Raw genomic sequence first — 72,089 nt, 5'->3', positions numbered from 1 at the left:
TCGGGGGTTTTCATGTAAGAGCCCCTGATACTGGGCCAGCCGTGAGTTAGATATCCACTGGTGGCCATGGGAATTCATGAGGGTGACAACAGAGTGAGGGACTCCAACATGGATAGTCTGTCCCAAGGTTAGCTCATCAGCCTCTATGACAAGGAAGACAGTAGCTGCCAGAGTCCTCAGGCAGGGAGGTCATCCTGCTGACACAGGATCAAGGTGCTTGGATAGGTAGGCAATGGGCCTCTCCTATGCCCCAATAGTCTGAGTAAGGACCCCCAGGGCAACTTTGTTCTTCTCAGTCACAAATAGATTAAAAGACCTAGAGACATCAGGGAGACCTAATGCAGGGGCTTGCATGAATAGGCACTTCATCTTCCTGAAAGTTTGCTCCTGCACCTCTACCCAAAGTAGGGGCCCCTGGTCCAATCCCAAGAGGGCCTCATACAGGGGTTTGGCAAGCTGGACAAACCCTGGCATCCAGATGCGACAGTATCCACATGCCCCGAGGAATTCACAGAGGTGCTTCTTGGTCCTTGGAGTGGTAATGTTGAGAATGACTTTTACCCTCTCTACACCCAAAGTTCAGGGGCCCCATGTGACAAGGAACCCCGAATACTTCACCTGGCTTTGGCAGATCTGGGCTTTCTTCCTGGAAACCTTGTACCCTGCTTTAGAGAGGAGATCCAGCAAGGCCTGGGTTCCAGCACTGGTCTCGCTCGCGTAGATCCGGCAAGGAGGAGGTCGTCTACATACCAGATCAGGGTGCAGCCAAGCTCCTGCCGAGGGAATGCCAGCGCTTCCCAAAAAAGAGTGGGGGAGTTCTTGAATCCTTGGGGAAGGTGAGTCCAGGTTTTTAGCTGGGTTTTAGAGCCTGAGTCCGGGTTCTCCCACTCAAAGGCAAACAAGGGCTGACTGGACAGGTCAATTTGCAGGCAGAAGAAAGTAACCTTGAGATCCAAATACGTGAATCAGGAAGTATTTGTGCCAGTGGTCTGTAAGGGTTAGGAACCACCAGGTGTACTGTGACAGTGGCACTGTGGACTTTCCTCAGGTCCAGGACCGGAGGATAGCCAGTGCCCCCTGGTTTCCAAATAGGTAACAGTGGTGTGTTCCATACAGACTGACAATCAGGATGCCTACTTTTCTAAGGCAATCAATGTGGCCCTTTATCCCTTGGTGTGCCTCCTAGGGTATGGGATATTATTTTAGCAGCACCAGGGTGGTGGTGGGTTTGAGGTCCACCACTAAGAGGGGGGTGATTCAGAGCCAATCCAGGTGGGTTGTCTTCTGCCCAGATGCTGGGGTACTTGAGAATGAGGAACTTCACAACCTCTGACTCAACTCCAGGGCTCGTGGTAGCAAAGAGTCTCTACTCTTCCTCTCTGGGTACAGCCAGCATAAGTGTGAGGGGTGCAGTCTGGGTACCCTCTGTAGGGAGAGAAGGTTATCTGAGCTCCAATTTTGGAGAGGAAATCCCTGCCCAAGAGGGGGATGGGACACTAGGGGACATACAGGAATTCGTGGACAACTTCATGCCTCCCCCAGTAGGCAAGTACAAGCTTGGCAGAAAGGTTTTTCAGCAGCCCGTGTCCCAGTGGCCTCAACAATACTGACGGTTTCCCAGTGAAAGGGGCGACTGGGGTGGTGACAACAGAGTATGTGGCTCCCATGTCTACCAGAAAAGTCACAGGGTGGCTCCCCATATCTATCCTGACTGTGGGCTCATGGGGGCAAAGAGGCAAAAAGCCTGGTCTGTCCTAGTCTGAGTCTGTCCCTGCCAAGCTGAACAGTGTAGGAGGGTTCCATTTGGTAGGGGCCTTTTCAGGGTAGACAGCCCTTCTTCCACTGGGGACACTCATTCTTCCAGTGGCCAGTCCCCTTACAGTTGGCACACTGATCCTTGGCCAAAGGGGGACGATCTCGGTCACCCATCCCTCTGCAGGGTGGCCCGCTGCGGGGTGTTGGGTCACAAACTCCCAGGCGGCTGCCAGGAGGGAGGCTTGTTGTCTGAGACGCTTTAGTTGCTCCTTTTCTGCAGCTTCATCTCAATTCCTGAAGACTTTGTTAGCCACCTCAAGGAACTGTGTGATGCTCATCCCCACAAATCCCTTGAGTTTCTGTAGTTTCCATCGGATGTGGGGGGCAGATTGGGTGACAAAGGCTGTGTTTATCATGGTCTGATTCCTGGGGCCTCTGGGTCGAACAGGGTGAAAACGTGGCATGCCTCACACAGTCTCTCACAGAATTCCCCGGGGGCCTCGTCTGGTTTCTGGGTGACAAGTGTGGGTTTTTTTTGACAGGTTGGTGGGTTGCTGCTGAGCTCCCTCTCAGACACTCTTCAGTGAGGCTTACTGGAATCTCTGTAGGACGACTCGCCCCACCTCAGTGCGAAAGTCCCAGCTAGGTGGCCCATCTGGTACAACCTCCCTAGCCCAGGCTTCTGGATCAAGGATCCCATCGGAAGCCTGCTCTTGGACCTGCTTCTGGGATTCCGTGAGGATGTGGCACCTCTCCTTCATATTGAAGAGTGTCATGAGGAGCTGCTTATAATCCTCCCATGTGTGTTGTTGAGTGTAGAAGATTACCTCAAGGAGGTCTATCATGGCCTGGGATTTCTCAGAGTAGGGAGGGCTATGGTTTTTCTGATTCAGGAGATCAGTGGTGATAAAGCGCTGATTATAGAAGACAGACTGGTCTGGTTAGTAAGTCCCATCTGGGTTCTCTCAGCCCTGCCTCAGGGTCTCTCAGAGGGGCATCTGAAGGGCAGGCCTGGCTTTGGCTACATTGGGGGGACTCAGCCCTCCTCTCCAGTCTTGGGAAGGGGCCAGAAGAAGCAGGGGTGGTGATGGAGGCAGGGATAGGGGAAACAGGGGTGGTGGTGGAGGAGTTGGTAATGGGGGCAGAGGCTGAGGAGGGAATGGGTCCAGAAGCTGCGGAGATGAGGCTGATGGAGAGGGCATCTCATAGGGAGCCAGAGGAAGATAGAGGTCCGGATTCTGGGGTGGTGGTGGAGCTGGAGTCAATATACATGGGTGAGGTTCATCTTCTGGTGCCCTCTGGAAGATGACTCGGTTGTGAGGGTCTGAACCTGACACCTGGCCAAAAAAATCCTAGTCTGTCCCTGTGTTCCCTTACACATTGGAACCCATGGGGGTTTGGTGTGGATAACCTCCAACCAGGAGTCCATATAGAGGAACTGATCTGGGTTCTCAGGCTGGTCTGTGAGACCAACTACAACCCTGTAAACTGCTCTGGTGATTTCTGGTTCTAGGGTTCCTTCTGAGGGCCAACCCACATTGAATGTGGGTCATTCCAAGGTACACAGGGTTCAGAGAAACCTCGAAGCCATCTTGACTCCATAATCTCCCCTGAACCTTTTCTTAAAATTCTTAATCATACAATCCAAGACTGTATGCTGAGACTGAGTCACACCCATGAGAAAAGGATAGAATGTATGGTGTCACAAAGACAGAAGGGATGGGGATGATCACAGAGCTCAGCCAGTTACCTTTCCACTCATGTTCCTCTCAGAATCTTTTGGCCTGTCTTAGCTAGAGGCTGCCTGCGTAGTTATTCAAGTTAGCATACTCAGCTATTATGCCATATGATGCAGCCACAAGATGGAAGAAGGCCCACTCGGACTCCATAGCTTTGGGCCGTGGAGCCAAAACATGCTCACACACACACACACACACACACACACACACACTCACTCACTCACTCACTCACAGAATCAAACAGAAGTTAAACAATCCCACCCAATGTGGTGAGCCTTGAACCTATATCCAGGAGGTGATCAATCTCCCCTTCCACTTGTAGCAGGCCTGATTACAGACACAGCACCCTGAGGTCCTTACCTTACCAGTGTCTTCCAAGAGCCCACTATTCCAAATTCCAAACGGAGCCTGGTCGGTCAAGTAGCTATGGTCCCTGGGATTGCTGCTCCAAAGAGAGTCCTGCTAACGGAGTGCAGGTGGTACCACTTCTATTCAGAGGTAGCTCTTGGTTCCTCACCAGAGGCTCACCAACCAGCCTACACGAGTGGGTTTTTCCTGGCTGACTGCACCAAATTGTGGGGACCAATTTTTAATTGGGGAGTGTTAGCTAAGTGGCTCGCCGCAATATTGAGGCAAGGAGGAAGACCGGCAACCTCCCTCAAAACAGAACAGGATTTATTTTAATAAGAACGAACTTAAAAAAAAAAAAAACACAAACAGGATCAGTAGGATCAAGGGGAAGGAAATAAAATGGGGAAAGGGAAATTATACAACCTCAAAAGATACCACCACCCAGGAATCAGCTGAGAATATGCAGCAGACCTCCTGTCATTCCAGCATCCAGCTAGGATGTCCAATTCTCCTCCCTCAATCCCAGAAAAACACCACACGGCCCCAGCCAATGTGATGGCTGTCCTGATAGTCACATGACTGCCCTCACTAGGCTCCCAATCATTATAATTTTGCCAGGCCCATGTAGGCTTTGGTGAGTGGTGATGATGTGAGGTGCCAGCACCATGGCAATGGCTACAACCAGTGGGTGGAGTACTGTGTGGTTTGCGGAGCCCCAGGCCAGTGCATGCTGAGGCATAAAAACCTCAAATAACAATTAATTCTTTACATTCCCCCCCTTTGTTTCGTCAAGAAACACGGGGTCTTTCCTTGATGGAACAATAAATAATAAACCATAAATAAATTTTTAAAAATAACAGAATATCAAAACCAATGTTAACAATATACTAATAACAATATAGGAAAGGGAAAATACATATTACAGACGATGTATATAGTAACAGAAGGAAAAACAAAAAATGTCCATTTAAAGTACTTAAAATCTTGTCTTAGGGGCAGCTAGTTGGTGCAGTGGATAGAGCACCAGCCCTAGAGTCAGGAGTACCTGAGTTCAAATCCGGCCTCAGACACTTAACACTTACTAGCTATGTGACCCTGGGCAAGTCACTTAACCCCCATTGCCTCACTAAAAAAAAAATAATAATAATAATAAAATTAAAATCTTGTCTTAGAAGGAGGGTTGAGATGTCATCAGGGGAACTGGACTCTGGTCTGGATTCTGGCTGTCTCTGGATTCTGGTTGTCTCTGGAACTGCTGGATTTTCTTTAATCTTTAGCATAGCATTGTCCGAAAATGTTCAAATTAAACAATGAAAGTTCTTCAAAATATACAAAACAAGTTTAAACTTGATATATATACAGCATATTGGAGTCCCCCCTTTAACTTTAATAGTAACAGGCATAGCAGATTTAAGGAGCCCCACTTCAGTAGAGGATGAGGCCCATAGGGACTCAGGAATGTCAGAGGGGATTTGGGATGTATCCCCTACTGCTCCGTGAGCATCTGCAATCAAAATTGGTAATAAATGAACAGTATCCTCTGGCAACCGCAGAGAGACAGCCCCATCTGGAGCACAAGATATGGTTGCTCTAAGTTTACAAAGGAGATCATGACCTAATAAATTTACAGGGGCATCAGGTACAAGTAAAAATGAAGGTTCTACAGCTAAAGGCCCCATAGATACCATGCAAGGGGTTAATTCTGCCACTATTTGGGCCTTAGCTGAGACTCCTAACACATTTAAAGATACAATAGCATTGCAACCAGGGTCTGGTTTACTCACTAAGACTGATCTCCTGTATCTAACAGACAATCATAATACATGTCCCCAACAAACATAGGGTTTGTTACTCTGGGGAGGTGAATGGATTGGTAAAAGAGGGTTCAAAAATTCAGGATCTGGAAAAGTAAAGCTTTCTGTATTTATTTTCCACTCTTCCCCTGGACACTGTCAGTCCTGTGTCCCGCTCTGAGGGATTCTAAAGTTACCCTGATTCTGATTCTGTTCTTCTGTACCTCCCTGATAAGGTCTATGATTATACTGATTCTGGTTGTAATAAGGTCTATAATTATCTTCGTTGTTTCCTTTCTGGTAAAAATTTCCATAATTATTCTGGTTTCTCCTGAAAAAATATTCCAGACCCTCAGTTACTGCCCAAGTGAGTTCTTGCTTTCTAATTCTACATTCTCTCAATGAGTGTCCTTGTTTTTCACAGTACTGACACACCTTAGGGGTTTTGTCCTGACCTTTAAATGCCTGACCTGAAAGTGCTGGTGCCAGAATGCTTTGCTTAGCCATATTGTCTTCATTCTCCTCAAAGATATAGGTGATAATTTCTTTGAGCCTTTGTACAGCCATATCTTTCCAGCCTGGACACTGTGTCATAAAAAATTTACAGATTTCTGGCGGTGATTGATATACAAATGTATTACGTACAATATAGGAATCTTTTGAGTCTAGTGGGTCCAGTCTTGTAAATTGCCTAGCAGCATCACAAAGTCTATCATAAAATCTATTAGGTTGTTCATTAGGCTCCTGAGCGAGTTTTAAAAACTTTTTCCAGTTGTCAGATTTCTTAGAACAGGATTCCATTCCTTTCAGTAGCGTTTCCCTAGCATTTTTTTAATTCTTGGAATTGCTGTGGATCATTATATTCCCAGTTTGGCTCCTGGAGAGGCCACCCTGTTAACGCTTCCCCAGAGGCCACCAAGGAATTTCCTGCTGTGACAATATCTGCAATTTCACTTGGGGATAGTATTATTTCCATAAGACAAGTGACATTGGCCCAAGTGGGTTGATATGTATTAAATATAGACCTTAACTCTGCAATTACTGACTTTGGATTCTGATCAAACCTAGGTATAAGTTTCTTCCATGCACACAGATCCTTTGGACTGAATGGGCTATATATTTTATGCTGTGCTCCTCTGCAGGCTGTAACATTCTGTAGGGGGAGCAGTTTCTGTTGGTCTGATTCTAAAGACTGGTCTAAATCTGTTTCTAAACTCAGGTCATCTCCAATAGAGGGACCTGTACTGGTATCCCTCTGAACACGTGGTCTACTATGGTCATATCCCTTCCTCTCTTTACAGGTTTTTTGGAAAAAATACCACATTGCAATAATGACAATAATGAGAATAAAATGTATAGCCATTTGAGCCATAATGATAGTGGTATACTAAAGTTTGAATTTAGTTGTAATGCTTCCAGTAATATTGTATATGTACTCAGTGGGAAAGATAAACTCTCCCATACCACTGTTCCAAAGATTTTTTTTACTGTGTTTGTGAAGAGGAAACCGGCAATGCCAACAGTTTAAATCAGGACAATATGCTGTCCCAAAATATGCCAATTAGAATATACAAGGGGGGAGCCAAATATTCAATCATGGTGCAGTTCAAAATGAACTGGCTTTTCTCTGACCCGCAAGATAACGCTAAAGTTTTTTAAGAGCAAGAGAGATTGCCTAAGGGGGCAGTGGGGGAAGGGCAAGAAGGTCCCCCAGGTAAGTTGACTCATGGCCAAATAAGAGGGGGGGGGGTTAAAGAAATTCACTAGGTTAATCAACTCCTGGTTGACTCGCCAAAAACTGTAGGGACCAATTTTTAATTGGGGAGTGTTAGCTAAGTGGCTCGCCGCAATATTGGGGCAAGGAGGAAGACCGGCAGCCTACCTCAAAACAGAACAGGATTTATTTTAATAAGAACGAACTTAAAAAAAAAACAACAAACCACAAACAGGATCAGTAGGATCAAGGGAAAGGAAATAAAATGGGGAAAGGGAAATTATAAAACCTCAAAAGATACCACCACCCAGGAATCAGCTGAGAATATGCAGGTGACCTCCTGTAATTCCTGCGTCCAGCTCAAATATCCAATTCTCTTCCCCTAATCCCAGAAAAACACCACACAGCCCCAGCCAATGGGACGGTTGCTCTGACAGTCACATGACTGTCCTCACTAGGTTTCCAATCATAATTTTGCCAAGCCCATGTAGGCTTCAGTGATTCGTGATGACGTGAGGTGCCGGCACCATGGTAATGGCTACAACCAGTGGGTGGAGTACCCTGCAGTTTGCCGAGCCCCAGGCCAGTGTGTGCCGAGGCATAAAAACCTCAAATAACAATTAATTCTTTACAAAATGTTATGGGGACATTTGACAGAGAAACCCAAATGGCACTCAGGAATGAGGAAGAGTGGTTTTTATTGACGTACAGGCCCAAAGGGAAGCCTCTGGTTCTCTGGACCCTGAACAAGTGTCCAAGCTGCAGTTATATACCCCTTAGGTGTGAATACATGCAGGATTTCATAAGTACATTGTGGTGAGCTACTTGCATACAGGAAGGAATATTTCAGTAAACAAATGCATACATGTCAGGAAGCAGGTACTGAGCCACAGGCTTCAGGGGAAAAAAACCAGTGTGCCCTACTTTCATTTTCAGGGCCTTAGCTTTGGCCTCAGTTTTATCCCCAGTATTTTCCCACATTAGTATGACATCTTTTCCCACTAAATTATAACCTATTAGAAGAAAGGGTATCTTTCTTGCTCATCTTTGTATCTACCTCAGTTTTTTCAATAAACCAATCAACCAATCAGCATTTAGTAAGTGCATATTATCTCCCAGCACTGAAGATAAAAAAGAAAATTGAAGAATTATCCTTTCCATGGTGAGCTTATGTTTGAATTTTAAATTTAAAATACCATAAATAGGTACATGCAGATGCAAAATAGATGCAAGGTAACCTTGGAGGATGAGTCTATTATATCCTGTGAGAATTAGGAAATGACTCCTGCAGAAAGTAGCATTTAAGATGGCCTTGAAGGAAGTCCAAGCACTACAATCATAAGTGGACAGAGAGTACAAGGGCAAAGAAACAGAAGAAGGAATGTTGTGTTCAGGTAACAAGTATGCCACTATAACTGAAACAAATGTGTAGAAGGATATACACAGACTAAGAAAATAGAAAGGGTCCAGGTTGGGAAAAGCTTAGAATACAAAGTTCCCAATATAGCTTTGTTAAAATTAATACACTTGTACACTATTACATCGTTGGTGGAGCTGTGAAATCGAACAATCATTCTGGAAAGCAATTTGGAAGTATGAAAATAAAGTGTCGAAAATGTCCAATACTCTTGGAACCAGATACTCCATTATGGAACTCACACCCCAAGAAGCCCTTGATAATAATAGAGTCCCTATATATTCTAAAATGTTTGGTTGGTAGCTTAAAAACTTGCAACAAAGTAGATACCCATAATTTGCAGAATGGCTAAAAAATTGTTGCATATATTGATGTCTTTGACGAATATGTAGAAGTATAGATAGATCTATATGAACTGACACAGAGTGAACTAAGTCAAGAAAACAATATACAATTACTATAATAATGTAAACTGAAAGATCAATGCAAAAATCAAAAGTAAGTGTAACAACATTATAAAAGTCAAATGGAACTCAAATAAAGAGAGATGAGAAGATAACCCTAACCTTGACCTATGTGGAGCTAAGAAGTCCATCGGTATTACACACTGCACATGTTTTCAGACCTTTTCAATGTATAAATCAGTTTGCTGACTTTTCTTTCTTTTTCCTCTTCAAAAATACTATTTATTATATGAGATTGCTCTTGATTAAGGGGAGAGAAAGGCATATATAAGATACTATGGATGTAAGAATAAAGAAAATATAAATACTTATTTTTATATTAAAATTAATGCATTTGAACCATTTGATGATTCGGCTTGGTAATGGCAGAGTAGAGGCTAGACTTCAGTCCCCTATCCCAATTTTAGACTGGCACAATTTGTTACCAAAATCTCATCTATCATGCTAGACTCTTTCATTTTATTTTGATCTCCCAGTGTTTTTTTTTTTTTTTTTACCATGTAGTTCATTTTACTGACATCTTTCTACTTCTGCTTTCTACCAAATGGAAATTTGCCATTAATCTTTCCGGTTTTACAAGAAAAAAAATTTCACTCAGATGTTAGCTGCACTAAAAATGTATTACCAAATAAAATGGCTCCAAGGGGTTTCATACCCAAACAGTTAATTTTGGTCAAAAAGAATAAAAAATCAATATGTCTAAGTATCTAGATAATGTTCCTTAGTCTATTTCTTATTTTACTTCTTCAAATTACTTGAGGCACTTTTACTTCTCTTGTGCCTCAGCATAATCCTTTTGTGTATTACTAGGAAACTTTAAGCAGAGATCTACATTCATACATACATATTTCCATACATATGCTCATATACCAAAGGCACTTTTCATTTTAAGTACAATGAATATTGTATCCCACTGGAAGCTATTAGATATTCTCTATAGCACACAGAGAAGTAAAACATTGTGCCACTTTCGAAATGTAAAATACATATCTCCACAGATTTTTTTTTCTGAAGGGGATACCTTAAAATAAAGACTTAATAGGTTGATGCTACATAAAATGTGCTGCATATACATATATTTGCTTAAATATATATGCATGTATGAAAATTATGGATTTCCATGTTTGTAAATATGTCCCTGACATGTAAATATATGTCATTAACACATATAGTGTCCAGCAGTCTGATGAAAGAATTCCAAAGTTGTTCATAATATGAGGGTTTTATTATTGTGGTTATGGGTTTGGTTGTGATTTTTATGTTGCAGCTATTATTCTTTCTTATCCCACGGAAGAAAGTGATAAAAGTATATCCATCAGACTTGTGGTTAGAGGTATTTTTAATGAAATAAAGAATGTGGATTTTAATCAGACATGACAGTTCAAAGATACAAGTCAAAGATAAAGGAACATATATCTATAATCCCAACTTGGTATTCCTTGCTGAAGAAAATGTCATGATGAGTTAGATATCAGAGTCAAGACCTATATGTCAAGACATTAAGGCAATGTGGATACATAACTTAATCAATCAATATTTTTCCTATTTTATTTTCCCCAATTCAACATAAAAATAATGCTAAAATTTATTTTTTAAAATTTGAGTTCCAAATTCTCTCTCTTATTACCACCCTCCCTCTTTAAGAAGGCAAACAATTCAATAAAGTTTATGCATGTGTAGGCATGCAAAACATTTCCATATTAAGTTGTGAAAGAAAACAGAAAAAAAAACTCAAGAAAAAGAAAGTTAAAAAATATGCTACAATCTGTATTCACACTCCATCAGTTCTCTCTCTGAGAATGGGTAGCAATCTTTCATCATAAGTCCCTCAGAGTTCTCTTGGATGACTGTATTACTGATAAGAGCTATCCTATTCACACCTGATCATCTTACAATATTGCTGTTAATTTGGACACATTACGTTTCAGTTTCGTCAGCTCATGTACCTCTTTCCAGGATTCTTTGAAAGGATTATACTCATCATTTCTTATATCATAATAGTATTCCAACATAATCACATGCAAAATTTTTTTCAGCCTTTTCCCAATTAATGGGCATCCTCTCAATTTTCAATTATTTGCCATCAGAATAGAGCTGTTATAAATCTTTTTTGCAACTATTCGTCCTTTTCCTTTTTGTTTTTGTATCTCTTTATGGATATAGAACTAATAGTGGCATTGCTAGGTTATTATTTATTCTCTTATTTATCTATTCATTTATTAATTATTTGTCTTTTTATTTATTGGTTTGTTTGTTTGATTGTTTGCTTGTTGTTTATTTATTTCAATCTTAATAGTCTTTTATTTTTCCAGTTACATGTAAAGATACTTTTCAATATTTGTTTTTTATAAGATTTTCAGTTCCAGATTTTTCTTCTTCCCTCCCTTCCCTCCCCAAAACAGAAAGCAATCTCGTATAGGTATGTAAAATCACATTAAACATATCTTCACATTAACTGAGTTGTGAAAGAATCAAAACAAAAGCAATAAACTTCAGAAAGAAAAAAAAAAGGAAAGAAAAAGTAGAAATAATAAGGTTCACTTTGCATTCATATTCCGCACTCCTTTTTTTCTGGATGTGGAGAGCATTTTCAATCATGAGTCCTTTGGAATTGTCTTGAATCATTATTGCAGAGAAGAGCTAAGTCTATCACAGTTGATCATCATATAATGTTACTGTTACTGTGTACAATGTTCTTCTGGTTCTGCTCACTTCACTAAGCATCAGTCCACTTAAGTCATTCCAGGTTTTTCTGAAATCTGGCTGCTCATAAGTTTCTTTGTTCTTAACCTTGATTTTTTTTTGTTTATTCAGAATTTTATTTTTCACAAATTACATGCAAATACAAATTTTGACAGCAATTTAAAAGAAAACTTTCTGTTCCAATTCTCTTCCTCCCTCCCCCTCCCCACCAAGAACTCAAGCAATTCAATATGAGCTATACATGAGAAGTCATGAAAACATTTCCACCTTAGCCAGGCTTTGAAAGAAAACAGACAAAACCAAAACCAGATAAAGGAACTAACAAAAACAATATGCTTCAATCTATATTCAGACACCATCCGTTCTCTGTCTTTAGATGGACTTCATTTTTCATAAGACCTTCAGAGTTGTCTTGGATCATTGTAGTGCTGAAAATAACCAAGTCATTCACAGCAGATCATCTCACAATACTGTTGTTATTTTGTATACAGTTACTTTGCAACAGCTCATGCAGGTCCTTCAAATTCTTTCTGATAGCATCCTGCTCATCATTTTTTTATAGTAAACTACATTTATATAGTATCTTAAAGAGGGATCACCTTACAATAAACCCATGAAATTGATTATTGCAATAGTAATAGATAATATTTATGTAGGGCCCTATAACTGACAAAGAATTTTCTTCACAATAGCCCAGGAAAATAAGTAACAGGTTTGTCATCATCATCAATTGCTCCTCATCATCATGCCTCATCTCACAATCATCATCAATCTATCAATCAATCATTATGATCACCATCATCATCATCATCATCATCATCAAACATGTTACACATTACTCTTGCCTCTGCTTCAAAACTTTTTTTCAAAGTTACTATTTTTGTTTTCCTCCATCCTATTCCCTTTCCATGATATTTACTCTATTTTCTATCTTCTTTTACCCTATCCCTCCTCAAAAGTATTTTACATCTGTCAGGCCCCTCCTCTACTCTGTCCTCCCTTCTTTTCCCCCCTCCCTTCTTATCCCCTTCCCTACTAATTTTCTGTAGGGTTAGATAGATTACTCCACCCAATTGAGTGTGTACCTTGTTCCCTCCTTGAGCCAACTCTGATGAAATAAATGTCTTTGAGCCAATTCTGAAGAGTGTAAAGCTCATTCACTGTCCTGCTCCTCCCCCATCTCTTCCCCCAATCCTTAAACCCTTTCCTGCTTCTTTCATGTGGGATTTCAAACCATTCTAACTCTTCCCTTTCCCCTCCCCCACTTCAATCCTCTCACCTCTCAATTTTTCTCCAAAGATGTCATGGGGCAGCTATGTGACAGTGGACAAAGCATCCATTCTGGACCCAGAAGGACCCGAGCCCAAATCTGGCCTCAGACAAAAGACCCTCACCCACTGCTTGACCCCGAGCATGCCACCCAATGCTGACTGCCCCACAAAAAACCACAAAATCAATTAACAAAAAAAATGCTTTTTACAGATATCTCTTCATTATCAATTCCCTCCTGTGCCCCCTATCTAAATTTATTCCTATCATTTGTCGTAATACTGAGGGAGTTCTTATAAGTTATACATATCATCTTCCAATGTAGGAATGTAAATAGTTTAACCTTTTAATATTCCTCTTGATTTCTTCTTCCTGTATATGATTCTCTAGGGTTTCTATTTGAAAGTCAAATTTTCTATTCATTTTAGGTCTTTTCATCAGGAATACCTGAAAGTCCTCTGGCACAGCCTGCCTGGGACTAGATCTGTGTTGGCTTGACCTCGGGGTTGGTTTCCACTCCCACCCCAGCACAGCAGACCCCTCCTGCCAACCTTCTAAGCTATCATTGGCTGGAAAATAATCTCACCCCATTCTTTTGTGGCTCCTGCTGCTTCAGGTGTTGTCTTATGGCATTATTGGAAGGGATTTGGGGGGATTTGGGAGAGAGCTCTGAGGAGGCACAGCCTGTCCTCCACCATACTGCTGTTCATCATTTCTTAAGGCACAATAGTATGCCATTACATTCATACACCACAACTTGTTCAGCCATTCCCCACTTGATGGGCATTCAACTGATTTCCAATTCTTTGCCACTACAAAGAGAGTTTCTATAAATATTTTTGTACATGTTGATCCTTTTCTTTTTTTTCTGATTTCTTTGGAATACAGATCTAGTAGTGGCATTACTGCATCAAAGGTTATGCACAGGTTGATAGCCCTTTGAGCATAGTTCCTAAATTGCTCTCCAGAATGGTTGGATCAGTTTACAACTACAACAACAATTTATTAGTGTTTCAATTTTTCTACATCTTCTCCAATATTTACTATTTTCCTTTTTTGACATCTTAGCCAATCTGATAGGCATGAGGTGGCACTTCAGAGTAGTTTTTATTTACATTTTTCTAATCAATAGTGATTTGGAACATTGATTCATATGGAAATAGATAGCATCGATTTCTTCATCTGAAATCTGCCTGTTCATATCATTTGACCATTTTTCAATTGTATTCTCATAAATCTGATTTAATTCTCTCTATATTTAAGAAATGAGGCCCCAGCTTTCTGCTTCCCTTCTAATTTTGGCTGCATTGCTTTTGTTGGTACAAAATATTTTTAATTTAATGTAATCAAAATCATCTGTTTTGCAATTCATAATATTCTCTATCTCTTGTTTGGTCATAAATTCTTTTCCTCTCCATAGATCTGAGAGGTAAACTATTCTTTCTCCTAATTTACCTATAATATCACCCTTTATGTCTAAATCATGTAGACATTTTAAGCTTAATTTGGTATATGGTGTAAGATGTTGGTCTATGCCTAGTTTCTCCCATATTGTCTTTCAGTTTTCCCAGCAGTTTTTGTCAAATATTGAACTCTTATCAAAGAAGCTGGAGTTTTGAGGTTTCTTAAGCAGTAGATTACTATAGTCATTTACTACTCTGTCTCCTATGCCCAACCTATTCCATTGATCCACCACTCTGTACCAAATAGTTTTGACAGCTGATGCTTTATAGTATAGCTTTAGATTCAGTATGGTTAGCCCAATTTCCTGTGCATTTTTTTTCATTCGTGCCCTTGATATTCTTGACCTTGTGTTCTTCCAGATGAATTTTATTTTTTCTAGCTCTATTAAAATAATTTTAAGTAGTCTGATTGGTATGGTACTAAATAAGAAATTAATTTACATAGAATTGTCATTTTTATTATACGAGCTCAGCCTATATATGAAAAGCTGAAATTTTCCCAGTTATTTAGATTTAATTTTATTCCTGTGAAAAGTACTTTGTTATTGTGTTCATATAGTTCCTAGGTTTGTCTTGGTGGGTAGACTCCCAAATATTTTATATTTTCTATAGTTATTTTAAATGGAATTTCTCTGTCTCTAGATGCTGAGCTTTGTTGGTCATCTATAGAAATGGTGATGATTTATATGGATTTTTGTTATATCCTGCAACTTTGCTAAAGTGGCTAATTATTTTAAATAATTTTTTTTTAGTTGGTTCTCTAAAATTCTCTAAGTATACCACCATATCAACTGCAAAAAGTGGTTGTTTTGTTTTCTCCTTGCCTATTCTAATTCTTTCAATTCCTTTTTCTTCTCTTATTGCTAACGCTAACATTTCTAATTGAATATTGAATAAAAGAGGTGATAATGGGCATCCCTGTTTCACTCCTGTTCTTATTGGGAATGTATCTAACTTATCCCCATTACATATGATGCTTGCTGATAATTTTAGGTAGATAGTGATAATAATTTTAAGGAATGTTTCATTTATTCCTATGCTCACTATTGTTTTTAAAAGGAATGAGTTCTGTATTTTGTCAAAAGCTTTTTCTGCATCTACTGAGATAACCATATGCTTTTGATTAGCTTTTTTTTAACTGATGTGGCCAATTATGTTGATAGTGTTCTTAATGTTGAACCATCCCTGCATGTCTAGTGTACATCCCACCTCATCATAATGTATTAACCTGGTGATAAATTGCTGCAATCTCCCTACTAATATTTGATTTAAATTTTTACATCAGTATTCATTAGTGAAATTGGTCTATAATTTTCTTTGTTTTTGTTCTTTCTGGCTTAGGTATTGACACCATGTTTGTGTCATAAAAGGAATTTGGTAGACATCCACCTATTTTTCCAAATAATTTATATAAATTTGGAATTAAATGTTCATTAAATATTTGGTGAAATTAACTTATAAACTCATCTTGCCATGTAGATTTTTTCTTAGGCAGTTCATTGATGGCCAGTTCAATTTATTTTTTCTAAATTGGAACTATTCAAGTCTTTTATTTCCTCTTCTTTTAAACTGGGCAATTTATATTTTGGTAATTATTCATCCATTTCCTTTAGATTGTGAAATTTATTGGCATACAGATAGGCAAAACTTCTTCTAATTATTGCTTTAATTTCCACTTCCTTGTTGCTGAATTCACCCTTTTAATTTTTGATACTTTTAATTTGGTTTTTGTCTTTCTTTTTTTAAATCAAATTAAGAAAAGACTTATCTATTTTACTCATTTTTTCATAAAACAAGCTCTTAGTTTTACTAATTCTATAGTTTTCTTACTTTCAAATTTATTAATCTTTCCTTTGGTTTTCAGAATTTCTAATTTGGTTTTTATTTATTTATTTTTTTGGTTTTTGGTTTTTTTTTAGTGAGGCAACTGGGGTTAAGTGGCTTGCCCAGGGTCACACAGCTAGTTAAGTGTTAAGTGTCTGAGGCCAAATTTGAACTCAGGTACTCCTGATTCCAGGACTGGTGCTCTATCCATTGCGCCACCTAGCTGCCCCGGTATTTATTTAATTGAGAATTTTTTTATTTGTTCTTTTTCTAGCTTTTTTAGTCACATGTCCAATTCATTGATCTCCTCTTTTTCTATTTTATTCATGTAAGCATTTAAAGATACAAATTCTTTGGACCAGTTGTGTGACCTTTTTACCACCTGTTGGATGAGAGCTCTGGAAACAGTTGGTACAGCTGCTGATTCAGTAGTTCCCAAGTGCCTGTTTTTGATTTTCTGGGTCCAGATCTGAGCTGGTTTGGCCTTTGCTGGACTATGCTCTATTCTTACCCTGGTACAACAGGTAACCAAGAGTGGGATTTTTATCTTTGTATTCCCTGTGCCTAGCATAGTGCTTTATACTTTGTAGTTACTATTTGTTGAATTTAAAGGAATTAAATTGAATTTAGTAATAGTATTCATCATATTGGGATTTTACTATTCACACTCTTCTGACATATGTCCCTGTCCTCCTCAACAACTTAATTCATTTTTTTCTGATTCAGGTGGTTATTTTATGATAAAGTAGTATAGCGACTCTACAAGGGAAATTAATTTTTAATATTAGTATTGTTGCAATATACTTGCCCTCTCTAGACTCCAGAAATGGGAGACTAAAAAAGAAGTAATCCCTCTCTCTATACCAAATGTATTGGGATCAAAACAGCTAATTTTTCAGTCTATGCATGATTTCCATCAGGCAACAGCTCAAATTAAGATGAGAAATAGGGACTCAGAATGATGGCAGTCAGTGGAAAATCCATCTCAGAAAATGACAGTGATAATAACTCAGAAAACATTGTTATGATCAAACCTCACATTTCCAGACTTTAGTCGTCCTTCTAAAGAATTGCTTATGATTGTTTTTATATGTTTTTAAATACATATTTTTCTAATTTTTTTTTCATAAGTAACACTGAAATTAAGTATGGATAGTTGTCTTTCTTCTCCTGATGTGATTGAAACTGATCTCAGTTCTAATGCAAATAAAACCTACAAAGTTGAACAGGGGAAAAAAAACCTGAAGGAAAATTAAATAAAATTTAAAAATCCCAAGCAACTTGCCCTTTTGTTATTATGGCATTTGAAGTCCCAATGATGCTGTAATTCACTTTGTAAATCATAGCTAAATGAGGGTCATTGTTGATACATACATTGTTTCAATGTGGGAATTAAGATTATGTCTACTTTGGGGTGGCTAGGTGGCGCAGTGGATAAAGCACCGGCCCTGGATTCAGGAGTACCTGGGTTCAAATCTAGCCTCAGACACTTGACACTTACTAGCTATGTGACCCTGGGCAAGTCACTTAACCTCCATTGCCCCACAAAAAAAAAAAAAAAAGATTATGTCTACTTGAAAACCAAGTAGATTATTATATCTTATTTATTTCTTGTGCTGATAAAGAAAAAAAATGACCTAGAAATTTTAACAAGGATTTACATCATCTCTCCCCAAAAAATCTTTAATGAAACTATGCTAATATATTTCAATAATATCTCTCTCTTTCATCTCAAATTTCTCATTCCACACTTGCAGCTTCAACTATATCTATGCAAATGCAAAACCAAAATCAAATAAACTTTCACATGATCATACTATTTTTCTCCTGGTTATCATGCTAAACTCTTATCTATCTCCATTTCCTTATCATTCATCCACTTTCCTGAGACTGATGCCTTAGAGGTCTTTAGAACCCTCTATTTTGTCACATTTAACTTGCTTGGCATATGGGATAGGGTACTGGACTTAAGAATCATAGTTTTGAGTTAAAATTTTACTCAAGGGGGCAGCTAGGTGGTACAGGAGATAAAGTGCTGGCTGTGGATTCAGGAGGACCTGAGGTCAAATCCAGCCTCAGGTACTTGACACTTACTAGCTCTGTAACCCTGGGCAAGTCACTTAACCCTCATTAAAAAAAAATATTCAAATATTGACTAATTATGTTATACTTGGCAAGTCACTTGACAATGGTGCTTCAGTTTCTTAATCTATAAAACAAGGGAATTTGAGTCTAAAATCTCTAATGTTCCTTCCAACCCTAAATACGTAATCCTTTGGATCATCTTCCTTCACCTTCATGCATCTTTTGCCACTGTTGCCTACCACCTCTTTATTGCTACTACCTCTACCCTTGGTTTTAGGACACTGATCTCTTATGGTTCTTCTCTTGTGTTCCTTTATTTACTTATTATCCAAGTCTCTGTTCCCAAGACTTTTTTCTATGGCCCTCTTGTCTCTCCGAATACTTCCTCTTAGTTAGGCCATACATTTTGAAGCTTTCATATATCATTTTCATATAAAGGACTCCAAATTATATATGTCTCCAGCTCTAGATTATATATGTCTCCAGAACTGAAACCATGGCCCTGCATTTCCAATTACCTTCTAGAAAAAAAAAACAACCTGAATAGTCTGTCTGCCTGAAATCCAACATATCCAAATATAGATGTGATTTTATTCTCTTGCCACAAAACAAACAAAATTATGAAAATACCTTCACAACAGCTTTCTTATTTCTCTTTATGGTACCATTATCCTTCCTTTTAACCACACTAAAAGTCTAGTTTATCTGAAAGTCACTCTTTCCAAAATAGGATATTTCCTTTTCTGAAAGATCTAGATCAGTTACTACCTCATCTTTGTAGTTACTTTACTGTTTCTCCTGTCTTTCTTGTTCCCTCTGAAAAGTAATTCCTTCTGCTTTCTATAATGCTTAACTAGACAATGATAACTACAAATTTACTAAGAACTGACTGGTCCCCTACCCACTCCCCCTTCCCAGGCAAATGAATTGCCTGGCGCTAACCAATCTTTGTCAATTCCAGACTCTTGATCAATTTATGGACCTCCCCCACCTCCCCACCAAGCAAACTATCCCCTCCCACTGGTTCCCCACCTTAATTCATGGACTTTATGTTATTTTGTAAAAGGATCCACCTACATTAAATAGTTTCTATTTAGAGTTAAGTAGTGTCTATACTTAATTCAGGAGCAGTTCTATGGTTTCTTTTGTTAAAGATTCATTTATATTAAGTTCCCTTTTGTCCTGTTAACCTATAAAACCCCTGTCTTCATTCCTATCTTCTGGTATTCCTAATTTCTTGTTTTGTGATACCAAGAGCTATAGTTCCTCTGCCCCAATTAAAGACCTTATTTTCTGCTATATTGATTGTTTCCTTAATTTACAGGTTAACAACATTTACATTGTCTTTATTCAAATTTTACTCCTCATTCAACAGATTATTTTCACCTCAATAAAAATGAATCAAATAACTACTACATACTTAGAACAATAAGTGGTACTGAGAAAATAAAGACAATAATGAGAAACAATCAGTGATTTCACTCTCTTGACAGAAAGTGCTTTTTTTTTTAATGTATGAGGTATTTTATTTTTTCCGTTACATGTAAAGATAGTTCTCAACTTTTGTTTATACATGCTTTACAATTTCAGATTTTTCCCCCTCCCTCCCCTCCCTTCCCCCTCCCCTAGACAGCAGGTAATCTGATATAGGTTATATCTATATATCTCTATACATATACATATAGATATATATATATATATACACACACACATATATATACACATAATAACATTAATCCTATTTCTGCATTAATCCTGTTACAAGAGAAAGAATCAGAGCAGTGATGCAAAACCTCAATAAAGAAAAAAAAAAACAACAGCACCCAAAACAAAAGAAATAATATGGTTCAAGCAGCATCTATACTCCACAGTTCTTTCTTTCTTTTTTTTTCTTGTTGTTGGAGATCCTCTTCTATCATGAGTTCCCTGGAACTCTTCTGTACCATTGCATTGGTGAGAAGAATATAGTCCATCACAGTAGGTCAACACTCAATGTTGATGATACTGTGTACAATGTTCTTCTGGTTCTGCTCATCTCACTCATCATCAGCTCACGTAAGACCCTCCAGGTTTCTCTGAACTCTTCCTGCTCATCATTTCTTACAGCACAATAGTATTCCATTGTATTCATATACCACAACTTGTCCAGCCATTCCCCAATTGATGGGCACCCTCTCAACTTCCAATTCCTTGCTACCCCGTAAAGAGCAGCTATAAATATTTTTGTACATGTGGGTCCCTTTCCCCCTTCCATGATTTCTTTGGGCAACAGACCTAAAAGTGGGATTGCTGGGTCAAAGGGTATGCACAGCTTTATTGCCCTTTGGGCATAATTCCAAATTGCTCTCCAGAATGGTTGGATCAGCTCACAGCTCCACCAACAATGCATTAGTGTTCCAATTTTCCCACAGCCTCTCCAACATTTATTATCTTCCTTTTTTGTCATTTTAGCCAATCTGATAGGTGTCAGGTGGTACCTCAGAGTTGTTTTAATTTGCATCTCTCTAATCATTAGAGATTTAGAGCATTTTTTCATATGGGAATAGATAGCTTTGGTTTCTTCATCAGAAAACTGCCTGTTCATATCCTTTGACCATTTCTCAATTGGGGAATGACTTGGATTCTTATAAATGTGATTTAATTCCCTATATATTTTAGAGATGAGGCCTTTATCAGAAGCACTGGCCTCAAAAATTGTTTCCCAGCTTTCTGCCTCCCTTCCAATTTTGGATGCATTGCTTCTGTTTGTACAAAAATTTTTTAATTTAATATAATCAAAATCATCCATTTTGCATTTTATAATATACTCTATCTCTTGTTTGGTCAAAAACTGTTTTCCTTTCCAAAGATCTGATAGGTACACTATTCCTTTCTCTCCTAATTTACCTATGGTATCACCTCTTATGTCTAAATCATGTATCCATTTTTACCTTGATTTAGTATAAGGTGTAAGATGTTGGTCTATGCCTAATTTCTGCCATACTATCTTCTAGTTTTCCCAGCAGTTTTTGTCAAATACTGAGTTCCTATCCCAGAAGCTGGAGTCTTTGGGTTTATCAAACACTACATTACTAGTGTCATTTACTACTGCATTTCCTGAGCCTAGCCTATTCCATTGATCTACCACTCTATTTTTTAGCCAGTACCAGATAGTTTTGATGACTGCCGCTTTATAGTAAAGCTCCAGGTTTGGTACCGCTAACCCACCTTCCTGTGAATTTTTTTTCATTATTTCCCTGGATATTCTTGATTTTTTGTTTTTCCAGATGAATTTTGTTATTATTTTTTCTAGCTCTATAAAATAATTTTTAGGTAGTCTGATTGGTATGGCACTGAATAAGTAAATTAATTTAGGTAGAATTGTCATTTTTACTATATTAGCTCTGCCTATCCATGAGCAATTGATATCTTTCCAATTATTTAGATCTGATTTGATTTGTGTGAAGAGTGTTTGGTAGTTGTGTTCATAGAGTTCCTGGGTTTGTCTTGGCAAGTAGACTCCCAAGTATTTCATATTATCTACTGTTACTTTAAATGGAATTTCTCTTTCTATCTCTTGCTGCTGGACTTTGTTGGTCATGTATAGAAATGCTGATGATTTATGTGGATTTATTTTATATCCTGCTACTTTGCTAAAGTTGTTAATTGTTTCAAGTAATTTTTGACTTGATTCTCTAGGATTCCTTAAGTATACCATCATATCATCTGCAAAGAGTGATAGTTTTGTTTCCTCCTTGCCTATTCTAATTCCTTTAATTCCTTTCTCTTCTCTGATTGCTAAAGCTAACATTTCTAGAACAATATTAAATAATAGGGGTGATAATGGACATCCCTGTTTCACCCCTGATCTTATTGGGAAGGCCTCTAATTTATCTCCATTGCATATAATACTTGCTGATGGCTTTAGGTAGATACTGTTTATTATTCTAAGGAAAGCTCCTCCTATTCCTAAACTCTCTAGTGTTTTTATTAGGAATGGGTGCTGTACTTTGTCAAAAGCTTTCTCTGCATCTATTGAGATAATCATATGATTTTGGTTGGTTTTCTTATTAATGTGGTTGATTATGTTAATAGTTTTCCTAATGTTGAACCAGCCCTGCATTCCTGGTATAAATCCCACCTGGTCATAGTGCAGAAAGTGCTTTTCTGTTCCTTTGAATTATGACCCAGAAGTGGGTATAAGTAATGGAGTTGCCAGAGTCTGGTCCTTCATCTAATCCTAGGACAGGGGTACTATCTACTCTTTCTGACTAGTTGCCATGTTCCCCAAATGACTCTGGCTTGTTGAGAGTTTCCAAATGTGCTACAATTTCTGTCACCACCAGCTAGTCCCACCACTTTGTAAAATGATGTAAAGTAAACCAAAGAATAAGTAAATAATGTCACTGAGCAGAGTTTTTAATGATAACATAGCTTTATACTGGACATAGTCAACACGATTCTGTGGCTTTCTTCTGTGTTCAGTAATGTTTAACTGCATGAAAAATATAGAGAAAGTGATATATTTTGGTGGTTAACAAAGTGCTAACATTTGGCAAAACATGAATAAGTGATGTGACAAAGTGATTAGGGATACAAGGAAGAAGATACTACATAAGTAAACTCACTAGATAGATAGCAAAGTTTGGGTGATTGGGAGGGCAGGGAGAAGAGCAAGAGAAGGGAATATGCATTTATATACTGACTACAACATACTAAGTGCTATGCTAATCTCTTCAAAATACTTATCTCATTTAATCTGATCTCTATAATATGCAAAATAGATGCTAATTTCACCCCTATTTTACAATTGATAAAAGAGGTAAACAGAATTAGACTTGCCTAGGGTCATACATTTAGCAGGTATATGAGGTAAGATTTAAACTCAGGTCTTCCTGACTCCAGGTTCAGTAATCTATCCATTGTCCTATCTAGATACTTGGTAAAAGAGAAAAGACTATACATCTTGATGAGAATAAAGATTAAGAGCATTGAGATTTAGGAAAAATAAATCAGTAAACCAGTCAACAAATATTAAATGCCTTTTAAATGTCTGGTCCTGTGCCAGGAACTTTGTATAGAAGTATATAGAATGAAATGATCCATATCAACAAGGGTTTTAAATTCTATTGGGAAAGGCAACTACATATGAAAATATATACTGGAATAATATATGAGACTATGACACTGAATTGAACTTTGGGAAGAGCTGTGGTTAGGCAGTATGATGAGTATGATGATATAGAATAAATGAATGATAGAGATACAACCAGTAGGATAAAAGTAATGTCATAAACAAACAACCATTAAGGAAGTCCAAGAGGAGAGGCTGGTCAAAAGTGTTGAGTGAAACAGCTAGATAGAGAACAGTGAGTTATAACTGAGAAAAGACCAACATTTCTTAATTTACAAACCACTGGTAACTTTACAAATAACAGTTTTAGTTGAGTTAAAAGGCTTTAAATCAGTTTGCAAGGGGTTGAGGTATGAGTAGAGAAGAAAGTTGGAGTAGTGAATTTAAACAGCTTTACAAGCAGTTTGAGAAATGAGAAATGGAAGAGAGACATGGGACAATAAATCGAAGAGTGGTAGATTTCAGGGATTTGCTATAGATAAGAGAAAAGGATGTATTTGAAGGTAAGCAAGAAGGAACTAGTTGATAAGGAGAGGTTGCAGATTCTACAAAGAGAGGTAATGATTATGGATGAGCTCTGCTAGACAATACAGGCAAAGATGAGATCAAGTGCATAACAGAATACTTGGCTTTCATAAAGAGAAATGCCACCCCTTTGTTAGATAAAGAAGGAAAGGAAAGAGAAATTATATCAAAGAGTTTTAAAATGAAGAAAATAGGAAAACCCTAATTATGAGGGAATTCACTTGTGAAAATAGGGAACTTATATGAAATAGTCTCATTTTCTCAGTAGAGTAAGAAGCAAGGTCTTTAAGCTAAGGGAAAAGGAGGGTAGAAAGGAGAGAGAAGGCTTGAGAAGGAAAGAAAAATTTTGAATAGCTTTTGTGGTTAGTGAAAGAGGGAATGAATTACAGAGAAATAAAACTACTGCCTTACTGCAGTGAGAATCCAATTGAGAATGTGTAACATGTACATAGCCAGAATAATTTTAAGACATTTTTCAGCAAAGCTCCGTGACTCTCCAGCTGCAGTAGAGATGATAGATGGTGGGAGTAATCCAGGGCTGTAGTTTGGAAACAGAAGAATGGTGATAGAAAAGGGATTAAAGGCCAGAGGACAGTTTAAAGTTGGAAAAAGAAATAAATAAAATCGAAGCAGGAGTAATGGTCTGAGAGAAATTATGAGTGAAAGACATTGACATCTTAACGAGGATAAATACAAGTTGATAAATACAAGCTTGAAACATAGGGAGAGTTAGAATGAGAAAAGATTTTGGTCAGATAGAGGATAATCAGAATTTATCATTAGAGAAATGGAATATTTATGGGTAATGGTGAGATGAATTATATTAATTTCTCCATAAGTAGCTGAAGTAGTGTGAAGGATTCAGTTATGATATTTAAGGAGGCTGAGTTAGGGAGTTTGAGGGACCATGTAAATGGATATTGGCATCCTCTAGTCAGTACTTAGGTCATACATTTTGCCATTATCTATTTATAATTTAAAATATCTATACATTCAAAAAGACTAGATATTTTTCTGAAATCATTATCAGACTTTAAAATGAAAATACAAAAACTAGAAAAATAATTGTTTTCTTTGTCTATCAAATACATAGCAAAAAAAAATTACTCAAAAGATTTTAGATAGTAGTTGGCAATAAGAATGAAAACATCCTCACTCTGCCTTTTGGTGAAAAAAAAAATAACTAATAGACAACATTTTCAGAGGAAACTTTCAGAGAAAAAAAAAAACACCTCGAAAACGCAAAAGCCCACTAAACACTCTGCCAAGAAGAAATATCACCCTTTTGTGAAATAGAGTAGTTTGTTTTGTTTCTCTAGACTTGTTGCCAACATTTATATAATTTTCACATCTCTAGAACTAGTAAAAAATATTTTTCTTCTCTTTTCTTCCTTTCCTTTTTTTTTGTTTTTTGCTTCTTGTGTTAATGTCCTTTTCATCTTACTCTTCTTGTCAAGATCTGAATATTTACAGTAAAACAAAAACAAAAACTTCATATAATACATATTGTTGAAAGAACTGGGCAGCAATGACAAATGATATATACATTCTGTTTGAACTTAAATTCAAACTCCTTTCCATTAAACTTTTATTTAAAAAATATTTATTTTTAAGCATTCATTTTTTTGATATATTGTATTTTATTTTTAAATAATAATCATTTTTATTATGGTTTGGGGTTCCAAATTTTATCCCTCTTTCCCTCACTCCCTGAGGTGGCTAACAATAATTTATGGGTACATGTATGATATAAGCATTCATTTAAAAAAAAGTTTTTGGGGGCAGCTAGGCAGTGCACTGGATAAAGCACCTTAACCCTCATTTCCCCCACCCCTCCCCCCCCAAAAAAAAAGTTTTTGATCTCCTAATTATCTCCCTCCCTCTCATCCTTCCCCTAGCCATTGAGAAGTTGAGAAGGCAAGTAATCTAAGTTAGACATTAGAAGTCATGCCAAACATATTGCTATATTTTCCCTATTGAGGAAAATAACCAAGAAAAAGCAAGAAATATAAAGAAAATGGGAAAAAAAATATTTTCCAATCTTCATTTAAATTTCATCAGATCACTCTCTGGAGGTGAATAACATTTTTCATCACAGGTCCTTTCAGATTGTCTTGGATCACTATTTTCGTCAGAATAGTTAACTAAGTATTTCACAGTTGATATTCGTTACAATATCGCTAGTGCCTAGTGTTGTCTACAATAATCGCCTCATTCTACTCACTTCACTTTGCGACAGGATAAATGATCCTTTCCAGGTTTTCTAAAAAAATCCTGCTCATTGTTTCTTTTTCTTTCTTTTTTTTTTGGGGGGGTGGAGCAATGAGGGTTAAGTGACTTGCCCAGGGTCACACAGCTAGTAAGCATAAAGTGTCTGAGGCCAGATTTGAACTCAGGTCCTCCTGAATCCAGGGCTGGTACTTTATGCACTGTGCCATCTAGCTGCCCACCCCCCCATTCTTTCTTATAGCACAATAGTATTCCATTCTAATCATAAAATTTTCAATAAATGTGCTCCTTCAAACTTCAACTTTTTTTTTTCTCCGAGTACCAATAAACAGTGAATTGGACAAAAATTGTGTCAGCTGAAGAAATATCAAAAATGAAAAATATGTTCTTTGTAATTAATCTTCTTTGATGAATTATTTTAAGATAAACAATTTAACTTTAATCCATTTTTTTTTTTCGTTGACTGGTCCTATTTGGTTGTCAGAGATAGTATTTTCAGAATCCATAGAGCAGAGGCCCAAATTGAATATTTTAAATATTTTCACTACAGAAGACATACTTGTGCTTCTATAACAGCCAGTCTATACCTTCATAGCCAGTGTTAAGTGTTACAATAAAAAAATGTTTTTAGGTAGGTATTACTGCTATTATTATCCCCATTTCAAAGATGAGGAAATTGAGTCTAAGAGAAGTTGAAAGACTTTGCAGCAGTCACAGTTAATAAGCACAAAAGTAAGATTAAAATCCAGGTCTTTTTAAGAGTCTAGCACTCTATGTGGTCTCTTCTCTGTACTCATTTGCATGGCGCCCTCCGCAACATTTGACCTTTTAACTACCTCTTGTTTCTTGAAAGTTTTATTATCTCTTACCTTCTAAGGCACTTATCTCTCCTGGTTCTCATTCTTCCTCTCTGACTCCTCCTTCTATATCTTAGCCAAGAATTCTCTCCTTAACCCTATTTTATTTTCTCTATACACTCTCACTTGGAATTCTCTTTTATTCTTATGGTTTTCTGATATCACTTCTATACAGACCATTGCTAAACTTATATGAAATATTGACTTCTCCCACGTGCTCTAGTGCGGCTCCAACACCCTGGAAATTCTTTTATGCCCCACTGAACTCTCAAATTCACTATTTCCCAAATTGCATGCATCATCTCCTTCCCCTTGGGGAAAAATAAAAGCTTTTATTAATTAATTAATTAATTAGTTAGTTAATTAATTAGTTAATTAATTAATTAATCTTCTTTCATTAATTTTTTTTAAATCATAAAAGTATTTTGTGATATTGCAGTTACATGTAAAGATAGCTGGTTAAATAGCAAGTTGGCTTGAGGTCACCTTCAAGCCAGAGAACAGGCCAGGCAAGAGAAAAAATCTGCCCTCCCTCAAACCAAAACACCTGGGACCCTCTAAAGCTTGGGACACTGTAGCTTAGAAGTAGGGCCCCACTGTAAGAGGGAGTTAAAAGTCAAGTAAAAAATGGGAAGATGAGCAAGCAAAGAAAGTTGAGAACAATAGAAAGTTTCTTTAATGACAAGGAAGATCGAGGTGAACCCTCAGAAGAGGATAATAACCTCAGGGCCCCTATATCCAAAGCTTCCAAGAAAAATATGAATTGGTTTCAGGCCATAGAAGTGCTCAAAAGGGACTTTGAAGAGAAAGTAGGAGAGATAGATGGAAGATTTAGAGAGGTGGAGGAACGAATGGAAAGAGAAATGAGAGCAATGCAGGAGAGCTATGAGAAAAAAGTCACCAGCTTGAAAAGTCAAATGGAAAAGGAGATAAAAAGGCTCTCTGAAGAAAATTATTGCCTAAGAACTAGGATTGAACAAACAGAAGCTTGTCACTTTATGAGAAACCAAGACACAGTAAAGCAAATCCAAATGAATAAAAAAATAGAGAGCAATATGAAATATCTCCTTGAAAAAAACAACTGACCTGGAAAACAGATCTAGGAGAGATAATTTGAAAATCATTGGACTACCTGAAAACCATGACCAAAATAAGAGTTTAGACACCATCTTTCAAGACATTACAAGGGAAAATGGCCCTGATATTCTAGAAGAAGAAGGCAAAATAGAAATTGAAAGAATCCACCCATCACCTCCTGAAAGAGATCCCAAAAGGAAAACCTCCAGGAATGTTATAGCCAAATTCCAGAGATCCCAGATCAAGGAGAAAATATTGCAAGCAGTTAGAAAAAAGGAATTCAAATACTATGGAGCCACAAGGATAACACAAGATCTAGCATGTGCACATATATTTATGTGTATTATGTGCTTGTAAAACATTATCTACATGTATCTGTACTTATATTTTCATTAAAAATCTAGTCACCAAAATGTTGGCAAATTTTAAAGCATTCTACCTATTTATTACCTTTATTTGTTGTTTTTGTAGCTTTCCTACTTCTATAGATTCTAATGTAAGAATATTTTAATTTCCAAGCAAGTTGAAAGAATGAATGTTTTCATTTTTAATTCAACTACAACATGTAGCTTATAAAAGTTTTATAAAGTAGATGCACTTGTGTTAGAATAAATGATTTATCACTACAGAAACATGCCATGGTTGAAGTGTTCAGCATTATACTAAACAAAAGGCTAAAGGGCCTTGAGGGTAGGCAATCTTTTATCATTATTAATTGCTTTAGAAGGACAACATTTTATAGTATCTTCCATATTGATTTGTGTGTCTGACAACACAGTATACATCACTGTATGCATTCCAAGCAAACATCAAACATGCTAATTGTTTTATTTTTCTCTAGTTGGAGTAACTGTACATTTAAACACTTCACACAGATACTGGTCTAAATTGTGTGTGTTTTTTCCCTGACTAGGACATTTCCTACTGCTAATATGCCCTAAAAAAAAAAAAAATCTCCCAAAAAAGGAACTGGCTGGACTAGAATGGGCACTTGATAGTGGCTGGGAATTACATCAGCCCAAATCCTACCTTAGAACACTAAACTACTTAAATCATTTGGGAAAAGATCTTCAAAAGATATTTGTGCAAAACGGAATGGAATTCTTATATTACTATATTAAACAGATGGGGGATATTTGAGTTAAAAGGTGGGAAAGCCATAACTTACCTGCCTTGCTGAGATAGACTTTCCTATTACCTTAGCAGCCTAGTTACTAGTTACTAGTGTAGTCAGTCACCATTCTCAATCTTATGTTTGGCATTTCAGGGGAAAGTAACCTTAAACTATATGGAAGGAGGTCAGGTGTGTAGATTATGATTAAAGAATAAGTGCTTGGTATTGAAGTAATGGGGTATGTAGATGAAGTACTGGGAGATTAGAATCAAGAATATCAGCCTGAAATTTACAGTCAGGAAGTGTTCTGGAACTCAGTATGAATGTGAATTCATATGATGGTGGGCTTCACTGTTTTGTGTCTTATTTGTCTTTCACCCCCAACCCAGACCTCCAAATAATAATAGTAATTTCAGGGAGCCCTGCTGAAAAACAAATCAGATTTTGCATTATACAAAAAATATCTTAATGCAAAATTTCTGATCCTCTTATAAGTATCCATGTGGGGATGAAGATTCCTAGGAATTGCTGGAGGGAAGGGGTATAAGAGAAAAGCAGCCCCAGGGGCCAAGATGGGAGAGGAAGGGCAGTGACTTCCCTGAACTCTCCCGAAGACCCCTGCAAATACCTTTTCCAATCCAATTGTTGATCTCCCTGGCTTCTCTTAAGTCACAATTAAATTCCTACCTTACAGGAAGTCTTCCCTAGACCCTTCATCAAGATGGTTCATTTCATTCCAGCAAACAACAGTGTTATGAAGAATTATAGCAACTGTACTCTGAATAATATATTTAACTTGTTTTTGTATAGAATTAATTGTTATGTGAGGTTTTTATGACCCCATCTTTTGGCTAGAATTTTAAAAACATGGGCATGCAGACTGGCCTGGGGCTCAGGCACAGCACCTCCACAAATGGCAGGGTGTTCCCCCCACAGGTTTCAGCCGTTGCCATGGCACTGGCACCTCATGTCATCACCACTTGCTGCTGCCTACATGGGCCTGGCAAAATTATAATGACTGGAGGCCCAGTGAGGGCAGTCATGTGACTGTCAGTCAGAGCTGCCAGCCAATTATCTTGGGTGTGTGTGTGTGGTCAGCCTGGGATCTGCTGAGAAGAAGGGAGGTTTCTTGTCATTCTAGCTTGAAGCTGGAAGGCAACAGGATGCTGCTGTGTGTTCTCAGGTGATTCCTGGGCGGTGGTGTTATTCAGGTTGTATTATTTCCCTTTCCCCATTTTATTTCCTTTCTCTTAATCCTACTGATCCTGTTTGTGTTTTTTTAAGTTTGTTCTTGTTAAATAAATCCAGCTCTGTTTTGAGGGAGGCTGTCTGCCTCCTTCCTTGCTCCAATATTGTAGGGAGCCACCTAGCTAACACTCTCCAATTAAAAATTGGTCCCTACATATTAAACTTCTTGTGGATATTCTTGAAATTTTCTCCACTCAGATTCTTGTTATTTTCTCCAAATATATAGAATACTTCTCTCATGTAAAGATAGTATCACCTGAGTCCAACATAATCCACTGGATAATGCTGAATATAACTGGAAAGCATATGGTTCATCATTTTATACCTCACTTGGTATTGACAATAAAAAAAAAAAACTATTAAATAATCCTATTCCTATATAACAAGGAATTTTCTCTGATATCTTTATATACTTTGGAAATAACTTTTGAACATACTCCAAAGCTACATTTTGTCCTGCAGAGTTATTATTTTTATTTTGTAATTAGCAAATAAGAGATACAGCTGATCTTGGTTTTCACTAACTCTTAATCAGTTGTGTAGCTGTGAAAGTTTAGCCTCTTATACAGAATTTTCTACAAAAACTTGCCTGTTCCCACTTTATATTTTCATCAGGCATATTTTTGATGTGTATATGGGCCATTCCCCTAAAAATATAAAATATAAAATATAAAAATAGATGAAAAATTAGATATAATGGTCACTGTAACATACATTTAAACGGGTGCCCATCAGTACTCATTACTTGGACAGATACTTCAGTTGGACAATGATCTTAATTCATAATTGAACAGAAGAGAGGATTATATTTGGATTAAATTTGACAATTTGTTTGGTGATTTCAAAGACTATGAGCTGCTTCCTGACCAAAACCAAACAAAACCAAAAAAACCCACACTCTTCTTTCTTAATATTAATACTGTCCTATATGACTGGAAAACCAGTAATATCATGATATATATGATAAAAAATTTGGGTGATTCAAAGAGATTGGAGAGATATACAGTGGTTATAAGTAGCTTACAATGTGTTACCAAAAATGAGGCAAGGTTCCCAGCTGAGAAAATTTGGGGAAGGGCAGCTATGAGATGCTGAGGAGGGATGAAAAGATTTGGAAGAGCCACTATGGAGAGCAGGGTAGAGAGCTGATAAGGACAATTTAGTAAGATTGCCTAGCAGGAGTGAGGGTCCAGTTGGGCTTATACAACATAAATTTGTAGTGCATACAGTCAGAATGCCTGTGTGATTTTTCTCTACCTTTGTTCAGCAGCACATGTTTAGGCACAAAGGCAACAAATAGTGGGAGTGATCCAAGGCTGTAGCCTGGCAGGGCATAATTTGTGATAAGGGGGCAAAGGATTCAAGAGAGGAGGACAATGCAAAGTTGAATTACTTCACCAAAAAGGTAAGATGGGGAGAAAAGAGTGACTCATACAGGAGAAAAGTCCTGAAGAGAATTGAGGGGTCAAAGTATTGGATGTCACAGTGCAGGTGAAGCAAAAAAAAAAAAAAAAGATGGCAGACGGAGAGGTGAAAGGCCAAAAGATTAGGGTTAAATTAGGGGATTTGGGAAATTCTTAAACATGAAGTATGCTGGTGGGTGATAGCATTTTTATGTGTGGTTGAGGTACAGTGAAAGAGTAGCTCATAGGAGGGGAGTAGGTTGAGGAATTGAGTAAATAGAGTATTTGAGGGAGAACCAATACATCTGCTAAAATCCCCTAGTAGGAGTGGAGAGGAGAGAAAAGTTGTAAGCCATGTATCAAAATCTTTGAGGAAGAAAAGGATGTGAACTGGGTGATCTGTAGACAACTGATACCAGGATATTGATTGGGTGGTGGATATGAATAATATGAACTTCAAAGGAATAACAGTTACTGATTGAAGGAATAAAGGGGAGAAACTGAAAGTGGCAATGGGGAGCAAGGAGTATTCCCATTCCCCTGCCCGAATCAGTGAGCTGAGGAGAATGAGTGAAGGTGCAGTCAGTACTGGAAAGGGTGGACAAGGAGATTATGTCATCAGTAAGAGCTAGTAAATGGAAGGAATGGGAAAGGAATAGATTTAAGATGAAGGGAAAGTTTGTTGTCTATGGAACAGATATTCCAGAAGCCACAGTGGAAGGGCTGGGTAGAAAACTATTGTCATGATATATGAACTAAGGAAAGAATACTTAAGGATGTTGAATAATATGGTAATGAATAATGAACTATAACAAAAAACTAATGTCTCTCTGAATGTAGCTTTTTTTTTTTTTTTAGTGAGGCAATTGGGGTTAAGTGACTTGTCCAGGGTCACACAGCTAGTAAGTGTTAAGTGTCTGAGGCTGGATTTGAACTCAGGTACTCCCGACTTCAAGGCCAGTGTTCTATCCACTGTGCCACCTAGCTGCCCCTGAATGTAGCTTTAATGTTTCTACAATTTTTAAAAATACAGTAAAACTTACTAAGATTCCATCTAATCCATGAGCAAACTAAAACAAAATTCTAAAATGGCTTGAAAGGTTTATATATCAAAGGATTTACAAATGGAAGATATCTTAAAATTATCCAGATACAGAGTATTTTTAATTGATGTTTATGAGAAATAAGTGACTTCTCAATTTCTTCAATTTACATTATCTCTGAGTTGAAAAAAATCTTATCCTTCCTCAGTGTAGGAAAAGTTAATCTCTTTTCTGACATTGTTATTAAGCATTCAATAAGTGGCCAGTCTTATATTTTATTATAATATCTGATTTATTTTGTGTTATTGTTTGGGCCAATTGGAGCATCTTACCTATCATTTCATCCAAGTGGAGAACTCTGAATGAGGAAATGTCTTCCACTCAAACTGGATTCTATGGATTCTACAATTTATACTTTTTTAAAGTATGAAAAAAGAATGAGATGAGCAGAGAAGAGAACACTGGACACAGTATCAACAACTCTATGTGATGATTTACTGTGATAGACTTGGCTATAATCAGCAATACAATGATCCAAGAAAATGTCAAAAGACTCATGATAGAAAATACTCTCCACATCTAGAAAAAGAGCTATGGAGTCTGAATGCTGATCAAAGCACGCTATTTTCACTTTTGTTGTTGTTGTTGCTGTTTCTTCTTTATTGTCTTTTTTAAAATTTATTTTGTTCTGATTCTACTCTCACAACATGACTAATGTAGAAATATTTTTTAAGATGATTGTAAAATATAACCTATATCAGATTATATGCTTGCTTTGGGAGGGCAGAGAAAAGGTAGGAAAAAAGGTAGGAAAAAGGTGGGAAAAAAATTTGAAATCCAAATCTTACAAAAATAAATATTGAAAACTATCTTTACATGTAATAGGAAAAATATAAAATGAAATACTATTGAAAAGTCAGGGGAAAAAAGGGAAAAACAGTGCCTTGGGCACTGAAAGTATAGATGACTTTCTCAAGGTTGCTCAGCCAATATATCTTAGAGACTTGAAACCAGGCCTTCTTAACTCCAAAGACAGCTTTCTTCTACTACAGTAGGCCTCTTGTTCTTTACCTTTTTAAACAATATTTATATCTATTCAGCATTATCTTAAGACTGATTACTTTTTTAAATTGCATAATGAAAATTATCCTTTATATATTAATCTTACAATGGAACATTCATGGCCATGCTGGTTCTCTTTTCCTACTGATGAGTTCCATCAGGGGGTCTTCATTTTTCAAAGAGGCTCAGACTAACTGTACTTTATTCCTTTTAGCTATATTTCTCAGACTCTAGAATTTTCTACCATGTCCATGGGAAGGTATGCCTTCCATCTTTCAGCTCCTTTTTATGAACAGTTTTCTTTCTGTAGAATGTAATCTTCTTAAAAGCAAGGAATTTCTCGTATTTTGTTTATATTTGTATCCTCATTGTTAGCACAATGCCTGAAACTTAATAAATGCTTGTTTCCTTGTAGCCTCAGTGCATCTATATACAAAATAATTCCTAAACTGATTTTTAAAAGGAAAAATGTTTTGTTCCTGCACACCTATACTATGATTTTATAAACTCTAAGTTAGGAAACACAAACTTTTGAGACAATAGAAAAAAGAAATAGAAAAAACTAGAACCCAACTTGGAAAACTGGCCTCAAAAGAGCAATATCTGGGAGGGGTTGAGAAAGTGAAAACAAATGGTTCAACTGTAATAGAATTGAAATCAACAGGAGCACCACAGGAACCAGGAATGAACATAAGGTGAGAAGCCAAGCCCTAGGTACCAGGCACCAGTATGATGGTGACGTACTAAGAAAGATAATTTTAGCTTGTTCATGTTGCCTGATAATTAGGAGGATCCTTCTTACCAAATGTTCATGTCGAGAACACCTTGTCCTAAGGAGCAGACTATAGTTAAGAATCATTCCTCTACTAATATTTGCCATGTAATTGTTTCTTTTAAAAGGCTGTCTGTAAGAGAGCTTCTTTACAAAAAACAGACACATTTCTTCCCAATATGACTTCAAATGAACATCACCCAATATATTTGATAGAGCTTTGATTCACAATCAATCAAGACCACAACTTGCCTAGTATTCTAATCATGAATTTGTTCTGTGGGGGTTAGGGCCTGAATATGCTGCCAGATGACCATCCTCCCTAAAAGATAACAGTTCCCTGAGTTTATTTTGACTTTTCTTGAGTGAAAAATGTACACATCTGTTTGAGTGGGAATAAAAGTTGTTGCATACCTTCTCAGGTATGATTGAAGAAAATTTTCAGGATTTTTCCTCTGATAATAATTTTTTCTTACTTTTTAAAAAAAAGCTTTATCTTTCTAACACATATTTTTATATGCAGCCTTTTCTATATATTTTATGACTTCCAAGCAGCATGTTTATCCCCTTGACATTGGCTGTGAATGTAACATTTATGATTTTTCTTTTTTCATGTGATTTTCATTTCTTTTTGTTATCATTTTTTTAATTTAAAGTGCAAGAAGATGAAACAAGCATGTGGACAGATTTTTTTCTGTGAATACAAAGAAGCAGCATAGAAAAGGGTAAAAATAGATGAGGGAGGTAAGTAGTCAGATCTGAGTTAGAGGAAAGTTCAGAAGTACAAAGGACATCATTTGAAATTTCTATTTGGCAGGGACAGAAAACAAGTATACCAGGGGAGCCCAAACTTTTATGTACAACACATGTGTCAAGCAAGCTTGCCTATAGACCAGCAGCATTTCCAAGTGCTACAGTAAACAGACTGAAATACAAAAAATAAATAAATATACAATAGAATAGAAATAATAGTTAATTTGTGATTTTCTAAATCAGTGTGCTGCCTACAGGGATCCTTAGATGTAGTTTAATGGCTCTTATATTGAATTTGACACCTCCAAGCTTCAAAAAAAATATTTCTTTAAAAAAACAAGCCCCTAAATTCTGAGCCCAAGTTATTGAGAATTTGGACACTAAGTGAAAGCTATTCCCAGACTGTATTGAAGCATCCTACATTCTAAAGAGGGGAAATAAAGTATCACTGAATGGGAGGATGAGGCGGTAGAGACAAGGAGAGACAAGCAAGTATCTGTTGGAATGGTATTCTGACTCCTTGGAGAGATCTAGTACCATTTAAAAAAATATATATTTTTAACATTTTTAAAGTTTTGAGTTCCAACTTGAATCCTTCCCTCTCTCCCTCCCTCTCTTTTTCCTAAGATGATAAGCAGTCAGATATAGATTTTATATATATGCAATTGTGTAAAATATTTCTATATTTTATTTTGTACAAAAAGACAAAAATATAAAGATAAAAAATGCAAGAAAAAAATGAAAAATAGAAAACATCAGTGTGTATTCAATCAATATCAGTTCTTTCTCTTAAGGCCGATAATATACGTCATCATTAGTCTTTTGGGATTGTCTTGGATCATCATATTGCCAAGAATAGCTAAGTCATTCACAATTCTTCATCAAAAAATACTGTTGTTAATTTGGGCAATGGTCTCCTGCTTGTGTTTACTTCATTATACATCAAGTCATGTAAGTCTTTCCAAGTTTTTGCTGAAATAATACTGCTTGTCATTTCTTATAACATAACAATATTCCATTACAATCATATACCACAACTTGGTTACTCATTTCCCAATTGACAGGGATGCTTTTGATTTCCAAATCTTAGTCATCTGGTATCATTTCAAAATAAGTATTAAAGAAAAGATCAGATCTTCTTCCAGTGAGGGATCCTAAATGGAGCACACCTAGAAAGCAGTTTAAGCTAAGAATTTTATGTATGGTCTAGTATCTTACATAAGTTGCATAATATTTATTATTTTTTCTCCAATGTTACTTGCTTTATTTCATTGTTTCTGCATGTAGTGGACAAATTCAGGAAAGGGAAGGAAATGTTTACAATTTTTTTAAGATCATATTTGAAAAGGTTGATTTGATGCTGAAACAGCCTATTTTAAATATCTACAAGGTACATAGGCACTGACAGTACATGTTCACTTTTTAGTGCCATTATCATGCTTAAAAGTTGTTAAAGCAAAGTTGTTAAGCAAAGAACAAAAACACCCTCTTTTCATCATCTGGCAACATCTTCTAAACAGTATGTCAGAAAACACTGTCTGTTTTTGAATAAGAATAATAAAACTTACAAATTTCCCTTCTTCTATCCCTCCCCATTAGCAATTTCACTCTAATAATTAAATACCAAAGTACTGTAATAAATACATACCATAAAAGAGAGGCAAACCTTCCTTCTCCTGGCAAATTTCACTTCAATACTCTAATGAGTTTTCATTAAAAATTCTAATTATAAGATAAAGATAAATTAGCTATTTTGGGTAAATGGAAAAAATCATTTTATCCTGAGCTTAAATGATATTCCAGTTTAGTTCAGAATATGGTATCTGTAATCCATTCTTCCCATCGTGCCCAAAGTGATGTTTCTAATACATTCTTTTGACCATGTCACTCCCCTTCTCAATAAACTTTGTATTCTTTCTAAAAGCAAATTCAAAGACCTGTATAACAAACTCTATTGTGTTATACCAACTCATTATATCACTCCCCTTCATCCATTTTTAAATACAACCAAATTGCCTTTTTATTGATCTGCAGAAGCTATGTTCCAAAGTTTGTCTCTTGTGCCTTTGCCCAAATTGTCCTCAATACTTGCCATGGATTCCCTCTTTACCTCTACCTCTCAGAAATCCTTGTTTTCTTTGATAGGTAAATTGAAAAGACACCTACTAAATGAATCTTTTCCTGATCTCTCCTCTCATCTGCTAGGGTTTTCCCCTCAAAATCACCTCTGTTTACCAATATTTGGTTTGTATACATTGTGTGTATCTCAAGAATTCATCATTATGTTTCAGTTATCTTCTTCTCCTACTTCTCCTCCTATATCCCTTTTTCTTATTGCTGAGTTCCTTCTTAAATCTCCATTTTAAAGAAATGTTCAGGCATTTATTCTTCATTCTCTGCACTTTATCACCATGCAATTTATCCGCAAACTCACTCCTTCCTTTTCCTCGCCCCTTTTGGTGTTGTATTCCCCCATTAGAATATGAGCTCCTTGAGAAAAGGAATTGTATTTCTTTTTTATTGTATCTGTATCCCCACATTTAAAATAGTATCTGGCACATAGTAAGCACTTAATAAATGTTTTTTGACTAACTGGGTAGATCCTTATTTTATACATTCATGTATTCATATTGTCTCCCCTTATAAAATGTAAGGTCCTTCAGGAATAAGAATATTTATTTTTTTTGTATCTATAGAACTTAGCAAAATGCTTGCCACAGAGTGGTCATTTAACATATTATTATTGATTGACTTATTGACATACTGTTTAATGCTACAACTGAAACAAAAACTAGTGAGAGAACTAATGGAATAACCTTCTGAGTTATCAGACCAAAGTTCCAAGAGAGACTCTGTTTGGAAGTATTCACCATGTTGTTATGTTAAACATGTTTTCTTCCCCTTCAGCACAAATGTGATCCCATCACATCATCCATTCAACTTTTCTAATTGGATTGAATCTTAATCTGGGTTTTATCATATTTCAGTTACTTAAAGAATATCATGGTAAAGTTAATTCACCATTAGGAGAAAGCTGAATGTGAAAAACCAGAAAACACATGTATATCATATTTAGATATGTAAATGCATGTGCTCTTAATCTTCAGTATTTAACTCAAACTACATTAGACAATTTTAAAATATGCTTCATTAGAACCTGAAAGACAAAATTATTCTTACTTTCATATCTCACATAGGAGTTTGATATATATGTGAACTACTTTCCAGACAGGAAGTTCTTTTCTAAATTTTATAACCTACCTTTTATTTAAGGATAGTGCCCACTCTTTCTAAAGAGGCCAAAGCACATTGATTAAATGGAAATTATCAACTTTGAAATAATAGTTGAATCCTGGGAGCAGGCTAGTCAAAAAGAATATCTGCAACTAAAGCAAAAAAGAAAAAAAAAAGAAAAAGAGAGAGCGAGACCTCTAGCATGGTACTTCACATTCAGAATGCACTTATGTAATAACCAAGCACCTAGTTGCTTTACTTAAACGGGGTCATTTTAAAAACTCTGCCAAATCTGACATTTGGCTGAACTGACCAGTCCATTAACTCAAAATAATGGAAATAGTTTCAAAGCTACTGGGGAACAAATTAACTCCCCTTAAAGAAATACGTATTCTCAGAACCCAATGTGAGTCCAATGTTTTTGTCTAACCTACACAAAGCAAAGAGGGGGAAAAATAATAACTAACATTTATATAATGCTTTAATGTTTGCTAAGCTTTTAGAATACAATATATCATATCTCTTCTGACCCTCACAAGATGTACAGATATTCTTATTATTCTTATTTTATAACTGGAAAAAATGACTCTCAAACAAGTTAAGTGGCTCATCCACAGTCACACAACTAATGTCAGAGACAGGATTAGAATATTTTCTTTACCCCTATTCCAATGTTCTTTCCACCTTGCAACCCTGTTGCCCTAATTTGCAATAGGCTCATAGATTTCAAGTTTGGAAAGTATCCTGGAACCCTTACACTCCAACTCTCTCACTTTATCAATGAAGAAATTAATCCTCAAAGAGGTTAAGTGACTTTAGGCTCTAAGTAGAGAAAAGAAAAATAAAAAATAATATTTTTGAGGAGGGAAATAGATGATGTAACGAGAATTAAATTAATTTGTTGTTATTGATTGTCTTAACTTTATAGCTTTCAACTCTTTCCTCCCTAACATTATAAGAGCAGACTTTAATCAATTTTTGAAATATTTACTATGTTGTTGCCCTGATTGTCAGTCATCCTTCCACCTCTTCCCAAGAGAACCATCATTTGTAACAAGGGTTTTTTTTTTATAGAAGAGAAAAAGCATTTAATTAACCAAAACATCATCTAAGTTTACTAGCATATACAGTGTTTCATACCGCCATATTCACTTACTTCTAAAGAGGTCTTTCTTTAGGGCCATCTTATTGCTTACTATTCTAAAGTGTTCAGATTATTTTTCTGGTTCTTCCCAATTATATCTATGCAACCATCATTTATGTCATATTCTTGGTTCTATTTATTTTTTTTATTTTAATAATAAGTACTTTTTCAATGAAAAGAATATCCTTGAATTTTTTACAATTTATTGATCTATTAAAATTATTTTAAAGTTCAAAATGGCCCATATGTGGGATTAATCAAACATTATTCTATAATGATTTTGTGTATGCATGTGTGCATAGGTTTCCATGTATGTATGTATGTATGTATATTTAGTACATCATAGTCATTTTCAGATTTACTTCAATGTCCAAAAAGCCCTTCTCTGTAACAAAGAAATTAAAATCCATAAGTAAAGTGACTAATTCCCTCATATATTGATACAGACAGATATTGAGAGATAATCCACTCCAGAAGCTCACCTTCTTATTAAAGAAAAGAAAGGGGTATATTTCCATATCTTAATTCTCAGACAGATCTTGGGCATAATGGATGGATGGACAGATAGATAGTAAGATAGATAATAAGAGAGACAGACGGACACATACATGCATACATCAAGAAAGACAGAGACAGATGGAAGAGAGAAGAAAGCAATAGAGGGGAAGAGGGAGGGAGAGGGAGAAAGAGGGAAAGGGACAGAGAGTGAGAGAAAGAAGAGAAGAGAGGAGAGGAAAGGAGGGAGTTAAGGAGAGATAATATCTATTAAGCACTGGGGATACAGATTCCAGTAAGTAGTCTTTACCCTAAGGAATTTCCATTTTAATATGGAGAAACAAAACAAAACAAAAAGGCAGAGGGGAGGAGGGTAATATGTCAAGAAGTTGGCCCAAAAAAAAAAAATGTCCTGGAAGCTTGAATTCCCCACAAGATGAGGCAAAAATTTACTTAATGGAGCCCCAGTTTTTCTTAAGAAAAAATTGAAGGTTATGGTCTCTAGACACTGCATGGAGTATTTCAGATTTTTACCTTCATTTTAATATTGGAAAAGAAGATTTTTTTCAGATATTTTTTCCTGACATCCTGACCTAAAGCCACAATTTAGATAGCTAATATTTCTCTACATCTTCCTCACAAATAATGGCCAAAGCCAGGAATGAACTATTGAGTTCATAATTGCCAATTTTCCATTTGCCTACCCACTGTCACTTTTCTGTGAATGCTTAGCTCATTACTTTGTAAATTGTTTGAGATACCTTGAATAAAAAGCAGCATATAAAGCAAAGTGCTATTTCAATCATTAACATTCTCTTTTCTTCTGTGCATATTTGCATGCTTTTCATGCTCTACTGTTTTTTACAGTAAGATTAAATTTGAAAAATATGTAAATAAAAGTGAAATTTGAAATGACTTATTTTATGGTTTTAAGACTTGTCATTTGGGCTTTATTTGGTCACATGTGAAAAGGCATAAAAAATAAGTGTGATGTTCAACTGAATGCATTGTTTTCTTTCCATGTAAAGAATTCTATTGAGTGTGTACTGTTCCATGTAATGCATATTCTTCACATAATCTGTGGTCTTAAGTAGCATCATTTTTACCAGTTTTATTTTATTGCAAATGTGCTAAGCAATATGCTCAAGGTATCTTTAATCTACAGGTCACAGATGTTCTGAGGCTCTCTAAACAAACTCTAACATAGAGCTAGTATTCTTCCAGCATGAACTATTGCCAGAAAGTTCAAAATGATTTTGAAAGTATTTCAAAATTTAAAAGCTTCCTGGTTGCTTATAAAACCAATGTAAATTTTTGTCTACAATTGTCTGAATGCCGCAATACACCCCACATAATTTCATACACTCTCATTATTTTTAATAGCAGGAGCAGCTAGATAAATCAAGAATGTATCGAAAGGGCAGACAATTACCTCTTTGTTGAGAGAATATTGCATGTGTGGGCACAGTAAAGAATTTATAACCATTTTAAAACTTGAGGCATTTATTTTGCTGCTATTATGAACTTGCAAGTGAAAGAACTTTTAATCATCACAAAATTCTACAGTGATTCATGAATTAAGAACTGGCCTACACTTGACTTCAGTTACTTAAAAATAATTTAGAAGCTGTTGTTCTACAAACTCTGAAAAACTGTATATCTACACTACAAACATTTTTAAAGCAAAGGGAAAAAAAATCCTCCTGCCCAAAAAATACCCTGGTTTCTTACTTTAACCAAAAATATAAATATTTTGTATCTTTTGATATAATCATTTAGGTCTGGCCCTGTGATTCAATCAGTTTAGTGAATTCCCATTATGGAATCTCATTTCATGGATGCAGATAAGCAACTTTCTTATATTTGCTATCTTAGCAGGTGTCCTAGAGAACTTATAAGTTAAATATCTTTCCTACCTTCACATAACTAGTATTTTTCAGTGAAAGAACTTGAAACCAGGGACTCCTAACTCTGACTTCATTATACCATGCTGCTTCTGAGATTTATTCATAAAAGTAGTAAAAACTGAAACACTACTGTTAAAATTTCATTGGAACAGTCTTTACAGAACTGTTCCTATTTTTGTGGTTACATGGAAATTATAATTTTTTTTTAATTTTCTTAAAATATTCTAAATCACTATTGATTAGAGAAATGCAAATTAAAACAGCTCTAAAGTTATTACCTCCACCTACCAAATTGACTAATATGACAAAAAAGGAAAATAATAAACTTTGGAAAAGATGTGGAAAAATTGAAACAGTAATGTATTTTTGGTAGAGTTGTGAACTGATCCAACCATTCTGGAGAGCAATTTGGAACTGTGCCCAAAGGGCTATGGGGCTGTAGATACCATTTGACCTAGTAATACCACTACTACTAGGTCTGTATCTGAAAGAGATCATCAAAAAGGAAAAAGGACCCAAATGTACAAAAATATTTTTAGCAGCTCTCTTTGCGGTGGCAAAGAATTGGATATCAAGGGGATGCCCATCAATTGGGGAATGGTTGAATGAGTTGTGGTATATGGATGTAGTGGAATATTATTGTGCTATAAGCAATGATGAACAGGCCGATTTCAGAAGAACTGCAGACTTAAGTGGACTGCTGCTGAGTGAAGTGAGTAGTACCAGGAGAACATTATACCCAGTAACAGCAACATTGTGTGATGATCAAGTCTCATAGACTTAGCTCTTCTCCCTCTTCCTCCTTCTTCCTCTCTGGGCTCCCCTTTGCTCATGTTGCTGCTGCCTCTACCACAGGCTTGGGATCCACGCCAACCCCTTTACCAAGGAGGATTACCATAAACTGGACAAACAGAAACTGCAGGTGCTCAAGGACACCATCAACTGGCTGCACATCAACTCCATCCAAGTCACTACTACAGCCGGTTTGGGCCACCCCACATCATGCTGCAGTGCGGCAGAGATAATGGCAGTCCTCTTCTTCCACACCATGAAGTACAAGCCCCAGGACCCCAAGGAACCAGCAATGACTGCTTTGTGCTCTCCAAGGGTCATGCGGCTCCCATGCTCTATGCAGTCTTGGCTCAGGCTGGCTTCCTGCCAGAGGCTGAGCTGTTGAACTTGCAGAAGATCAGCTCTATTCTAGACAGCCACTCAGTCCCTAAATAAGCCTTTATAGACATGGCTACTGGCTCCCTGGGCCAGGGGCTTGGAGCAGCTTGTAGAATGGCCTACACAGGCGAATACTTTGACAAAGCCCGCTACCGTGTTTATTGTTTGCTGGGTGATGGGGAGCTATCTGAAGGCTCTGTGTGGGAGGCAATGGCCCTCATGGGATTCTACGAGTTGGAACACCTGGTCACCATCCTCGACATTAACCAGCTGGGTCAGAGCAACCCTGCCCCACTACAGCACAAAGTGGAAGTTTACCAGATGCAATGCGAAGCTTTTGGGTGGAACACCATTGTGGTGAATGGACACAGTGTGGAGGAACTATGCAAGGCCTTCGACCAGGGCAAGCAAAAGCCACTGGCTGTCATTGCAAAGACACATAAGGGCAGAGGAATCTCAGGTGTGGAAGATAAGTAATCTTGGCATGGGAATCCCCTCCCCCAAAACATGGCAGAACAGGTCATTGAGAAAATCTATGGCCAAATTCAAAGCAAGAAGAAGATTCTAGCTTCCCTCCCCAAAGAGGATGCCCCAACAGTGAACATCACCAACAAATGGATGCCCTCTCCCCCAAATTACAAACTTGGAGACAAGATGGCCACCTTCAAAGTCTATGGCATGGCCCTGCCCAAACTGGGGCATTCCAGTGACCGTGTGATTGCCCTGGATGGGGAAACCAAGAATTCGACCTTTTCAGAACTCTTCAAGAAGGAACAAACTGATTGCTTCATTGAGTATTTCATTGCAGAACAGAACATGGTGATCATTACCGTGAGCTGCACCACATGGAACCGAACTGTGCCTTTCTGCAGAACCTTTGCTGCCTTCTCCACCAGGGCCTTCAACCAGATCCGGATGGTGGCCATGTCTGAGAGCAACATCAATCTGTGTGGCTCACATTGTGGAGTGTCCATCAGTGAAGATGGGCCTTCTCAAATGGACCTTGAAGATCTTGCCATGTTCTAGAGCATTCCCAATGAGATAGTCTTTTACCCAAGAAGAGTTAGCTGCTAACACGAAGGACATCTGTTTCATAAGGACCAGCTGCCCAGAAAATGTGATCATTTACAACAACAATGAAAACTTCCAGGTTGGCCAGGCTAAGGTGGTTCTGAAGAGCATGGATGACCAGGTGACTGTGACTGGAGCTGGGGTGACTCTCCATGAAGCCTTGGCAGCTGCTGCGCAGTTGAAGAAAGAAAACATCAACATCTGAGTGCTTGATCCCTTTACCATCAAGCCCTTGGATAAGAAGCTCATCCTTGATAGTGCCCACGCAACCCACGGCTGCATCGTGACTGTGGAAGACCATTACTATGAGGGTGGCATAGGAGAGGATGTGGCTTCTGCCATAGTGTGTGAACCTGGCATCACCATCAGCCACTTGGCAGTCGTCAGCATCCCCAGAAGGAGGAAATCAGCAGAGCTGCTGAAGATGTTTGGCATCGACAAGGACACCATTGTTCAGGCTGTCAAGGTGGCCTTGTCTAAAGCCTAAGATGCCTTCTAATGCTTCCAGACCAAAACAAGGGGGTAGGGAAGAGGGAGAAACATTCCTGTAACTTTGAATACATTAAGTACTTTTGTTTCTACTGAGGATCAGTTGAAAATAATATATATATATATATATGTATATAAAATAAAAATAAAAGAGACTTAGCTCTTCTCAGCAATACAATGATTAAAGATAATTCAAAGAACTTGTGATAGAAAATGCTCTCCACATCCAGAAAAAAGAATTGTGGAATCTGAATGCAGATTGAACTATACTATTTTTACTTTTTTGTTTGTTTTTTTCTTTTTTTGACTTTTTTCCCTTCTGTTCTTATTCTTCTTTCACAACATGCCTTGTGTGGAAATATGTTTAATGTGATTATACATATATAAACTATATCAGATTGATTTCTGTCTAGTGGAGGGGGGAGGGACGGGGAAGAAAAATTTGGAACTACCTTTACATGTAACTGGAAAAAATAAAATACTATTATGATTAGAAAAAAATGAATGTTAAAAACTGTCTTTATGTGTAATTGGAAAAAATATTATTTACAAATGATTTTTCCCCTTGAAATAGGTGTGCTCTAAAAAAAGTTGTTGACATAAGATTTTGTCACCATTAAAAGAGTTTATAATAATAGCATTATGGAAATATTAAATTAGAGGCACTTAGGTGGCACAGCAGGTAAAAAACTGGGCCAGATTTAGGAAGACAAGTTCAAATCTACCTTCAGAAATTTACCAGTGCTTAGCACAGTGCCTAGAACATAGTTCCTAGTAGGCATTTAATAATCATTTGTTTTCTTAATTCTTCATTATATAAAACTTTTTTTTGATGCTATATATCTTATAGGACTTCTTCCTTTTTTTCCTTCCTTCCTTCCTTGAAGGATGAGGTCAGAAGCCATATCATAGAGGATAAGGAAGGCAATGAGAAGAAAGGGGTAACAGCATGAATTGTCAAAAGCTTGCTCAAGAAGTTTTGCAACAAAAATGAATTGATAGCTTGCAGGGATGGATGGATCGACTGAGGTCTTTTTTTACAATAAACATTTTTATTCTTGTTTTGAATTCCGAATTTTATCCCTCCTGCTCTCTCTCCTCTCCCCCCTCAATAAGGTGCTAAGCAATCTGATGAGTTATACGTATGAACTTATATAAAACATTATCATATTAGTCATTTTGTACAAGAAAACTTGAATAAAAAAATGAAAGAGTGGAAACAGCGTGCTTCAGTTTGTGTACAACCAATTTCAGTTCTTTCTGTGGAGGTGAATAGTATCCATGATTAGTCCTCTGGGATTGTCTTGGATCATTGTATTGCTGAGAATGGTTAAGTAATTCACAAATTTTCATCAAACAAAATTGTTGGTTCTGCTCACTTCACTATACATCGGTTCATACAAGTCTTTCCAGGCCTTTTCTGAAATCATTGTGCTTGTCATTCCTTATAGCATAATAATATCCATCACCCTCATATACCACAGCTTGTTTAGCCACTCCCTAATTGATGGGCATTCCTTTAAGTTCTAATTCTTAGCCACCATAAAAAGAGCTGCTATAAATATTTTTGTACAATTAGGTCTTTTTATCTTTTGGGGAATGTCTTTTGGATATAAACCTAGCAGTGGTATTGTTGGATCAAAGGCTTTACACAGTTCTATAGCCTTTTGGGCATAATTCCAAATTGCTCTCCAGAGTGGCTGGATCTTTTCACAGCTCTACTAACAGTGGATTGGCATCCTGGCTTTCCCACATGCCCTCCAATATCCAATATTTTACATTTTTGTGACATTTGCCATTCCCATAGATGTGAGGTGATCCAAATCTTTTTTGAGGATGGAAACACATTTATTAGCAATGTGGAAGAAATCAGTAGACAGGGAGAGATTTTTGATAAATGTTGTTGTTGTTTGCCCTTCTATCTTGAAGAGGGCCATGACATCAAGGTGATGTCATTACCTGCAGTGAATTGGACTTAAGTGAAGGTGTTCTGTGCAAAGTCATTAACCTCAATCTCTCCTCCAGAGCCGTCTGGGTCCGTGGCAAGATATACACCAGGACAACTGGAGATATCCCCAGATATTTTATGCAATTGGCTTCAAACAAATTTCCCGGTGTCACACAGGTAGTAAGTTTCAAGAGTGAGATTTTAACTCAGATCCTCCCAACTTCAGGGCCAGTGCTGTATCCACTGCACCATATCGCTGCTCCTATGATAAATGAGAGTGGTATGAGAGAGGGAAGTCTATTGGAGATTCCACAATGAAATGGGATCACTTGTGTACATAGAGGGGTTTTCTTTGAGAGCAGGGACTGTCCCCAGTGCTCAGCAAAGTTTCTGGCACATAGTAGACACCTAATAAATGTTAATTGAGTGACAAGAAGAAAAGACACCTCTTCATATGAGACAGTGGTAAAAGAAGAGATAGTGGCAGAAGGCATCTAAATGATGTAACATGACATGAAGGGAGAAGAGGGAGTTCTCAGAGCATGGCTTCCATTTTTTTTTTTTCCGTGAATAAAAGGCAATGTTGTCAACTGAGAGGTGACACTTGAGGAGGAATGAAATTGTTTAGAAAAGCCATTATGGGGAATGGGATAATGTTAGATTCAATTAACCTTGGTTAGAATACCTTTTGCTTTTTGACTCTCAAAACTGCATTTCTCTTATTTCTTTTTAAGTGGTGAGTACAGGAGTTTTCTGATAGGGTGAATATCCATGCACACATATCTCTATCTTTATTAATTCTCAAAATGGAAGTGGAGGAACAACAGTTACGGCAAAGATCTCTCTCAGGTTCTTGAATTACCATTCCGCTAGCAGATATCATTGATGAATAAGTGACAATAAGAGATCAGAGAAATCATCTAGTCCAATCAATAAGAAAAAGAACCTAGATCATCCACAAGCTCAGTACTGAATCCTCAGGCCATTAGGATTGCAGATGCTGATATTCAGCCTGAGCCATTCATAAGCTCAAAAGGTCGTAGTGAAAATCCTAACTTATTAGGCCACAAATCTATTTGTGTTATTTTAGGAGAAATAAGGGAATTGGTTACCCCTGGAAACACAAAGCAACTTTTGTGGGACTACACATGGTATGTATTTTGTATTTTACCACAAAATATATTATTTTATATTATAAATACTTTTTCTTTATATCCGGCATGTTTTTCAGCCTGTGTTATGATTCTTTAATTAATATATCAATATACAAGGTCATCTATATAATAGATACATATATACACACACATATGTTATATGTTTTTGCATGTCATCTATGTTTTTGTTCATCAAATAAAATTCCTGATATGAAGTTACATGTTTCAGAGTACTTATGACTATGGCCTAATTTATATACCGGTGGCATGTACAATATTCACTATGTTCTCTGTGTGTGTGTGTGTATGTGTGTATACAGTGCTAGCTACATGCATTTCTGAAATAAATTGCAGGTATTAAGTACGTATTTATGTTCCCATATATTCAAATTTAATTTCATAAGACGTAAAATTCTTTGCTGGGGAGATCTGACCTGTGGCTAACTGACTGTACAAAATAAGTAGGCTGTACAATGGATAGAGTGTTGTCCCTGTCAGGAAGACCTGAGTTCAAATTCCACTTCAGACATTTATTAGCTAGGTAACCTTATGCAAATCAATTGACTTTTGTCTTCCTCAGTTTCCCCATATGTAAAATAGGAATAAAAATAGCCTCTACTTCCCAGGGTTGAGGTGAGGATCAAAAGGATCAATATTTGTAAAACCCTTTGTAAACTTCAGAGCATTTTATAAATGCTATCTAACAGCAATTATGATGGCTTGTTTTGTGTCCGACTAAACTACATTTACCATGGGGTCTTGAGGCTAGAGTGTTTTCTAGTTTTCTCCCATGGCCTTGTCTGTGATGCATATATATCTATGCATCTATGACTTGACAAGAGTGACCTAGCTAATCCATGTCAGAGGCTGTCCTTGAACCCAGGTCCTCATGACTCCCAAGGTAAAGAATATAGGATATAGGAAGAGTCTGTCTCTAAATTTTGGTCTTCTTCTTAAGCTCAGTTTTATAAAATTAATAGTCGATGCCAAAGAAGAGCAAGAAGTTAGTAAGTTTGCATTAAACACATAAAATGTGTTTCTTTGAACCCTGGAGCTGAAGCTAGTTCTATAGGTCCATAACCCAAGCTATTACTTGGATTTGATAATACACATAATGTAGAGTGAGAAATAATCTAGGATACCAATCAAGATGGTGAGAGAAATGGGGTAAATTAACTTCTATAAAGAAGCTTCCATAGAACCTGAGAGAATCCCCAGGAGCTAGGTTGCTTCCCCATTAGTTCCCTTTTCGGGAATGTATTATATATGTGTTTTTAAAAAAAAACATAGTAGAGAGACTGGCAGAAGAATACTTAGGCTAAACACAGTACCCCCTTTTATCTATCTATCTTCAAATATGATGTAGTGAATAGTAATGATTACTGACTTAACATAACGGTTAAAGTTTTACAAAAATATATACATATCTCATCTATTATACAAAAAAAAATTCAAGGTAATGCTGTAGTATTTTTAACACCATTTACACACAAATCCTTTAGTTTTCCCACAGGGAGATTGAGGACACTGAGGATCAGAAAGATTAAATGAATTATCTATGGTTATACAATTAGTGTCAAAAGTAGGCTTTATACATAAGTTTCTCCTTACTCCAAATCCATGGTTCTTTCCACTATTGTATGTTTTACATGCGGATATATAATTCTATAAAGAAATAAGTAAGAACAAAGAATGGTTGAAATTAATGAAAAAAAGTTCAGATGGTTTTTCTTTTGGAATTCCCATTGCTTGAGACATTTAAAAAATACAATTACATGCCTGGGTATAGTTTAAGTATCTGGTTCTGTCTGAAATCAAATGGTCTCTTTAGTTCCCTTCTAGCTCTGTAATTTGTTGGAGACATATTGCTTTATTTTAAAGGGGAAAAAGTTTTATTAAAATAGAGGAAATATTTCTTTCAACCATTATTATGATGCTCACATCATAATGGAACAAATGCTAGATTTTGAATCGGAAATAACTGAATTCAAATTCTAACTTAACCACAGCTGTGTCATCCTGGGCAAATCTCTTAATCTTTCTCAGTATTAGTTTCTTCATCTATAAAATTGGGATAATAATAATGCCTATTCTGTAATATTGTTGTAAGGATCTAACTTTAAGGTGTTATATAAATACAATAATTATTATTATGTCATTGAGATATCAATCTTAGAGGGAGCCTAAAACAAGTTCATGATATTTGTGGGATAACACACCTATTTATTTAGATTTTTCCCATTTAGATTTCTATACCTGAAGGGACCCAGATTGTAGAAGGCTTCACCTGGTGCTTCTTATCTTGCTAACACGATGTGGTTGCAGTGAGTTAGTCTAGGAAATCAAAGGTATACCTACCCTTCAAGGGACACAGACTAATATCAGAACTATAACTTTTCCACTAATCATATCCAATTGCTATCAATTTCCCTTAACATATGGACATTATATTGCTTTTAGTCCATAAGTCTGAGTCTTTAAAAAACTGAAAATGAATTATACAGAAAGGGCAGTGGCAGGACCTAGTGAGTGTAATCAGGATACACTATACAGTATAGTCAATTAGGCACTTTGAAGAACAGGAATAAAATATATTATTAGGGAAATGTATGATAAGAAGAGAAAATCGGTTAGGTACATGTTGTTCTTGGTGGTAGTGGTTGTGGTGGTGGTGGTTTTTAAGTGTGGCAGAGAAGTGCAACATCACAAGCCTCACTCTTTTCTCACAGCCATCTGGGTCCAGTGGCAAGACATAGATCAGGAGGACTGGACATGGCTCCTAGGTGCATGGCAAAGGTAAAGGAAAGATAGATAGATAACCTAAGTGATCTACTTGTATCTTCAAGATGTCAGAAGAAAGCAATGAAGGCCCCCAGCCTTTTTGGAAGGATATTATCAGTGTCATACAGAATGGGCAGGAATGGATGGGTTATAATATAATCTCTATTATTGAAGGGAACATCTAAATCAATAAGATCATGAATCCATTTTAAGATTTTTCATTAACTTAAGTACCACTCAATCAAAACTCCTTACTCCCTACTTTCCTAATCTCTGTTATCCAAGATGCACTATTTGCTCAGCATTTCTATTTCCAGGCCTATAGATATCCGCTATCTTTCTACATCCAATCCACCTTTGAAGTTCATGCTAGCCAACTACCACTCCCCCAGTGCTTTGACTCTCATTGCTAACTTGCTATGTGAAAATACTTTCAAATTGTTTTCTACTTATAAACATACTGAAAATAGTATATTTAAATGGATCAAAACAATAAAGTAAAAAAGAATTAAGTTTCACAAGGTCACAGGATAAACTATTTCTTGTTTTAGAATATGGGCTTTCAACTCAGATGCTTATTTCTGGCTTTGGGTTACTGCTTAAGGACTATCAAACTATCATTTTTTTCAGATTAAAAAATCATTCAGCTTGATCTTATTATAAGGCAAATAATTACCAAATAATGAAAATAATAAGCTAACATTTCAAACAGTATATACTCTCTAAAAATGTAACTTTATGCAGGCAGCTAGGTGGCACAGTAGATAAAACATCGGCCCAGGAGGACCTGAGTTCAAATCTGACCTCAGGCACTTGATGCTTACTAGCTGTGTGACCCTGGGCAAGTCACTTAACCCTCATTGCCCCGCCAAAAAAAAAAAAAAAAAAAGACAAAGGTTAACAGAGTGATTTCTAAGTCAATATTACTAAATTCTATTTATAAGCAGGATGTGTACTAGACCTGTGATTTCTTTAATATTGAGAGCTCCTAGATGAGTAAAACCCTTCTAAAATGCAGGCAGGAAGACATAGTCTCTGAAATGTATAGTTTTAAAACTTGCCCAAATCCTCACTTCTTAAACTCTGTGTCATGACCCCATGAATGTGGGGGTCATGAAATATTTAGCAGTAAATGTTTGATTTGTATACTTATTTTGTATACCTGTATACCCAGGGATGCATAAAAATTTCTCCAGAGAAAAAGGGTTCTGAGTGGAAAGAGTTTAAGAAGCCCTGGCCTAGATTACCTAAAAGTTAAGTTACTTGGCCAGCACAACAGCGGTAGGTTTGCACTCATATCTTTCTGGCTCCAAGACCAGCCCTTTATCCACAAGACCATGTTTCTTTATAGGTATGTAGTCTGACTTTATCTCCTTTAAGTATGAATTAGAGAAAGATTAGCACATAATCCAATTTTCCTTTTTCTTCATGTCACTAGTCTCTGCTTGTTTGGTTATGGCCAAACTATTCATGTGTACATCATATATAATTTATGATTGTTTAAATTTTGTTAAAAAAATAAAAGGCACTTTGGGAAATATAGTACTTCAGGACACCAGCCAACTTTCATGTTGTCTCTAAAATAAAGTTTCATCAGGTTCAAGGCTGTCTGTAGGTTCACATCAGTATACTCCAATTTCTCAGTTGCTAACCTCTAATAGTCAAATGAGAAATACATCAGAGTAGGCTTTAGTTATTTAGAAAGGCTTCAGATTTGGAATCACAAGACCAGAGTTTACATTTTCTCTCTGCCAGGCTGTACAGGAAAATCAGATTGTTTACAAACTCAATATAGGGACTTCAGGCTATTATGTAACTACTTGTATGATTTGGAACAAGTCACTCGACCTCTCTAAGCCTCAATTTCTTCATCTGTAAAATAAGAGTTGGATAACATACCCTTTAAAGTCCCTTCAAATGCTAAATCTATATTCCTAAATTGGACTTCAGAAAGACATTAAAGGATAAATGGAATCCGAATAGGTAGAGTAGCAAAGAAAGTACAGCTAGTATTGCTGAAAGTTGATATATATGTTCCTAAAAATCACAGTGCTATGCAAAATTGTGACAAAAACTACAGGGTTTATGGGGAAAATAAAATTAGGGCACAATACTGAAAAATTCCATGAGTGATTTTTTTTTAAGTGTGGCAATTGGGGTTAAGTGACTTGCCCAGGGTCACACAGTTAGTAAGTGTTAAGTGTCTGAGGTCGAATTTGAACTCAGGTCCTCCTGACTCCAGGGCTGGTACTCTATCCACTGCGCCATCTAGCTGCCCCGAGTGATGTTTTTTTTTTTTTTTTTACAAGATAGGAACCTAATCAAAACAGCATAGTTTTTATACACGTTAAAAGGTTAAGAATTAGGTAAATACCACATTAAATACTGCCGGGGACCTCAGCATGGGCTGATACCCAGCTTGCATCCAAGCTCCCAATCAGGGGAAAGTGTAGGGTACAAGTGTTGTGGGTGTAGCGCTGGAGTCCCGACCCACCCACCTTTTCTGCCCACAGTCCCTATGGCGTCAGAGGATATAGAATCAACAGGGCACTTTACCTTGGAAAATACTTGAAGGTGTAAGTTGGTGTCTCACTCGAATTGCCCACAGCCTAGACAAGATGTACAGATTCCCCAGCACGGGATCCAGGTCACACAGACGATGCTAGCCTGGGCCCTGTGACCCCAAGCTCTTCTGAGATGTGCTTGTGGTTCCCTCCCCGATCTTAGCCCTTTTGCACTGAAGCTATGCACCATTATCATCTCTTTCTGGGATTTTCCCCCGGCAGGAGGGCAACAGGCAGTACTGGTCAGAAGGTCCGAGTCATTATCCAATTGATTTGGGTGTGGGGTGGGTCTTCCGGTTTGCCCTTCCCTTCCACTCCCACCTCTCCTGCTCCAGGTCTCGCCACGCCCCAGTTATAACGCCCCCTTCCCTAGGTAGCTCCCACTGCTTTCTGGATCAAGAAGATACACCTGCAGTACCCTACCTCAATCAGAGCCAGAACTCTCCTCCCACAAGCCCAACAGCAGGCTATAGAGATGCCGTCTCCTCTAATAAATCGTCCACAAGCAAAAGCAAAATTTCTGTTATGCTCTAGTTGTTCCCATATACATCAATTAAGTTGGAAAAAATTAGGTTTCTTTCCCCAAAAAACGCAAATGTTTTGGCAGAACTATTGTCAAAGAAAGAAAAAAAAAAAGCATTCGCGAAGGTGGGGAGAACCTCGGTCAGTCTTTCTGGTAGAGTGATTTCAAACCAATGTAGGACAACTTTGTGACATAGTGGACAGTGTTTTGGACCTGAAATCAAGAAGACTCATCTTCCTGAGTTTAAATTTGGCCTCAGACGTTTACAAGCTGTGTGATCCTGGGCAAGTCACTCAACCCAGTTTGCCTCAGTTCCTCATTTTTAAAAATGATGTGAAGGAAATTGCAAAACTACTCCATTCTCTGCCAAGAAAACCCCAAATGTGGTCATGAACATTCAGACTCGAATGAACAATAAGAAAAAAAGTCAGGGATGATTTTTTAAAGGTAAGTCAATGTAACATTGTTGAGAACTTTGAATATTATGTTAAAGAATTTAAACTATTCTATACACAGTGCAAAGAGTTAAAGTTTTTGGAAGAATTGTACATATTTTCAAGAACGTTCTCTTCACTGTAAGCATAATTTAATTTGTAAAAAACATTATTTGTGTGGATAAAGCACCGGCCCTGGATTCAGGAGTACCTGAGTTCAAATCTGGCCTCAGACACTTGACACTTACTAGCTGTGTGACCCTGGGCAAGTCACTTAACCCCCACTGCCCCGTAAAAAAAAAAAAAAAAACAACATTATTTGTAAAAAAAAAAATCTCCCCCCCCCTTTCCTGTAAGATTGTCTCTAAGTACATAAATCAACAACAATAACCCAGGTTATTGTTTTTCTAGCTGTTCCATTTTTAAAAATCAAATTCAGTCAAAGATTGTTTTTTAAATTTTCTGTTGGACTGTATGAAACTCCATGGGAGCTTTTAGTGTTTTTTTCATTTTTCTCTTTATGATTTTTTTTCTTTTGCCTATATTTATGTATGTCTTGCCCCTCATATCAGAGCTTCTATCTTCTACTTTGTTATTCCTTTGCTATCTCTTCAGAGTACCTAGTTTGGTTTTCTCATCACAACAGGCACTCAATAAATAGTGTTGAATACAACCTAATAAAGATTAATGATGGGGAAAAGCGATGTGATATCACCTATGCATAGGATAATATATTTTCTTAAAGGCTATAATATATTAAATCTAGAAATAGTCATATTCCAAACACCTCCATCAAATATCACAATTTAAGTGGTTCCACTTTCATTGTGCCATTTTGAATCATATTAGGAAGCCTCAGGAAAGAACAGAAATAGTTTGCAATATAAAATAGTCTTCTGCTAAATAAATAGGTTGTGGATATACTGAAGTGAAAAGTAGAGTAAAGCAATACCTCCATTACCTAGAACTCAATTCACCTAAAACTTTAATTTACTAGATTTTTTTGTATTAAGATATAACAAAGGGCAGCTAGGTGGAACATGGATAAAGCACCGGCCCTGGATTCAGGAGGACCTGAGTTCAAATCTGCCCTCAGACACTTGACACTTACTAGCTGTGTGACCCTGGGCAAGTCACTTATCCATCATTGCCCCCCCCCAAAAAAAAAAGATATAACAAAAAGTCAAGCTAAACTCAAGTTTGTTCTTGTGTTTTAAATTTCAATATATGTTCTAATGTCAAAATACATACAGCCCATACTCCATACCTACAGACTTTGTACAACATCTAGCAATGGTTATTAATTTTTAAAACAGAGCTGAAACACTGTAAATTTCAGTGTCATCAAAGGAAGACTAAATTAACTCCAGCAACCTTTTCTTAGGATATTAACCAGAAAATGTGCATTTTAGAAATTTTCAATAAAAACAAGGATGAAGTAAAAGAAAATTTCCTTTTAATGCTCAGTTTAGCAGGATTTCTGCCAATCAGAAAGATACTACTTATGAATCATTCCATGTATTTGAGGTTTTAAAGGATGAAGTTTGTATGGAGTTTGGTTTATTTTTTTAATTAAAATATATTTAGCACAGCTTAAGTACTTAAAGTTAGAGTTTAACTAATGTCACAAGAGCTTTTAAATCTGGAGCCCTTCTGGTCAGCATTGATAAAGCAATAAGTGGGAAAATCATAGGAAAAACACCATAGATTTAACTTTAATAATATAATGAGCATGGTGCAGAATGAATTCCCTATATGACTTGTTAATTGCCTTAATGATAATGCCCTTTTAAAGATCTCATTCCCAACTGTTCTATTTTGGCATTTCTGACAAAAGGGATTACTTTGGGGCTAATATTAAGTACTGATCACCAGGGGAAGGATTAAACTTCAGTAACAGTAACAGCAACTCACATTCACATGATGATTACAAAAGGTATTCTGCATATGAACTCAAATTGTTCTTTCTTTCCCATTGAATTATATAGCATTTTAAAGTTTTAGCTACAGGGACTCTAGATGCTGTCTGGTTGTGGTGGGATGGTGAGAGATGTCCATTCTCCTTACAAAGAAAGCACTTAATAAATGCTGATAGATTCATTGTAGATCACACAGCCCTTTAGAATTATCTATACCACTTACAGTGTAATGTGGTAATTTCTTCTATCTGTCTATCTATGACACTTACTCCAGGATATTTTATGCCCTGGAGCTATCTTTACTGTGTGACTCGGGCCAGTCACCTGATAATTTAGGTGTGATATTGAAACAAAAGTACAGCTAGGTGGTACAGTGGATAGAGCAATGGGCCTGGAGTCAGGAAGACTTGAGTTCAAATGTGACCTCAGACACTTAGTAACTGTGTGACTCTGGGAAAATCACTCAACTCTTTTTGCCTTGTTTTCCTCATCTAAAATGAGCTGGAGAGGGAAATGGCAAACGCCTCCAGTATCTTAGCCAGTATCTTTCTCTGCAGATGGGCTGCAATCTTCATAAATCCTTCAGGGTTATATTGGATCATTGCCAGGCTGAAAATAACCACATACTTCCCAGCAGATCATCCCACACTATTGCTGTTATTTTGTATACAGTACATTTCACTCTGCTTCAGTTCATGTAGGTCTTTCCAGGTTTTTCTGATAGTATCTTGTTTATCATAACCTATATATAGTTCCTTATGCTTGACAGGGAATTTTCTTCATAAAAGCCCAGCAAAATAGGTACCATACGTTTTGCCATTATAATCAATCATCATAACTATTTCCCTCCATCCCACTCCCTTCCCATGACATTTACTCTATCTTCTTTTTACCTATTCCTCCTCAAAAGTGTTTTTACTTCTGACTATCCTCCCCAACGGTCTGCACTTCCTTTTTTCACCCTTCCTTCCTTCCTTCCTTAGCCTCCTCCCCTCCTACTTTCCTGTAGGGTTAACTAGATTACTCCTCCCAACTGGGTATAAATGCTATCCCCTCCATGAGCCCACTCCAATGAGATCAAGGTCCCTGAGCTAATTCTGTGTTCTGAATTTTTCTTGGCTCCCTCCCTCTTCAACCTTCCCTATGAGATCAAGCAATTCAATATGTCATACTTGTGCAGTAATGAAGAACATCTTCATCTTCCTTGAAGTGTTTTGCTTTATACTGCCCTTTCCTCCTTCCTTTCTTCCTCCCTCCCTTGTCTCCCTCCCCTCCCTCAAGGCAAAAATATCTTACTATACCTACTTGAATATGTATGTTTGTCCTTCTTTGTGCCAATTCTGATGATATTAGGTTTAACTCACTCCCCCAACTCCTTCCCCTCTTCTCGTCCCCTCCATAAGTTTTTTTTTCTTGTTTCCTTCTTGTGAACTACCTCTCCCCAGACCATCTCTCCTCTTCTCCCTTCCCTAGTCTATTCCTCCTATACCTCAACCCTACTTTAATGAGGTCATCATGGGTTAGGTAGGTGGCATAGTGGACAAAGTACCAGCCCTGGACCCAGGAATCCCCAAGCCCAAATCTGGCCCCAGACATAAGACACCCCACCCTGTCTGCCCCACAAAGAGCAAAACATAAATGCTTTATAGATATGATCCCTTCATATTCAGTTTAGACTTGTGTCTTCTGTGAATTCCTTACTGAGATAGTTCTTATGAGTTTGAAGTAATATCTTTCTATGTAGGAATGTAAACAGTTTGATCTTTTAATATCCCTCCTGAAGGTCTTTTTTCCTGTTTCTTTTTATGCTTCTCCAGGGTCTTGTATTTCAAAGTCAAATTTTCTCTTCATTTCAGGTCTTCTCATCACAAATGCTTGAAAGACCTCTTTCTCATTGAAATCCCATTTTTGCCTCTGAAAGATTATACGCAGTTTTTCTTGGTACGTGATTTTTGGCTGTAGTCCCAGTTCCTTTGCCCTCTGGAATATCATATTCCATGCCCTTTGGTCCTTGAATGTAGAAAATGCTAGATCCTGCTTTATTCTTATTGGAGCTCCACAGTATTTGAATTCCTTTTTTCTAGCTGCTTGCAATATTTTCTCCTTGACCTGGGAGTTCTGGAATTTGGCTATAATATTCCTGGAGGTTTTCCTTTTGGGATCTCTTTCAGGAGGTGATCAGTGGATTCTTTTGATTTTTATTTTAGCTTCTGCTTCTATAGTATCAGGGCAATTTTCCCTCACAGTCTCTTGGAGGATGGTGTCTAAGCTTTTGTTTTGGTTGTGGTTTTCAGGTAGTCCAATGAATTTCAAATTATCTCTCCTAGATTTATTTTCCAGGTCAGCTGTTTTTCCAAGGAGATATTTCACATTGCCCTCTATTTTTTCATTCAATTGGATTTGCTTCCTGTGTCTTGGTTTCTCATAAGGTCACTAGCTTCTATTTGTTCAATACTAATTCTTAGGCAGTTATTTTCATCAGACAGGTTTTTAATCTCCTTTTCCATTTGGCTTTTCAAACTATTGGCTTTTTTCTCATGACTCTCCTACATCACTCTCATTTCTCTTTCCATTCTTTCCTCCCTTTCTCTACATCTTCTTTCTATTTCTCCTACTTTCTCTTCAAAGTCCCTTTTGAGAGCTTCCATGGCCTGAGACCAGTTCATATTTTTCTTGGAAGCTTTGGATGTTGGAGCTTTGACCCTGTTATTATCTTCTTCTTCTGAGGTGGTATTGTGGTCTACCTTACCCCCAAAGAAGTTTTCAATGGTCTTCTGCTTTCTCTGCCTACTCATCCTGGCTTGCGATTTCTTGGCTTTTAACTCCTTCTTAAAGTGTGGCGCTGCTTCCAGGACACACTGTTTGAGCTACAATGTGGCCTGGGGGATGATTGGGCTTCTTCTCAGCCTGCCTGGCCTTGCTTTTATTTGATTTTCAACTCTCCACTAGGGTGTGGGAGGGAGGGGGGGAGGGTGCTGTTTCTTAGCTCCACTCCTGTTCCTAGCTTCAGAGGGTCTCAGGTGTTTTGGTTTGAGGGGGGGCAGGTTTTACTTTCACCTGGCCTGTTCTCTGGTAAGGAGATAACCTCAAGCCTACTTACTAAGCAACCAACCAGCAAAGATTTTTGTGGTACAGTTTTAGCTTTGATAAGCCTGCCTGCTCTCCTCCCCAACCTGGGCCTCCTGCCACTCAGGATATCTTCCTGGTTCCCCACTGTGATGGGACAGTCGAATTCTTCCCCCAGTCTAGTGATACCCCTGCACATAACACTCCCCCTCCCCGGCTGCCAGCCATTCAACCCAACCAGGCGCTTGGTTCCAGAAGACGCTGATGCTGCAGCTGATTCAGAGGCACTGGGGCAAATTCCTCGGGTGGGTATCTAGTGTGTCGGACTGATTGAAGGGTTAGGCTTTATTCATGGCCCAGCATGGCCCCCTGACATCTATCTATAGCTGGAGAAAACTCTCAGCCCCTGTTTTTGTGTGTTTTTCTGCTCCAAGGGTTCTTTTATTACTATTTGGGGGTGATTGTATCAGGAGCTCTGTGTGTTTAATGTCTTTCTTCCACCATCTTGGCTCTGCCCTGCATCCTTTGTTTTTTAAGAGGAGCATAACATCAGGAGGTGATATCTTGACTTTCAGTAAATTGAATTTAAGTGAGAGATTTATGTGCAAAGTCATCAGTCTCAGTATCTCATCCATAACCATCTGAGTCCAGTGGGAAGATATACATCAGGATGACTAGAGATTCTTCGGGATGTTTTGAGGCAATCAAGGTTAAGTGACTTGCCAAGGGTCACACACCCAGTAGCGTCTAGCTTCAAATGTCTGAGGTCATATTTGTACTCAGGTCCTCCTGACTTCAGGGCCAGTGCTCTATCCCCTGTGCCTCCTAGCTGCCTTTATGGTGATGGCAGAGGCAGTGAGAAGAATATAAATTCTATGAGTCACTCTGAGAAACTATCCTTCCCTTTGGTAGGGTTAGAAACTTACATTAACATACATATACACTTTGTCATAAAGTAAGTTTCTCTTAACAGTACTACCCCTTAGTGCTCTATGCCCTCTCTGGTGAGGAGTTATACAATAAACACTGGATGATACAATAAGCAATGAGCTTTAGTGCACTTGCCTTTTCAAACTTTATATGCCAGTAGCTTTTTTTTTTTTTTTTTTTTTTTTGGTTACTGGGTTGCCACTACGGCTGGGAGCAAATTCATTATCCATTGCTTTTAGGGCCCTGCATGATGCCCCATTTTATCCAGTGTCTTTGGTTTCATGTCCATGCATGTATCCCTCTTTTCTGTTGTGAAGTTCTACACCTTGTGCTGGTAAGACCTGAACTCTTTTACCTATGCTGGGAAAGACTACAGCTCTAGTATTGCGCACTCTTATGTTGATTTAGTCAAGGGCTGACTCTGCCTACTTTTGCAGAAGAACATTATTGAGGACCTACCCTGCCACTGCCCTTCTCTCTGTGGCAGTAATACTTTGGATACTTTCAATGATGGGGGTGAGACAGAAAAAAACATCAAAATTAGAGAATCCCCTAAAAGTATTATATTTCCCCATGTACAAAGAGGAGCCAAACTGATGGCTTTGGGAAGATACTCATGAGGCCTGAGTTTTCTGTTCTTCAAGGACTTCTCAGTGGAAGCTCCAGAGAGAGAGAATTACAGGTCATAATCCAAAGTTGGGAGGTGAAAGTAAAAAAAAAAAAATTTAAAGATGCAGCACCACTGCCTATTCTAAGCCATTTAAATGGGGGTATAGTCCAAACATTTGTCTCTATCTCCAAGTCCAGAAACATCTCTGGGTTTCTGAGGAAATTTTAGCATCATCTCTCACATGCCTTCACCCAGTGACTCATTACAGAGAATGTACAAAAAACATGTCACAAAATTGCAATCTTGGTCTCTCAAATTCCAAATTAAAACAAAACAAGAATGTGCAGCTAGGTGGTACAATGGATAAAGCACCAGCCCTGGATTCAGGAGGACCTGAGTTCAAATCTGGTCTCATAAACTTGACACTTACTAGCTATGTGACCCTTGGCAACTCACTTACCCTCATTGCCCTACAAAAAAAAAAAAAGAAAAGAAAAGAAATAACTAAAGGAAACTGAAACTGTCTTGATCATAGTTGTTAGGCAATCCTAAAATTCTATGTATTAGTTATGGTTTTCATTCTCTCACTACTGGGGGTCTGTCAACCTCAATAATTTGTTATGTTGATGTTCAGTTATAGAACTGTGGACTTCTGGCTCACCTGCACTGTCATATCTCAAAAAACACTTCAGATTCAAAATATTTACACAAATATGTCTATCCTTAAAGCCCTTTACCAAAAGAGGCTTTGCCTGAGGCAAATAGGTGATGTTAGGACCAACTGGTTTTTCTGAATTTGTTCTTCTCTAATGAAGGGCAATTGCTTTCTCTATACCCCCCAAAATCAGTCCCTCCAGGTTGCTTTCAAGGTAAACTGAGGACTGAACGGATCTCCTAGTATAGAAGTTGAAAACTTTTTGATCCTAGAACACCTTTATACTTTTGAAAATTACTGAAGACTTTCCCTCTTCCCTCTTTCCTCCAAACTTTGTTTATGCTATTTATCTTATTTAACATATAAAATATAATGTTCTACTAAAATTATTATAAAAATGGTTGTGACCTCATGAACCCCATAAAAGTGTCTCAGGGAACCAGGGGTCCCCAGACCACATTTTGAGAAACACATTTTCAAGAAAGTAAAGTTCTTAATGATACACAACATTTTTACATTGTTCCTGTCTTGCTGAATGGCCTCGGACAGTTTAGCCTCTAATCTCTCAATAATGTGTATATGTATGTTAGGGGGGTTGGGGACCAGGAATGTAACAGAATGTGACCACAGTAAACAACCAACATTTCTAGAGCTATCACCAAAAGTTCCACCAGAAGCAAGAAAGTAAATGGGAGGTCACTGTACTATGCACTACTCATCTCCCAATTTGAAGAGCTCATTATGTTCCAGTTCTGAAATACTATCAAGCTGTTCTAGGCCAGGCCTTTGGGGTCAGTGTGGGAGTTAGGTAGGGTTAGGATATCTTTCCTATCACTTTGGGGTACATAACTATCCAGGGGTTAAATAAGAACTAAAACTATGTCTTCCAACTCGCAGTCATTTGCTTTTTTTTTTTTCAATGTAGTATGTAGTTTTTTACTGTAATTAAAATAAGTTATAATATTGGAGATCAACAAACCTACACCCAAAGGAGTCCAGAATAACATTCCATTATCATAAAGATCTATTTTGTGACTGGGTTTTGAAAAAAATCACTGAAAGCAATATTCAACAAGTAATTTAAATAGATTTTCATTGTTTGTTAGTCTCTACCAAGCATATATAAATGTAGTCAACAGTTTTTACTGAATTTGAGCCAAAAAAAAAGCTTGTCTGCCAATTTGTTTATGCACTAAATTTACAAACTGACAAATGTGACATTTTTTCAATGTCTTCTTTATTCCCAAAATGTTCCTATTGTGTTAAAATGAGATTAGTATCATCCTGACAGGAACCCCCCTAAGTTATCGAAAAACTTTCCATCTGGGACTGTTCCTCTGAGTGATGTTAAGCGAGGTGAAACCTATAAAAAATTGAAATGTTTTAGATACATTGTGATAGAAGCATATGTTAACCCCATTAAATCCCCAAAGCTTTATACACAAAATACAAATTAAATTAGCAAAGTCAATGCTGCTACATGAATTTCAATGTACTTTCCCCTTTCTTCCTCTCCTTCTAGGGTCATAAAAGCTATCTACATGATTCTAGTTCTAGTCAGTGGTAAGCACAGGTCTAGATCCCCATGGCTCAGCCTGGTGATTTAAAGGCTAGTCAATTTCCCACCCACCTCAAATTTTGGCAAATTGCTATAATAAAGATGCTCACTCAAATGTTGCATCAGTAGTTAAACTCAAGTGAGATACCTAGGATTCCATTCAGCTAAAAACCCTTGATCCTAGTAATATTTACTTTCTGATCATGCAAGAAAAAGCAATTTCTTAAAGCAGCATAAGTAAGAGGGGATACGGAGGGAGCAATTGTTCTTTTCTAATAGTTCCCTGGTAAAGGGCAAAGAAAGAACTAGGCTGTAGCCATTGCCAAAAGTTTTATAGTGGATAAATATTTTCTCATACATACTTGTCAAATTAGTCTAGGTTGTATCAGCATGCTTCCCGTTCCATAGTGAGTGCATATGGTAATGACTACAATATAATCATTACAATTAATAACACTTTTGGCCTGCTATCAGTTCTTAATCTAACATGAGAATATTAAAAGGAAGACAGTGAAGGCAGAAATAAAGGATATGAGAAACTAAAAGATTTTTTAAAATTTTATTTATGTATTTAATGAAATATTTTATTATTTTCCAGTTACATGTAAATTTAGTTTTGAGCATATGTTTTCATAGGATTTTTAGTTCCAAACTTTTCTCCCACCCCTCCTTCCTTCTCCCCTCACCACAAAGAAAAACGATCTGACATAGGTTTTATATGTACAATCACATTAAACACATTTCTGCATTAGTCATATTGTGAATGAATCAGAACACAAGGGAAAAACCTCAAAAAAGAAAAAAAAAACAGTCCCAAAGTAGAGAACCAATCTGCATTCAGGATCCATAGTTCTTTTTTCTGTATGTGGAGAACATGTTCTATCATGAGTACTTTAAATCTATTTTTCATCATTGCACTGCTGAGAAGAGCTAAGTCTACCATAGTTGATCACCACACAATGTTGCTGTCATTGTGTACAATGTTCTCCTGGTTCTGCACATCTCACTCAGCATCAGTTCATGTAAGGTCTTGCAGGTTCTCTGAAATCCTCATTTATTACAGCACAATAATATTCTATTATATTCATATACCACAACTTGTTCAGTCATTCCCCAGTTGATGGGCATTCCCTTGATTTCCAATTCTTTGCCACCACAAAGAGAGTTGCTATAAATATTTTTGTACACGTGGGTCCTTTTCCCTCTTCTATGATCTCTTTGGGATAGATAGTAGTGTTATTAGTGGGTCAAAGGGTATAAACAGTACCATAACCCTTTGGGAATATTTTTTAATTGTTCTCCAGAGTAGTTGGATCACTTCACAAATCCACCAACAATGTATTGGTGTTCCAACTTTTCCACAGCTTCTCCAATACTTATTATTTTTCTTTTTTTGTCATATTGGCTGATTTGATAGGTGTCAGGTGGTAACTCAGAGTTCTTTTAATTTGTGTTTCTCTAATCAGTAGTGATTTAGAGAATTTTGTCATATGGTAATAGATAGCTTTGATGTATTCATCTGAAAACTGCCTGTTCATATTCTTTGACCATTTCTCAATTGGGGAATGACTTGCATTCTTATATAGTTGATTCAGTTCTTCTATATTTGAGAAATGAGCCTTTTATCAGAAATACTGGCTGTAAAGATTGTTTCCCAGCTTTCTTCTTCCCTTCTAATTTTGGCAGCATTACTTCTGTTTGTAAAGAAACTTTTTAATGAAATGCAATCAAAATCATCCATCTTGAATTTCATAATATTTCCTATCTCTTGTTTGGACAAAAATTTTTTCCTCTCCATAGATCTGAGAGGTAAACTACTCCTTCTTTCTCCTAATTTGCCTATGGTATTACTCTTTATGTCTAAATCATGTACCCATTTTTTTTTTTTGCGTGGTGCAATGAGGGTTAAGTGACTTGCTCAGGGTCACACAGCTAGTAAGTGTCAAGTATCTGAGGTCATATTTGAACTCAGGTCCTCCTGAATTGAATCCAGGGCCTATGGTTCATCTATTGTGCCACCTAGCTGCCCCCATCTACTATTGCTTTTAATGGGAATTTCTCTTTCTATGTCTTTCTGCTGAGTTTGTTCATCATTTATATAAATGATGATGATTTATGAGGGTTTATTTATAATCCTGCAACTTTGTTAATGTTGTTAGTTGTTTCAGTTAGTTTTTAGTTGATTCTCTGGGATTCTCCAAGTATACAATCAATCTATCTGCAAAAAGTGAAGTTTATTTCTCTTTGCTTATTCTAATTCCTTTAATTCCTTTTTCTTCTCTGATTGCTATAGCTAACATTTCTAGCTCAATATTAAATTGATATTAATTTGATTTATAATGCACATCCCTGTTTCACCCCTGATCTTATTGCGAATGCCTCTAACTTATCCCATTACACTATAATGTTGCCGATAGTTTTAGGTAGATATTGCTTATTATTTTAAGGAAAATTTCACCTATTCCCCTGTTGCTCTCTAGTTTTTTTTTTTTTAAATAGGAATGAGTGTTGTATTTTGTCAAACACTTTCGCTGCATCTATTGAGATAATCATATGATTTGGGTTAGTTTTGTTATTATGTTGATTATGTTGAACCAGACTTGCATTTCTGGTATAAATCCCACCTGGTCATAGTGTATTATCCCAGTAATTTCCTTTCTAATATTTTATTTAAGATTTTTGCATCAATATTTCATTTGGGAAATTGGTCTATAATTTTCTTTCTCTCTTTTGGCTCTGCCTGGTTTAGGTATCTATGGTGTATTTGGGTCATAAAGGAATTTGGCAGATCTCTTTCACCTATTTTTTTTTAAATAAATTCTATAGTATTGGAATTAATTGTTCATTAAATGTTTGGTAGAAATCACTTGTGAACCCTCTGGCTCTGGAGATTTTCCTTAGCAAGTTCAATGATATGTTGTTCAATTTTTTTTCTAAAATTTCTTATTTAAGGTTTTTATTTCCTCTTCAGGTAACCTGGCCAATTTTCATTTTTGTAAATATTTAGCTATTTCATTTAGATTGTCAAATAAATTTGCATATAGTTGGCAAAATAGCTCCTAAGTATTGCTTTAATTTTCCACTTCATGATGGTGAATTCAACCCTTTCATTTTTGCTAGTGGCAATTTGGTTTTCTTCTTTATTTTTTGTCAAATTCACCAGAGTTTTATCTATTTTATTGATTTTTTTTCATAAAACCAGCTTAGTTTTAGTGATTAATTGTATAGTTATCTTGCTTTCAATTTTATTAATTTCTCCTTTGATTTTAAGGGTTTCTAATTTAGCATTTAATTGGAGATTTTTAATTTGTTCTTTTTCTAGTTTTTTAGTTGCATGCCCAATTCATTGATCTCCTCTTTCTCTTTTTTATTCATGTAAGCATTTAGAGTTATAAATTACCCTTTAAGAACTGCTTTGTCTGTATTCCATAAGTTTGGTTTGATGTATCATTATTGTCATTCTCTTGGATGAAGTTATTGATTGTTTCTGTGATTTCTTGTTCAACCCACTCATTCTTTAGGATGAGTTATTTAGTTTCCAACTAATTTTTAGTCTACCTTACCATGGCTCTTTATTACATGTCATTTGTATTGCATCATGATCTGAGAAGGATGCATTTATTATTTCTACCTTTCTACATTTGACTATGATGTTTTTGTGCCCTAGTACATGGTCAATTTTACTATGTTCCATGTACTGCTGAGAAAATGTTATATTCCTTCTGTCCCCATTTAATTTTCTCCAAACATCTATCATTTCTAACCTCTAACATTCTATTCAGCTCTTTAACTTCTTTCTTATTTATTTTGAGATTAGATTTATCTAATTCTGGGAGGGGAAGGTTTAGATCCCCCACTAGTATAGTTTGCTGTCTTATTTCCTCTTGTAACTCATTTAACTTCTCCCCTAAGAATTTGGATGCAATACCACTTGGTGCATACATGTTTAATTTGATATTACTTCATTATCTATTGTATCTTTTAGCAAGATGTAGTTTCCTTCCTATCTCTTTTAATTACATCTATTTTTTGCTTTTGCTTTGTCTGAGATAAGCATTTCTACCCCTGCTTTGTTGACTTCAGCTAAAAGCATAATGTAATGTGCTGCAACCTTTTACCCTTTACTCTGTGTGTATCTCTTCTGCTTCAAATGTGTTTCTTGTAAAAAACATGTGGTAGGATTCTGATTTTTAATACACTATGCTCTTCCCTTCCATTTTATGGGAGATTTTATCCCATTCACACTCAAAGTTAAAATTACTGTTTATTTCCCTCCATCTCTTTTTTCCTTTGTTTGTACTCTTTTTTTCTTCTGTCACCATATTCCTCCTCACCAGTGTTTTACTTCTGACCACTGTCTCCCTCAGTCTACCCTCCCTTATATCAGCTGCCCTTCCTTTTATTTCCCCCCTTTCTCCTGCTTCTGCCCTCCCTTCTATCAGTGCTCCCCTTTTCGCTTTACCCTTTTACTTCTTTAAAGAGTAAGATAATTTTCTCTCTATAAGTAGATGTATATATTATTCCCTCCCTGAACTAAGTCTGATGAGAGTAAGGTTGGAACAATGTTCACCCCTCCCTGCCTTCCCTCTATTGTAATGGTTCTTTTTGTGCCTCTTCATATTATGCAGTTAACCACATTCCACCTCCACCTCTCTCTCTCCTCCCCCATTCTCCTTTTATTCTGCCCCTTAGGCTTCTTTATGTCACCAACCACAATTCAATTTAGTAACAATACCTTAATAGAGATACAGATCCCAAGAGGTAAAAGTATTATCCTCCCTCATATGGATGTAAACAGTTTAACCTCATTCCCCCCCCCCCCCGTTTACCTTTTTTACAGCTTGGTGTAATCCAAGCTCCTTAGCCTTCCAGAATATCATATTACAAGCCTTCTAATCCTTAAATGTTGAAGCTGCCAGGTCTGTGCAATCCTGATTGTGGCACCATGATATTTAAATTGTTTCTTTTCTACCTGCTTGGAGTATTTTCTCCTTCACCTGATAATTCTGGAATTTGGCTACAATATTACTTGGAGTATTCCTTTTGGAGTCTCTTTCAGGATGTGATTGATGGATTATTTATTTGGGGGGGGGCAATGCGGGTTACGTGACTTGTCCAGGGTCACACAGCTAGTGTCAAGTGTCTGAAGGCAGATTTGAACTCATGTCCTTCTGAATTCAAGGCCCAGTACTTTATTCACTGTGCCACCTAGCTGCCCCCTGATGGATTCTTTCAATGATGTTTTTATCCTATGATTCTACATATCAAGGTAGTTCTCCTTGAAAATTTCCTGGAATATAGTGTCTGGACTCTTTTCTTGATCATGGCTTTCAGGCAGTTCAATAGTTCTTAGATATTTCTGCTGGATCTATTTTCCAGGTCAGTTGTCTTTCCAATGAGGTATTTCACATTTTCTTCTATTTTTTTCAGTCTTTATTTCTGTTTGACTCTTTCCTGGTGTTTCATAGAGTCTTAGCTTCCATATGCCCAATTTTAATTTAAGGCATTATTTTCCTCAGTAAGCTTACATTTAACTCATAGCACTTTCTCTACAGTCCAATCTCTGTCATTAGAAATATTCAGTCCAGAACCTTTCCAAAAAAAAAAAAAGATCACAATGAATATAAATCCTATATCACTACACTGCTCAAACTATGATCATCCTAAATTTACTTCCAGCAATTTTGCCATGTTTTGCCCTCATTGTCTTACTTGAATTAAACTACCATGTGGATTCCAATGGGGTAGGGAGCAGTCTAGGGAATCTCTAGTCATTGAATCCATATCATTAAGAATAATGGATCACCTATGTAAGGAGAATACCACTCTGTTAACTATGAACACTGTTTAGGAGGTCTAATTATATTGAAAATGATTCAGGGAAGTCTCTGCCCCTCCCCTTCCCAAAGACCAATTGGAATATGGAAGATTTTGACAGGCCATCAGCCAGTTTCTTGGCCAGGTCCCATTGTTATGCATTTTTGTATATACATCACCCTTTTCTACTAATCCTAGGCAGCAGGGCATAATTTATTGTTAATGTGATAAAAAAAATCAGTCAATCTATCTGATCAATCTAAATTATGAGGATTTTCTTGTTCAAAGAATGAAAGTAGTTAACCATTTTGTTTTTGTTTTGTTTTTTTGTTGGGGCAATGAGGGTAGAGTGACTTGCCCGGGGGTACACAGGTAGTAAATGTCAAGTGTCTGATGTCAGACTTGAACTCAGTTTCCTCCTGATACAGTGCTGGTGCTTTTTTTTTTTTTTTTTGTAGTTAGAATAAGGTGGTAGTTTATTTAGGAGCAAAGGAAGGGAAGGGTGGGGGGGAGGGAAACCATGATAGAAATACTTGGACTTTCATGGGGAGATTGGCATAAAGCACATGGCTCAGAGGTACCCAAATCTCCTTGAACAGGAGACTTGGAAGGTACTTTTATAGAGGACTGATGGGGGTGGACCATCTGCCCTTGAAAGTTCCTTTAGTGAGAGAGGAGGATCCCTACTGGTGGTAGCTGGGGAATTGGGTGAGGAGTGAGGCCCATCCCCCACTGGTAGTGACTAAAGGAATTGGGTGAGGGGTGGCTTCGGATCCCTCTTCAGAACACAAAGACCACAGCCACACCCAAATTTATCTCCCCAGGGTAAGGGAGACCAGAATGAAGGGTAGGAATCCGAAGCTAGCTCAGTCCCATTTGGTTCAGTTTATCTCTCTAGGCGTTATCTGTCCTCTGGTTTAGTTTCTCAAGGAGAAGTTTCCTTGATGTGCCCCAGAGAATTTCTGGGGTGCTCTGCACCCCATGACATTCCCCACTTCTCTCTATATAAGGAAAGGGGACGAAGATTCTTCTGAAACTGCTTCATGCTGACCGGGGGTCAAAGAAATCACGGCGCAAGGGAGGGGGAGGGGAGAGAAGTGGAGAAGGCCTGGAATGCGCGGAGTTGTGAGGGGCCCAGAGAGTCCAGAGGCAACACGTAGGCACAGTGGGTATCTTCCATGAATCCTTGAGCCTAGATGGAACAGACTTAAACAAAAAAATTAATACTGACCAGAGCAAAAGGGAAAAGGAACTTTATCAGATCAGGAGTCAAGTGGGACCTTTTTTTTTGCAGGACAGGGTGTGGCCTGCTTTACAGGAGGGAGTTCAAGCCTAATTCTGTGATAGGCAGTGTCTGTCTACATTAAGGGTCCTTTTATCCCATCCCCACTTGTGCCTTGATTGCATGCTAGGACCTGAACCAAAGAGTAAGACAGAGGTGTCCCCAAAACCATTCCTAGCTTGCCTCCTATGTCCAGCTTGGCCATGGGCCTGACAAGGTGCTGGCCAGAAGAGCAAGGTGCAGAGCCCTGGATTTTCGCTAAGCCGAGCTCTTGGGTGCGTGCCCTGGGGCCAAAAGAGGTAGGAGGGCAGGCCTCACCTTCGTGCGGTGTCCCCCACTTCTGTGTCCTGGTTTACTGCAGCTGCCAGAATGTCAGCCAGCCGGAGTTCTGCTGGTAGCAGATGTGGTGATGGCTGCTGCTATTATAGAGCTTGGTCTACGGACCGGGCATGAGCCATCCTTTTCTCTCTCTTGGGCTATGGCAAGGTCCCTGTTATTGAAAATCTTAAAAGCAATATCAAGGAGTTGTGAGGATGGGATCTGGGCCCCAGTCTAACTTCTGGAGTTCTCTCCTAATGTCAGAAGCAGACTGGCTGATAAAGTGAATATTGAGGACAGTTATTCCTACATCTCTTTGGGGTCTAGGTTGGTATATTTCTTCAGAGAGTCAGCTAAGCAGCTCATGAAGACAGCAGGATTTTCATCAGACCCCTGTGTTATCTCCCTCACCTTTCCATAATTGACTTGTTTCTAACCACCCCTTCTCATTCCCTCAACTAGGCAGGTGACCATGTGATTTCTATGAGCTCTGTCTTCCCTGTTATCATAGTTCCATCTCAGTTCTACAACTGGGACACCTGTAAATCCAGGGACCCCAACCCAATTTCCAACCTGCGAGTGTTCATCCCCAACTTGTACCGCCAGGTCCAAATCTGTTTTTTCTCGTCAGGGATACAGCAGGCTGGCAAAACTAATTCACAAATCGGTCCAGGAAAGGTCAAACTCCAGTGTCACAGACTTAAAGCCATCTATGAACTTTGTGGGGTTCTCTGAGTAGCTCCCCAATTTTCTCTTTAATCTGAGATAACCTGCTTATAGAAAAAGGGGCATGCCCTAATGTTGTGCCTATCCAATGGGAAATTCCCTTAATGGAAGCAGGGAAGCAGTGGGAGACTCTGTAAGGACCTGAGTTGGGGAGATAGCTCAGGTGGAGGCCTAGACAGCAGGATTGGGCGCAGGGCCCAGTGCGGGAGGGGAAACAGTCTTTGGCTGCAGCATGGGTGGAGACGGGGGAAAGAGGGAGATAGCCGTAGGTGACTGCAGATTAGGTAAAGCAGATGGGGTCGGCTGAATGGAAAAAACAGGAGAAATGGGAACATATTGGAGTTCCCCCAGATTGTAAATGGGGTAGAGCAGGATAGAAGGAGACATATCCAATCCCGTGTGGCACAGGGAATTGGTTCTGAGATCAGCCGGTGGGCAAGGAGAGGTCTCATCATAGAGTGATATGACCTGTGGTGACCCATGGTAGGAAGCAGGCGGGGAAGAAGGAGTGAATGAGAAAC

The 72,089-nt window shown here is 37.5% G+C and overlaps 1 pseudogene; it reads left to right on the top strand.

Annotated features, from left to right (window-relative positions):
- The first annotated feature begins 32,655 nt into the window (after positions 1 to 32,655).
- LOC122728819 lies at positions 32,656 to 45,281 on the top strand (annotated as a pseudogene).
- The last annotated feature ends 26,808 nt before the right edge of the window (positions 45,282 to 72,089 follow it).

Source organism: Dromiciops gliroides, chromosome 5 (genome assembly GCF_019393635.1).
Source record: "Dromiciops gliroides isolate mDroGli1 chromosome 5, mDroGli1.pri, whole genome shotgun sequence".
Classification (NCBI taxonomy): domain Eukaryota; kingdom Metazoa; phylum Chordata; class Mammalia; order Microbiotheria; family Microbiotheriidae; genus Dromiciops; species Dromiciops gliroides.
Note: the sequence above shows the minus strand (reverse complement) of the source record. Positions and strands in the feature narration are given on the sequence as shown.